The sequence below is a fragment of the Otolemur garnettii genome, unplaced genomic scaffold, assembly GCF_000181295.1.
Source record: "Otolemur garnettii isolate 467f Iridium unplaced genomic scaffold, OtoGar3 scaffold00249, whole genome shotgun sequence".
Lineage (NCBI taxonomy): Eukaryota > Metazoa > Chordata > Mammalia > Primates > Galagidae > Otolemur > Otolemur garnettii.
The window spans coordinates 1336963-1396498 of record NW_003852644.1 but is presented as its reverse complement, the minus strand read 5'-3'; the positions used below and the strand labels follow the sequence as shown (position 1 = coordinate 1396498).

The following is a 59536-nucleotide window of genomic DNA, read 5'->3' as shown; positions in this document are numbered from 1 at the left end:
AAAAAAAAAAAAAAAGAATAAAAATACAGGTTGCCATGGGCTAGGGGGGGTGGGGAGAATTGGAAAAATGTTGGTCAGGCCCAGTGAGGTGGCTCATGCCTGAAATCCTAGCACTCTGGAAGGCAGAGGTGGGCAGATCACTTGATATCATGAGTTGGAGACCAGCCTGAGCAAGAGTGAGATTCTGCCTCTACTAAAAATAGGAAAATTCGCCGGGCGTTGTGGCAGGCACCTGTAGTCCCAGCACTTGGGAGGTTGAGGCAAGTGGATTGCCTGACCTCACAGGTTTGAGACCATCCTGAGCCAAAGAGATACCTTGTCTCCAAAAATAGCCAGATGTTGTGTTGGGTGCCTATAGTCCCAGCTACTCAGGAGGATGAGGCTAGAGAATTGCTGAAGCCCAAGAGTTTGAGGTTGCTGAGAGCTGTGACACCAGGGCACTCTACCAAGGGTGACATAATGAAACTCTGTCTCAAAAAAAAAAAAAAAGAGAGAGAGAGAGGGAGGAGGCAAGATGGCTGACTGGAGCCAGCTTTCCACAGATGCTTCTGTCCAGAAGGAGAGTTAAAGGACAGAAGTTTATCAAGTAAGCTGATGGTTTGGACCTGAGCCAAGAGAGAAGATTAAAGAGTGCACATCACCCCTGCTGAGGCAAGCTGCAACCCCAAGGAAACAAACAATAGGTACAAAACCCATCACAAAGCTGATGGTGGTCCCCACCCTCATGAGAACAGATTGCAGTTTACTTTCTACAAACAAGCAAGCAGAGTTCAGATCTCTTCTTTTTCTATTCCACAGGAGAGAGTCACTAAAAACCAGATCTCCTTCCCCTGAGAGGACCCACTGGTGTGCCATGGAACTCTCCCACCAGGCATAAAACTGAATATTTACTCTACCCACAGTTCTGAACTCCCAGCACTCCCCTCCACTCCCACCCTAAGGCCTGGAAGCCTGTCCCCCACAGAGTCCAGACTCTTGGGCATTCCCTCAAGAGGTATGGACAAGGTGTGGACTGTTACAAGTCAGTGCTAAAACAGCAGCATGGGTGTAAAGTGGGGACTGTGGTGTGAGGGAGCCATACAAGACAGGGAGAAATGGTACCCCGCAGCACAGAGGCAGTGGTGGCAACAATAGGGCTCACACCCCTGGTAATATTTTGGAAAACGCTTCCTGTCTCTCTTAGCAACTAGAGGGAGCCAGGCCTCTATTCCGGTGGCAGCCAAGGAAACACAAGTCCTATGAGCAAAGGGTATACCTGAGGCAGTACTTGCCCAGGTGGGGCACAGCAGGGACAGGGACTAGAAGACACTCACACAGAGGCAGCATACTCCCAGGGCAGAGCTGAGTCATAATTGCTGCTTTTGTGAGCCCAAGATGCACCCAGCCCCCAGTGGAGCATAGCTGAGACAAAAGCAGGCGTGGCAGTGGCATCAGCTCAGGGAGGGGCAGGAACTGAGAGCCCTTTGTGAACTCTAACCACACCCACCCCAAAACAGTGCAGCAGGGACAGAGACACCAGCTCCATGAGAACTGGCACAGCAGCACAAGTTCTCAGCAGCACAAGAAGTAGGCGGGGCTGAGTCACAATTTCTATGAACTCAAACAGCGCCTGGCCCACAGTGGAATACAGCCAGGACAGAAATGCAAATTCCACAAGAATGTAAGTGGCAGCAACATCAATCTGGGGAGGAGTTGGAACTGATTGACACTTCCCAGCTTCCATTAAGCACTCAAGGTAGTCATGCTTCAGGTCCCCCTGCTGGCTGAAGGGTGGCAGAGTGTGGCAGCCTGGCCGAGGAGACATATATCTCCCTGTGACTCAGGCAGGTGAAAACCCCTAGCACATCTGCTCATTGGAAGAAACTGGGCCACAGCCCTGCAGGGTTACCAGTGACTGGGTGTGACAGAGGTGCAAGGTGGGGAAGGAGGCATCAACCTCCTTGGACTAACTCATTTTCTAGGTGGGCCCTTCTGACTCCACAGAGCACTGGAACAAGCCACACTCAAGCCATCAGACCTCTGCTATCTCGTTGCTGGAAACTTTTTGAACTCTCCCATTTTAGACTTAGTGCTGACTGGGACAATTGATTTAGAACTCTTGACCTGGGCCAATCACCCAAGGACCATCCAAGCTGAGACTTCAACCCAGAGTTAATGATTCACTAGGACTGGACAGAGATCAGCTGAATATAAGACAGAGCCACCTAGCCCCACCACACCAAGCAGGTCCCCAGTGTCTCAGGCTGTAGTAAGGTCCTTTACAAAGCTGTAGGGGAAAAGCTGCAGCCACCAGTCCCAGCTCTTGGGCAAAGGGCTGGTTAATCACTACTCCAGGAGCCCCCAATCCAATTTCACCTTACCTGTTCATCTAGCCAAAAGGTGAAAAATAATCATGGGGCAGAATCAGAGTAAAAACTCTGGCAATATGAATAATCAGAGTAGATCAACTCCCCCAAGGAAAAACAAGGCAGACACACCAGATCCCATTTATAAACAAATGGCTGAGATGTCAGAAATTGAGTTTAGAATTTGGATGGCAAATAAGATTAACAGAATGGAAGTAAAGTTGGAATTAGAAATTCTAGGAACAATTCAAAAGTTTTCTCAAGAATTCAATGAATTGAAAGACAAAATCACCAAATATTTTGACACATTGAGAAAAGAATTTACAGCCCTCCAAGATATGAGAAATACAGTAAAATCCTTCAGTAACAGAATGGAGCAGGCAGGAGAAAGGATTTCTGACACTGAAGACAAAGCTTTTAAACACTCCCAAATGCTCAAAGAAGAAGAGAAGTGAAGAGCAAAAATGGATCATTCTCTCAGAGAGCTGTGGGATAATTCCAAAAAACTAATATTCACCTTATAGGAATTCCTAAAGGTGACAAGGTTGCTTCAAAAGGCCCAGATGCTCTACTCCAAGAGATAATTGAGAACATCTCAAACATGGCAAGAGATTCTGAAATTCAGATAGCAGACAGTTTCAGAACCCCAGCATGACTCAACCCAAATAAGGCATCTCCCAGACACATTATAATTAACTTCACCAAAGTTAATACAAAGGAGAAAAATTCTGCAAGCAGCCAGACATAAGAAAACCATAACCTACAAGGGGAAGAATATTAGAATGACTGCAGATCTCTCTGCTGAAACTTTTCAAGCTAGAAGAGGATGGTCATCGACCTTTAACCTCCTAAAACAAAATAACTTTCAACCCAAGATCCTGTATCCAGCTAAATTGAGTTTCATTTATGATGGAGAAATTAAATACTTTAATGACATTCGCATGTTGAAGAAATTTGCCATAACTAAACCAGCTCTCCAGGATATTCTCAGATCCATCCTCCACAATGACCAGTACAATGCTCTACCACTAAAGTAAACTCACTCAGAAACTTTTGATCAAATTCCAACTTCCAGAGTGGTGAAAGGATTAAAAACATCCACTGGACTTTTGAAAAACTTGACACCCAAAATACTACCAGGCTTATCAATACTCTCAATTAATGTGAATGGCTTAAATTGTCCACTTAAGAATCACAGGTTGTTGCTGCCAGTTGGAGTGGGTCAACCTATGGGCCATGTTTACCAGCCACAGGCGCAGGAAACCTTTCCAGCAAGAACTGATGTTGTGTGTTCTTTGGAGCCTCTGATCAGAGACGCAAGGGAAAGAACTGCAGACGGAATGATAAAGGGAGGCCGAGACTCGCTCTGGTCGGCAGCCCGGCTAAACTTTACTGATTATCTTATATACTTTCAAACATTCAGTAAGAATTTAACACATATACAAAGAAGTGAAGTAACATTAGGAAGCTACCATTTAAGATTACAATTTAGTGTGAAGGCTGAGGAACACATATACAATTGATTTTGTTTAGAGTAAAAACATAAGGGAGACTGGCTGTCTGTCCTTGCTAGCCCAAATCAAAACTAGGGATTATGATGTTAATGAAGGAAGAAGGCAGAGAATAGAACCCAATGCTCGAAGACCAGTTTGTTCACCCCCAGCTGCGACCCCGGCTGATTCTCCACAATTTCTTTTAGAGAGACCTTTCTGCATATTTCTGCATATCTATAGGCAGGTACAGAAGCTCGATGGTCAAAGAAATGCTTCTCAGAATCAATCTCCTGGGGGAGCACATTGAAGCGAACTGCCATGTCTGAGCAAGGGGTGATTATCTCCTACAAAGAACTTTGACGTTAGAGGCTTAGGTGGCTGACTGCTTCTGAACAAAGTGGAGAAAGGGAAAGAGCAATGGCTGAAGGATACATAATCAGAGCGCGCAGGAAGTGGCCTGAAAATGAAGTGTGTGATCTACCATGCCTTTTCTCAGAAAGAGGCAAAAGACTCGGGTGTCCAGCAGGTGTGAGCCCAGAGGGCCAAGGCCTTCATGAAGGCCTTCCTGAAGTGCAGCATGCCCCACATGAGCCAGCAAGCCTGTAAGGACCAGTTGGAGCGCTAGGCAGTCATTCTGGAGTACTTCACTTGCCCCAAGCAAAGGGAGAGGAGAAAGAAATCCAAAAGCCTTTCTGTCTGGCAGAGGAGGGAGCTGAAACTCTTTGATATCAAACCAGAGCAGCAGAGATACAGCTTGTTTCTCCCTCTGCATGAGCTCTGGAAACAGTACATCAGGGACCTGTGCAATGGCCTTAAACCTGACACGCAGCCACAGATGATTCAAGCCAAGCTGTTAAAAGCAGATCTTCACGGTGCTGTGATTTCAGTCACAAAATCCAAATGCCCTTCTTACACGGGTGTAAGGAATTACAGGAATCCTTCTGCAGGAAACAAAGTACATCTTCAAAATTATCACCAAAGAAGACCGCCTAAAAGTTGTCCCCAAGCTAAACTGTGTGTTTGCTGTGGAAATCGATGATTTTATTTCCTACATTTATGGGAGCAAATTCCAGCTTCATTCAAGTGAGTGGTCTGCAAAGAAGTGCAAAGCAAAGGGAACAATTGACCTGTGAATTCTTTGCTCTCTCATTCATGACACCTGAAAACTGGCAACTCTCAGTGGGGGGATAACTGAGACAACTCTGGTCAGAGGCCACCTCCAGCCCATGAAAATCAGAGCTAAGCACGTTGTGTGACATGGGAGGACACATAGTGTGCTGAGCTCAGAAGTCAGGGGACAGAGGGGTGTATATTTCTGAGTGATCTCAATTTTACATTACTCTCCTGAAGAGACAGGACTAACAGAGCACACAGGACAGCACTGGTGCTAGTGCAGCAGGATGGTCAGGGGTCTCTCTGTCAGACTCCTCTGAATGTTCTGTGATGCATCAATTATAACTGTAATACAGCACATGTGCAGGCATAGACAGGCTTCCAGTAAGGACTACTCCTGCAACTCAGCCACATTGAGAGGGAAGGGGATCCCCAACACTGCACCTGATGGCAGGTATTCAACAAAAAGAAAAGTAAAGGGCGGCTCCTGTGGCTCAAAGGAGTAGGGCACCAGCCCCATATGCCAGAGGTGGTAGGTTTAAACCCAGCCCCGGCCAAAAACTGCAAAAAAAAAAAAAAAAAAAAAGTAAAGTAAAAAGCACAGTCCAGGCACAACTTTGGGTCAAACTCCTTGACCTAACCAGGGTTGACTTTATTGTTTGAAGAAAGCTGGAGGGGATTAAATGATGAAGTTGCTCAGTGAAAAAAAAAAAAAAAGAAGAAGCACAGGTTGGCTGATGGTATACAAAAGCCAGATATCTGCTACATACAAGAATCTCATCTTACCTTAAAAGATAAATATAGACTCAGGGTGAAGCGATGGGTCATCTATAATTCAGGCAAATGGAAATCAGAAAAAAAGCAGGTATTGCAATTTTATTTGCAGATACAATAGGTTTTAAACCAACATAAGTAAGGAAAGATAAGGATGGCCACTTCATATTTGTTAAGGGTAACACTCAACATCATGATATTTCAATAATTAACATTTATGCACCCAACCAGAATGTGCCTCAATTTATAAGAGCGACTCTAACAGACATGAGCAACTTGATTTCCTCCAGCACCATAATAGTCAGAGATTTCTTTTTGCAGTTTGGCTGGGTCCAGGTTTGAACCTGCCACCCTCAGTATATGGGGCCAGTGCCCTAGCCACTAAGTCATAGGCACCACTCAAAATAGTTAGAGATTTTAACACCCTTTAGGCAGTGTTGGATAGAACCTCCAATAATAAACTAAGCAAACAAATTTTAGATTTAAACTTAACCATTCAACAATTGGATCTAACAGACATCTACAGAACATTTCATCCTAACAAAACTGAATACACATTCTTCTCATCAGCCCACAGAACATACTCCATAATTGATCACATCTTAGGTCACAAGTCTAACCTCAGAAAATTTAAAAGAATAGAAATTATTCCTTGTATCTTCTCAGACCACCATGGAATAAAAGTTGAACTCAGTAACAACAGGAATCTGCATACTCATACAAAAACATGGAAACTAAATAACCTTATGCTGAATGGTAGCTGGGTCACAGACAAGATTAAGGAGTAAATCACCAAATTTTTGGAACAAAATGATAACGAAGACACAAACTATCAGAACCTCTGGGATACTGCAAAGGCAGTCCTAAGAGGGAAATTTATAGCGTTGCAAGCCTTCCTCAAGAGAATGGAAAGACAAGAAGTTAACAAATTAATGGGATATCTCAAGCAACTAGAAAAGGAAGAACATTCCAATCCCAAACCCAGCAGAAGAAAAGAAATAACCAAAATTAGAGCAGACTTAAATGAAATTGAAAACAAAAGGATTATATGACAGATCAATAAATCAAAAAGTTGGTTTTTTGAAAAGGTCAATAAAGTAGCCAAAATAACCTTTGGCTAACCTAATCAGAAACAAAAGAGCAAAATCTCTAATTTCACAATCAGAAATGACGAAGACAAAATAACAACAGACTCCTTGGAAATTCAAGGAATCCTTAATGAATATTACAAGAAACTCTATTTTCAGAAATATGAAAATCTGAAGAAAATTGACCAATACTTAGAAGCTTGCCACCTTCCTAGACTTAGCCAGAATGAAGTGGAAATGTTGAACAGACCTATATCAAGTTCTGAAATAGCATCAACTATAAAAAATCTCCCCAAAAAGAAAAGCACAGGACCAGATGGCTTCATATCAGAATTCTACCAAACCTTCAAAGAGGAACTAGTACCCATACTACTCAAAGTTTTCCAAAATATAGAAGAACACGGAATACTACCCAACACATTCTATGAAGCAAACATCACCTTGATCCCCAAACCAGGAAAAGACTCAACAATAAAAGAAAATTTTAGGCCAAGACCTCTAATGAATATTGATGCAAAATACTCAATAAGATCCTAGCAAACAGCATCCAACAACACATCAAACTACACACCACGACCAAGTGGATTTTATCCCAGGGTCTCAAGCCTGGTTCAATATATGTAAATCTATAAATATAATTCATCACATAAAAAAAAAAAACAAAGACCATATGATTCTCTCAATTGATGCAGAAAAAGCTTTTGATAATATCCAGCATCCTTTCATGATGAACACTTAAGAAAATAAGCACAGAAGGGACATTTCTTAAACTAATAAAGGCCATCTACAGCAAACCCACAGCCAATATTGTATTGAATGGAGTTAAATTGAAAACATTTCCACTCAGACCAGGAATCCGGCAAGGTTGCCCATTGTCTCCACTGCTTTTTAACATTGTAATGGAAGTCTTAGCCATTGCAATCAGGCAACAAAAGGCGATCAAGGGTATACATATGGGGTCAGAGGATATCAAACTTTCACTCTTCAAAGATGATATGATTGTATATCTCAAAAACACCAGGGATTCTACTACAAAACTCTTAGAAGTGATCAAGGAATACAGCAGCATCTCAGGTTACAAAATCACTCAGTACTCACAAATCTGTAGTCTTTATATATACCAACAATAGTCAAGCTGAAAAAACAGTCAAGGACTCTATTCCATTCACAGCAGTGCCAAAGAAGACAAAATATTTGGGAGTTTACCTAACAAAGGACGTGAAAGATCTCTAAAAGAAAACTATGAAACTCTAAGAAAGGAAATAGCTGAAGATGTTAACAAATGGAAAAACATACCATGCTCATGGCTGGGAAGAATCAACATTGTTAAAATGTCCATTTTACCCAAAGCAATATACAATTTTAATGCAATCCCGATTAAAGCACCACTGTCATACTTTAAAGACTTCAAAAAAATAATACTTCATTTTTTATGGAATCAGAAAAAAACTCAAATAGCCAAGACATTGCTCAGAAATAAAAACAAAGCAGGAGGAATCACGCTACCAGACCTGAGACTATACTATAAATCGATAGTGATCAAAACAGCATTGTACTGTCAGAAAAACAGAGAGGTAGATGTATGGAACAGAATAGAGAACCAAGAGATGAACCCAGACACTTACCGTCATTTGATCTTCAATAAGCCAATCAAAAACATTCAGTGGGAAAAAGAGTCCCTATTTAACAAATGGTGCTGGGTGAACTGGCTGGCGACCTGTAGAAGACTGAAACTGGATCTACACCTTTTACCATTAACAAAGATAGACTCTCACTGGATTAAAGATTTAAACTTAAGATATGAAACTGTAAAAATACTAGAAGAAAGTGCAAGGAGAACACTTGAATAAATCAGCCTGGGAGAATACTATACGAGGAGGATCCCCTGGGCAATTGAAGAAACACCAAAAATACATTACTGAGATCTGATCAAACTAAAAAGCTTCTGCATGCCAAATAAAAGTACATAAAGCAAGCAGACAGCCCTCAGAATGAGAGAAGATATTTTCAGGTTATGTCTCTAACAAAGGTTTAGTAACCAGAATCCACAAAAAACTCAAATGTATTGGCAAAAAAAAGAACAAGTGATCCCATCTCAGTGTGGGCAAGGGACTTGAAGAAAAACTTCTTTGAAAAAGACAGGCACAAAGACTACAGACACATGAAAAACATGCTCATCATCCTTAATCATCAGAGAAATGCAAATCAAAACCACTTTGAGATATCATCTAACTCCAGTAAGATTAGCCCACATCACAAAATCCCAAAACCATAGATGTTGGTGTGGATGTGGAGAAAAGGAAACACTTCTGCACTGCTGGTGGGAATGCAAACTAATACGTTCCTTTTGGAAAGATGTTTGGGCTCAGCGCCTGTGGCTCAAGTGGCTAAGGCGCCAGCCACATACACCTAAGGTAGCAGGTTCGAATCCAGTCCAGGCTGCCAAAACAACAATGACGGCTGCAACCAAAAAATAACTGGGCATTGTGGCAGGTGCCTGTGGTCCCAGCTACTTGGGAGGCTGAGGCAGAAGACTCGCTTGAGCCCAGGAGTTGGAGGTTGCTGTGAGCTGTGATGCCACAGCCCTCTACCCAGGGGGATAGCTTGAGGCTCTGTCTCAAAAAAAAAAAAAGAAAGATGTTTGGAGATTACTTAGGGATCTAAAAATAGACCTGCCATTTTATCCTTCAATCCCTCTACTAGGTATATATCCAGAAGACCAAAAATCACTTTATAACAAAGATATTTGCACCAGGATGTTTATTGCAGCACAGTTCATAGTTGCTAAGTCATGGAAGAAGCTCAAGTGCCCATCGACCCATGAATGGATTAATAAATTATGGTATATGTATACCATGGAATATTATGCAGTCTTTAAAAAGATGGAGACTTTACCTCTTTTATGTTTAAATGGATGGAGCTGGAACATATTCTTCTTAGCAAAGTATCTCAAGAATGGAGAAAAAAAAGTATCCAGTGTACTCATCCCTACTATGAAACCAATTTATAAGCACCCACACTTCCATATGAATGCTATAACTCAACTACAGCCCAAGATGAAGGGGAAAGAGGAGGAGGGGGAGAATGGGTGGAGGGAGAGTAATTGGTGGGACCACACCTATGGTGCATTTTACAAGGGTACATGTTAAGTCTACTAAGTGTAGAATATAAATGTCTTAACACAATAAGAAAATGCGGTAAAGGCTATGTTAACCAGTTTCATGAAAATATTTCAAATTGTATATAAAACCAGCACATTGTACCCCATAATTGCATTAATGTATGCAGCTATGATTTAATAAAAATAAAAAATAAAATATTAGTCAAAGGAGACAAAATTTTACTTGAAGAAGAGGAATAAATTAAGGAGATCTGTTGTACATCTTGGTTACTATAGCTAATAACAATATATTTTATATTGAAAATTGCTGAGAGTAGATTTTCAAATGTTCTCACAAAAAATGTGAGCTAATAAATATGTTAAGTTTCTGGATTTGCTCATTCCACAATATATTTCAAAATGCCATGTTGCTTACTATAAATATATAGCATTTTTATTCATCAACTAAAATGAATTTTTTTAAATACCCTCATAATTGTACAGTTACAATTTAATAAAAAAATAAAGAGACATGGTTGTTTTTCTTTTGTGTGTGTGTGTGTGTGTGTTGTTGTTGCAGTTTGGTCAGGGCTGGGTTCGAACTCACCACCCTTGGTATATGGGGCCGACACCCCACTCACTGAACCCAGTGGGTCAGAAGTGGTGTTTGTTTCTGAGACAGAGTCTCACTCTGTTGATCAGGGTAGAGTGTTGTGGTATCATCATAGCTCACAGCAACCTCAAACTCCTGGACTCAAGCAATCTTCCTGCCTCAGCCTCCTGAGTAGCTGGGACTACAGGTGCCTGCCACCACTCCCAGCTAGTTTTCATGTTTTTAGTAGAGAAAGAGTCTTGCTCTTATTCAGGCTGGTCTCGAACTCCTGAGCTCAAGCAATCCACCTGCCTTGGCCTCCCAGAGTGCTGGAACTACAGGCCTGAGCCACCCACCCAGCTGGGAAGTAGAATTTGTCTATTTCTCCTTGTAGTCCTGCCATTTTTTGGCCGGGGGGGGGGGAGTAGGAGGATCACATATTTTTACATGATGCTACTAGATACAGATTAATTTGGAATTTTTATTTCTTCCTAGTTAATGAAAACTTTTACAATTATGAAATAAACTTCGTTGTCTCTAGTAATACTTTTGGCCTGAAAATACATTTCATCTGGCATTAATTGATCTGATCTACACCAGTTCTTTGAGTATTTGCATACTATATCTTTTTCCTTACTTTTACTTTCACCTTCCTTCTACCATTGTATTTTAGATGTCTCTTAACAGCAGCATATAGTTGTATTTTGTGTTTTATTCAATTTCACAATTTTTGTCTTCTTTTAATTTATGGTAGTTACTGACATATTTTGGTTTAAATATGTGGTCTTATTTTGTCCTTTCTATGGTCCCATCTATTCTTTGTTTATTTCTTGCTCCTTTCTTGCCTTTTTGGTATTGAATATTTTTTCTCATACCGTAGAAATCAGTACATGCATAACCTCTTTTTTTTTTTTGCAGTTTTTGGCCCGGGCTGGGTTTGAACCCGCCACCTCTGGCATATGGGGCTGGCGCCCCACTCATTTGAGCCACAGGTGCCACCCCATGCATAACCTCTTAACCTCTCAATGCCTAAAGGTAATATTTTACCCTATTCCTAAACAATGAAAAGAATTTAGAATTATTTCATTTATCCTCTCACAATTTAAATGCTATTGTTATTGTGCATTTTAATCCATTCTCTTTCATCTGTTGTTTTTTAATCCTACAAAATTTTTTTATTGTTTTACAAAATTAAGTTTTTTTGTTTTGTTTTTGTTTTTAGACAGAGCCTCAAGCTATCCCCCTGTGTAGAGTGCCATGGCATCACGCTCACAGCAACCTCGAACTCCTGGGCTCAAGCGAGTCTCCTGCCTCAGCCTCCCAAGTAGCTGGGACTACAGGCACCGGCCACAACTCCCGGCCATTTTTTGGTTGCAGTCATCATTGTTGTTAGGCGGGCCCGGGCTGGGGATTCGAACTTGCCACCTCAGGTGTATGTGACTGGCACCTTAGCCACTTGAGCCACAGGCGCCGAGCCCAAAATTAAGTTTTGATTTGATTTGGCCACACATATACCAACTTCTTTGCTCATCATTCATTGTACCTCAAACCTTCATTTTTGAGTCCAGGCCAAGTGGCTCATACCTGTAATCCTAGCACTTTGGGAAGCCAAGGCAGGAGGTTTGCTTGAGGCCAGGAGTTTGAGACTAGCCTCAGGAAAATCAAGACCCCATCTCTACAAAAAAAAAAAAATAGAAAAATTAACCAGGTAAGGTCCCAGCTACTCTGCTAGAGGCTGAAGCAGGACAATCACTTGAACCCAGGAGCTTGTTTTTCTTTTTAAAGGTAGTCAGGTGAAGCCGTGGGAATAGAGAAGGAACAAGGGAATCTGTAACTGGTTGTGATAAATTTGTTGTAAACAAACTGCACTTGGACCAGCCTGAACCCAGAAGTTTAAGGCTGCAATGAGCTATGATGGTACCACTGCACTCTAGTCCAGTTGACAGAACTAGATCCTGTCTAAAAAACAAAAAATTCACTTTTGGGATCATCCTATAAAATCACTTGAGCCCAGGAGTTTGAGGTTGCTGTGAGCTATGATGATACCACAACACTCTACCCTGATCATCCTATAAAAGTAGTGAGGGTCTACTTGTGACAAACTCTGTTTTGGTTGTTCTAAAAATGTCCTTATTGGGTCATTCTTCCTTTCTTTGAATTCTTTGCCATTCTCTCACTTCTTCTGTCTCCCCCCATCTTCTACTCTCTCACTTCCTGCTCTCTGCTCTCTTCTCTCTCTCATTTCTTCCCCCCACTCTCTTCCCTCTCGCTAATAAAAGAAACATATTTTATATCCTAAAAAATTAAATAAAGATTAAAAACTCCTTATTTCACTGTAGTAATTGAAATCACTTAGTATAGGATTTTAGTATATTAAAGATAAGATGTTACTCTTATACTCCATTATTAGTGCTGAAAAGTGAGCTGTTAGTCTGTCATTCCTTTGATGACAGGTAATATTGGTTTATTTTCTCCGGCTCCCTTTTCTTTTCTTTTCTTTTTTTTTTTTTTTTTTTGGAGACAGAGCCTCAAGCTGTTGCCCTGAGTAGAGAGCAGTGGCATCACAGCTCACAGCAACCTCCAACTCCTGGGCTTAAGCAATTCTCTTGCCTCAGCCTCCCAAGTAGCTGGGACTACAGGTGCCCGCCACAACGCCCAGCTATTTTTTGGTTGTAGTTGTCATTGTTGTTTGGCAGGCCTGGGCTGGATTTGAACCTCCCAGATCTGGTGTATGTGGCTGCCACCTTAGTCACTTGAGCCACAGTTGCCAAGCCATCTTTTTTTTTTTTTTAAGACAGAGTCTCACACTGATGCCCAAGGCAAGCTAGAGTGTGATGGCATCAGCCTATCTCACAGCAACCTCTAACTCCTTGGCTCCAGCAATCTTCTTCTTCGGTTTTCCTATTTTTAGTAGAAATGGACTCTCACTCTTGCTCAGGTTGGTCTCGAACTTCTAAGCTCAGGCGATCCTCTACCTCAGCCTCCCAGAGTGCTAGGATTACTGGCAGCAGGAGCCACCACGCGGGCCTCTTTGTGTTTAATTTTCAATATTTCTGTTTATGCTACATTCTAAATAATTTTTCAGTCATATCATCCAGTTACTAATTATTGCTCCAGTTGTGTCTATTCCACTGATAAAACCAACTACTGACATTTTTTTTTCTTTTTTTTAGAGACAGAGTCTCACTTTATTGCCCTTGGTAGAGTGCTCTGGCATCACAGCTCACAGCAACCTCCAACTCCTGGGCTTAGGCGATTCTCTTGCCTCAGCCTCCCGAGTAGCTGGGACTACAGGCCCCTGCCATAGCGCCCAGCTATTTTGTTGTTACTGTTGCAATTCAGCCAGGACCAGGCTTGAACCTGCCACCCTTGGTATATGGAGCCTGCGCCCGACTCAGTGAGTCACAGGCACCACCCTTTATTTTAATGTTTTACAAGTCATCAATTACTGCTGCATCACAAATCACACTATAAGTTAGTTGGTTAAAACAACAACTATTAATTTAGCATGTTTCTATGGATCTACAATTTGGGCCAGCCGATCTCATTAGTAATCAGGGAGATTTCTCTTTTTTCCTCTCATCTACAGTGTGACTACAAATCAGGGTGGCTTATTAGTTTTTTTAACTACACTTAGGCCCATTTTGTGCTCTACTTTTCCAATCTTTTTCTGGCCCTCCATCTGTACTGCTGCTTTTTGATCTCTTCCACTAATCTTTTTTTTAATCCGGAGTGTACTTAAACAGTTCCATTTGCCCTCTTCACCCAGCAGTGCTGCTGCCTCACCAGGACGCCACACCAGGCTCTTTGTTTCCCCTTCTCAGATCTGTGGAGCTTCCTTGTTGAAAAAGCCAAACAAGGCCGGAGGGGGGGGTGGCCTTCACCTCCCACCATGCCTCCACAACCCAACAGTGCCTTTCAAGGACCGAAGAGCAGCTTGTGCAGCCCCCACAGGTACAGTCCACAGCCTGGCAACAGCGTGAAAGGACCAAGTTTTTTTGAGATAGAGAACCCCCCTGCCCTAGCTTGTTTGTGGAAGTGGTGCCGGGTACTTTTGGAGAACTTATATACAACCAAGGACTGATTTTAAACTTTTTTTTTTTATTTTACTTCATCTTAAGCAGCAGATTTTTCCCCCTCCCTGCAGAGCCCATCTCAAATCCTTCCATTGCCACCATACCAGTGGGTCCATGAGAACCTAAATGCCTTCCTCTACTGTTTCTCCTTTATTTTTTATTTCTTGAATCAGTAGTAGTGTTTTTGCATACATTGCACCTATATTCAAAATGTAAACTCTGTCAATCTATGAACGCGGCCATGAAGGAAACCAGTTGGCCAAAAAGGGACATCAAATGGAGTAAAAGGACCCACAGTGGGGAAACCGAGGTGGTAAATAATACTGCCAACACAATGTGTTTCTTACTAGAAATGATAGTGTAAAGGCTGTGTCTTTATTTTTTTGCAAAGAAAAATTATTACAATGTATTTTGTGAGTCAGGTTTATAACACTACAAGTCTTGATTAAGAAGGAAAGAAAAAACACCAATACCCAGATTGGTTTTTTTAATATCATAGGCTTAGGATTTCATTTAAACCACTCATCTCATGTTAGCTGAATGAGGCACTAATTAAGCAGAATTACAAGTTGAATAGGCGGTGTTAATGTTTACTACTGGTTTATGACCTTAATAAAGTTCAATTATATAGTACTAGCAGAATGTTTTTAACTGTGACTTTTGTATAAAAACAAATATTAATAACCAGAAGCACGTGAAATTTGCAATTTTCCCTCCTGCCCATTTTTGTAAAGCTGCAGCCATCTTGGACCTTTTAAACACAAATTTTAGGCCAGGTGTGGTGGCTCACACCTGTAATCTTAGCACTGGGAGGCTGAGGCAAGAGGATCTCCTGAGCTCAGCAGTTCCAGATCAGCCTGAGCAAGAGTGAGACCCAGTCTCTACTAAAAATAGAAAAACTAGCCAAGCATTGTGGTGGGCACCTGTAATCATCCCAGCTGCTCAGGGATCTGAGGCAGGAAGATGGCTTGAGTCCAGGAGGTTGAGGCTGCTGTGAGCTATGACAACACAGCACTCTAGCCTGGGTGAGACTGCCTCTAAATGATGATGAGGAGGAGAAAGACAGGAAGAAGAAAGGAAGATGAGGCAGGAAGAAAAAAGAAAGGAAGAGGACAGAAAGAGGAAGAAAGAAGAAAATAGCAGCCACTTTAAGATAAAGGATTCTTTGTTTTTAACTCATATAGACACAATGTAGAATAGAATAACATATACATTACTCGGATCTCTTTGAACTTCAGTCAAGAACACCAACAAAAGGTATAGTTTACTAAAGTAATAGAAATTTAAAATTATCCAGCAAGTATCCAAGTAAAATCTTAGCAAACAGAAAACACCTTAACACATTAAGTGAGTGTCTCCCTCTGTGTATACAGAATTTACACAAGACAAAGAAGTCAGATAAAATAAAATAAAGGTCACTGAAAAAAATCTTCACAAGTTATAAAACATGGTTTCTCAACCTTGGAACTACTGCCTTTTTAAACCAAGTTAAAATTCACATAGCATAAAATCAACCATTTAAAGTATATGATTCATAAGTGTATGTAAGTAATCTCAGTAAAAATCAAGCTGGGGGAGAAGAAGAGGAGGGGTAAATTCACAGCTATCAGGTACAGCACACACTATCTGGGAGAAGGGTGCACTTATATGACTTTCACTCAATCTGTACAAAGACAAAGTATGCAAACAAAACGTGTATGCCCCTTAACATTCTAAAATTCAAAAAATGTAAAAAGAAAGTCAGAGTGGCAGGCACTCCCTCTAGCTTATTAAATATATATCTCATTTCTGGCAATATTTTGTAAATACTTTCTCCTTACTTTGCATATGAATAAACTGGGGATCGTAGAGCATAAAAAAGTATAAGATTCAGGGACGGCGCCTATAGCTCAAAGGAGTGGGGTGCTGGCCCCATATACTGGAGGTAGTGGGTTTAAACCCGACCCCGGCCAAAAACTGCAAAAAAAAAAGTATAAGATTTAGTGGCTTAGCACCTGTGGCTCAAGTGGCTAAGGCGCCAGCCACATACACCTAAGGTGGCGGGTTCAAATCCAGCCCAGACCCACCAAACAACAATGACGGCTGCAACCAAAAAATAGCCGGGCGTTGTGGCGGGCGCCTGTAGTCCCAGCTACTTGGGAGGCGGAGGCAGGAGACTCGCTTGAGCCCAGGAGTTGGAGGTTGCTGTGAGCTGTGATGCCACAGCTCTCTACCCAGGGGGACAGCTTGAGGCTCTGTCTCAAAGAAAAAAAAAAATTTAGTGACATTTAGTACATTTACATTCATTATGTTGAGGTGTCTGTGTATCACCTACAACCCAACAGTGCCTTTCAAGGATCCAAGAGCCATGAAGAAGCGTAGGCCCCCATCTGCCAGTTGCCAATGGAGGGCAGAAATCTAATTTCCATAAACAGCTGGCTTCCCCGCATGGACACTAACCCCCTCTCTGTCATGTTTCACTTGAGCCTCCACTCACCCCCACCACCCCCTCACCTCCCTGTTTCATGCCCAATCCCCTCTGCATACATCAGTATGAAGTTCCTCTCTCCCCGGACTGCCAGTAGTTACTAAAATCATCTGTTTTTATGGCTTTAATGAATGCCTGCCTTTGTTTATCTCTGACACTGGTAAGCTCATACGAAGAGAAGAGACACAGAGTACACAGGGAGAAGGCCACATGACAACAGCAGCAGAGACTGGAGAGATGCAGCCACAAGGCACCAAGGAATTCACCCTGACAGCACCTTGATCTTAAACTTCTGGCCTGCAGAACCAGAAGATAATCAATGTCTGTTGTTTTAAGCTCCCCAGTTTTTAGTGTTTTGTTATGGCAGCTGCAGGAAACTCCAGGCACACAGAAACCTTAAGTCAACCCCTTTGTGCCATTCTTCCATGAACAATTGTATCAACAGTGAACTCTTCTCAGCCACTAATGGGGACAAAACCTCTGAGAGCTGTGTTAACACAAGAACAGCTTTGAAGAGACATTTTCTATGTATAAAAGTAATGCATGCAAATTATAGACACTTAGAAAATACATAAATATATAAGGAAAACTTTTCATTACCAGTAACCTGACTACCCACATCCATCCATGCTAGAAGCTTTTATTTCTTTACTGGGATCACACTTTATACATAAGTTTGTCTCCTGGCCTGTTTGTGCCAACATACTACAGAACATGTTCCATGTGACATGATGTTCAAAATGGCAGGTGATGGGCGGTGCCTGTGGCTCAGTGAGTAGGGTGCCAGCCCCATATACGTAGGGTGGTGGGTTCAAACCCAGCCCCAACCAAACTGCAACAAAAAAATAGCCGGGCGTTGTGGCAGGCGCCTATAGTCCCAGCTACTCAGGAGGCTGAGGCAAGAGAGTCACCTAAGCCCAAGAGCTGGAAGTTGCTGTGAGCTGTGATGGCATAGCACTCTACTGAGGATGACAGGGTGAGACTGTTTCTTGAAAAAAAAAAATGGCAGGTGAGGTGGCTCAGGCTTGTAATCACGGCACTCTGGGAGACCAAGGCAGGTGGATCACCTGAGCTCAGGAGTTCGAGACCAGCCTGATCAAGAATGAGACCCCATCTCTACTAAAAATAGAAAATTCAGCTGGGTGCTATAGCCGGCACCTATAGTACCAGCTACTCAGGAGGCTGAGGCAGGAGGATTGCTTGAGCCCAAAAGTTTGAGGTTGTTGTGAGCTATGACACCATGGCACTCCACTCAGGGTGATTGTATCTCAAAAAAAAAAAATGTTCAAAATGGTGGCTGTGAAGGGCCATGTTATCAGATACACAACCTCTTAATTCATGACAGCCTTTGGTGGCTACAAATGATGGTGCAGTGAGCACCTGTCCAATGTCAGAGTCAGTGTGAGTACCTAACTCTTAGGGTTAAGAGGGCTGAGGATACTTCCTAAGTGCTTGTTCCATCCCACCAAACAGTGCCTTAGAAGGGGCAACATCAGAAGACCTACACCCTGCCCCTTGCCAGCAGAGCACCATACATTGGGCTTCATTTGTTGCTATTTTGACATCATATTTTGCTTACAGAGTTTGTGCTTTAGTTACTAGTGAGGGTGAAATGCTCTTATTGTGTTAATTGCTTGCCTACTTTTCTCCTGTGCATTGACCAGCAAGAGGGGGATATGGATGAACAATAGAAATGACACAGGTTCTAGGTAGGAAGTGCTTCTAGCTGTGTGGACAAAAGTGCTACAGCTAATAAAGCAGGCAGGCTGACTCCCTCCTGAGAGGAATCCAGCCAGTTGTTCAGGAACCCAATCTAAGTCAAGTCAGAAAGGAAGAAAGAAGAATGCCTCACTGCTGGGCAAATTATGGTTTCAGATCCTTGGTGTATAATCTATAGTCAACCTTGCACAGTCCTACAGGGACAGGCAGGTGGACAAGCAGGAAGGGCACCTGGTCTCTTGGAAGTGAGCCTCAGCTGATCCAGGGGGCCCAAGCACGAGTTTTTTTTCCAGTTCCCAGATGCTGCTACTGTACTGGCTCCATGGGAAACACTGTGGCTGCATTTCCCCCACCACCACCTCCCAGGAAGCACCTCTAGTCCCTGGATCCTTTCATTTCCCTGGCCCCCCTAAGATTCTATCTCTTGTTCTGCCTCTGGCTCCTCCTGGCTCCTTCCTTTGCTCCCCTTGACTGTTTTCCCCTCTGACCAATTCTCAAGCAGGATGCTTAGGACTTGACCCCAAACAACCCCACCTTAATGAAGGTACAGCCTCTGCTTCCCCTGCTTCTGCCAGTCTCAAATCTCACCTTACCTCCTTCCCTCTCTAGGACAGTCTTTGATTCCCCTCCTTCCTCTCTTCCCTCCCCCTGGGAAAAAAGAAAAAAAAGAAACCACCAGCTCCCCAAGGAGGGGCAGCAGACAGTAGAGGGTGGCCTGAAAGAGAGTTAAGGGGACCATTGAGGGAAACCTATCTTTTGGGATCACCAGTCAACCCAGAGCTCACAGATGAGGGCAAATGGGGCTGAGGGCAGAGGTGTCCAAGACCTACAGCTCTGCTAGAGGAGCTCAGTTCCCCAGGGAGTGGTAGCTACTGGGCTACAGAGTTAGGGCAGGCTCTCAAAGGCATGGGGACATTTTGTCTCCAGCTGGACACTGCTGCTGATGCCAACAAACATGGGCAGGAGGGCAGGGGAAGCGCTGCCAGCTCACCTGCACCCTGAATAATGGCCACCAACAGTGCAGGGCTGGGCTTCCCACTTCTCAAGAGGGTGAACAGAGGCAGCACCTATAGCACAATGGTTAAGGGGCTGGCCACATGCACCTAGGATGGCAGGTTCAAACCCAGCCCCGGCCAGCTAAACAGCAATGACAACTGCAACAACAACAACAAAAAAAAAAATAGCCGGGCATTGTGGTAGGCGCCTATAGTCCCAGCTACTAGGGAGGCTGAAGCAAGAGAATCGCTTAAGCCTAAGAGGTGGAGGTTGCTGTGAGTTATAACACCACAGCACTCTACTGAGGGTGACATAGTGAGACTCTGTCTCAAACAAAAAAAAAAAAAAGAGGGTGAACAGAGGCATCTAGGAGCCCTTCTCTGACCAGCACTGTGTTTTGCTAACTCCCAGAACTTGTGAATGAGGCCTTATTAGGGAAAAGGATGTTTATAGCTGTAATGAAGGCAAGGATCTTAAGATGAGGAGCTCATCCTAGATGACCAGGTAGACTCCAATCCAATGGTGGGTATCCTTAGAAGAGACAGAGAGAAGACTCGGACAGATGGAGCAAAAGAGCTCATGTGCTCACAGAGGCAGAGACTAGACTGCCAGGTCTACAGGATTACAAGCAACCACGAGATGCCAGCAGGTAGGCCTGGATCTGATTCTTAGACCCTCCAGAAGAAACCAACCTTGCTGACAGCATCATGACAACTACTGGTTTCCAAAACTGCAGAAGAATAAGTTTCTATTGTTTTAAGCCATCAAGTTTGTGGTGTTTTGTTCAACCATACACTCTCCCTCCAAAAGCATTCAAAGTGCTCTTATAGAAAACTTGCAGGATTTAGATTTAAATGCAGCACCTGTAAGCAGAGCCAGCCTGTTCCCTTAACAGTTCCCTTGACTCCCAAAAGTCAAGTGTGACAGACACCCAGCTTTAGGAAATGGGAAAGTCACTCCCACCTCTGCAGATGCTGAGAAACCCCACAGCCAGGCTTAGTTGTAGATCTTACATCGTAATTCTAGTTAGCCCTCTCACATTCACACAGCAGTAAACCCTGTGACAATGCCCAGCACTGGATTCACAACATCCCATTCCAACCAGGGGAGCTTCCAACCAGGGGAGCTTCGAGGATGGCAGGAAGGATGAGCCAGGCAAAAGAAGAGTCATGTGTGTACTGCACTTTCTGTCAAAGTTCTACGTCCTGTCCTTTGCTGCAATTATAGGGTTAATGCCCAATGGCTTTAACATCGTGGGAAATGTCCAGAACCTTGCAAAACAAGTGAAGAGTGCCATTCACTGCCAAGTAGCTCCCAGGGAAAAAAATGAATAAATGTGACTACATAAAGATAAAAACTCAAGGCCAAGAAATAATAATAGCAAAATCAAAGTGGGAGAAGCCTATGACACACAAAGCTAATCCTGCTAATGAACAAAGAACCACTAAAAACTGAGGACATGCAGATACAGCAGAACAATGAGTGAAAGATACAGACAGCCCTCTCACAGCACAACTGAAAAGGGCCCTTAAACCTCTGAAAAGACGTTTATGCTTACTTCTAATAGTGAAACTACAAGCCCAGTAGATGGCAAACATCTGAAGGTCTGCCCACTCCCTCCTTGGCAAGGCTATGGGGACCAAGGGGCAGGGGCAAGAAAGCAAGCTCCAAGTATCATCCACCCCAGCGTCATACATGTTCCACAGTCCCCCTTGTTAAATCTATCCCCAAAATACACACAAGTGATACACAGGGATTTTCACTGCACCATTGTTTATGATAGCGAAAGATTGGAAAACAATCCAAATGTCCGTCAAGTGGGACCAGTTAAATATGCCATGGTCTGACCACAAAACGGAACAGCATGCAGCCCAAAAGGAGTACAGTGGTGTGCACAGCAAAGGTGCAGCAGGCCTTGAGCACAGGGAAGGGTGAATCACAGCTGGTTGGAGGAAAAGCTACTGCCCATCTCTGCTTGGAGGCACAGCTCTCCCTGAGAGCCCCCAGCCTCACTTCTTGACATCCTGGCTGTGGACTGGAAGAAGAGGAAGGGACCAGCCCCAGAGGCATGTGGTTTAAGCGAACAGAATGGAACAGAAAGAGCAGAGCACCAGGCCTAACCTAAGAGATGTGGCTCCTGAGGCCAGTAGGGCTGAAGCACAAGGCCCTGCAGCCAGCTCCCAGGGCATGGAGCAGCAGTCTGCTCTGTCACCTAGTCCTTAATCCCAGGTGGAAAAGGAAAGCAGACACTGCATGGTATTGGGTGTGTCATCTGCAGATGGCCTTGTGTTCGCTGGCCCTACTCAATGCACTCCATGACATGTATCTGCAGGGTATCCATATCAGGAGCCTGATACTGGCACTTGGGACAGCAGAAGTCAGGTGGCTCCTCAGGGGGGCTTCTCCTCTGGATGGGCAGGGCCATGTGAAAAGATGGGTGGGCTGGGAAAAGAGAACAGAAAGCACCAGCTGAACGGGCTTCATGCACACCCCCGGCACAAATCAGAGGGAAGAGGAGGATGGAGAGGGGAGAGACTTAACAGAAATGTCCTATTCAACTACAGGGTCAAGACCCATGTGAGGCCAGGAGCCGCCACTACTGCCTCAGGGCAGGGGGCTCTGACAGGGGTAGGGGTGGGGGGATGACCGATATCGGTCCTTGTCCTCAAGGCTCTGGGGAGACCTCCCAACTGCCTCCCCTGCACCCACTTGCTCACCCTGCACAGGGGGTAACGGAGCCTGGGAGACCTCTATGTGCCGCTTCCTCATGTCCTCAATCCTTTGAAAACAGAAACCATCCAATCAATATGTGCATTTTGGTAAAGCTCCTAGCTGCACTACTATGAGAAAAGCTATTAGGACAGGGCTAGAGGAGAGGAACAGTGGCAGCCCTAACCTGCCAAGCCAGGAGCCATCGGTCTCCTGTGGTGACCAGCAGTGAACCCCCAGTGTCATGCCCAATCCCTGTGAGGCCCACTGCAGAGGCCCACCTGGCCGACTCCTGACAGCTGGCCTTCAGCTTGCTGTACTCCCGCTGTAGCTGCTCCAGCTGTTCCTGCAGAAGCTCCTTCTTCTCAGCCAGCTTCTCCCGGGCCTGCCTTTCAGCCTGGAAGTCTGCCTTGTAGATATCCGCCTGGCAAACACAAGAGATCAGGGGATGAGGGATACTCTCTGCTGGGCATTGGGCAAACAAAGTGGAGCCCAGAGCAGCATGGAGGAAACAGACATGTCAGCAAGTGACTCAAGTGCACTGAGAGGTCAAGAGGCTCGAAAAGTTTATAAAAGGCCAACAAAAACTGATGCCAAAAGAGGAGATATACCAGCTCCCAGTGCCAGAGTGGGCCACAGAGGCAGCCTCTCACCTGGGCTTTCAGGACTGGAACAGTCTCCATCACAATCTTGTGCTGCTCAGCCTCTTCCTTCAGTTTGTCAATCACTTCCTGTTTGGCCACCAGAGCCTCCTCAGCCTGCTGGAGCTGCTGCTTGAGATCATCCAGCTGCATTCCCTAAAGACAGGCAAGAGGGAGCTGACAGAGCCTTGTCAGCCCAAGGCAGGGCCAACGCACCTCCCGGGCACACTGCTGCTCCAGGTGTGAACAACTGAAGACAAAAGAATAGCCCTGGCTGAGGTGAGCTAGAGCAGAGCCAGCTCCATGGTTTGAAAGCCCATCACAGGGTCCCAGCGTGTGCAGGGGAAAGGCTGCATCCTCTGATGGTCCAGAAAGCAGAAGAAATGCTAACGTTTTTCTCAGGACACAGAATCTTAGAACTGAAAAGGGCCAGGCACAGTGGCTCACGCCTATAATCCTAGCACTCTGGGAGGCTGAGGTGGGTGGATTGCCCTGAGCTCACAGTTCAAGACCAGCCTGAGCCAGAGCGAGACCTTGTCTCTAAAAATAGCCAGGCACTGTGGCAGGCACCTATACTCCCAGCTACTTGGAGGCTGAGGCAAGAGAATCATTTAAACCCAAGAGTTTGAGGTTGCTGTGAGCTGTGACACCACAGCACTCTACAAGGGTGACACAGTGAGACTCTATCACAAAAAAAAAAAAAAAAGAACTAAAGGGACCTCCAAGGTCATCTGGCACAATCTCCTACTCAGGGAAACATTCCTTCCACAGAACCCCAGATGAAGCGACAGGGGCCACACTCACTCCTGTAGCCGCCCACGGTTAGCCAGTTCCATGTGCTCACCCTCCACTGCCCAGCATGTGTACAGCTAAGTGTAGACACAGTGTTCCTTCTACCCTGCCATGTGGTCACAGGTCTGTTCATCTCACACAGACACCTCCCCCCGCCACACACGCACCCCCAACACTTCCATCCAGAGTAAATGGTCAGTTTTATACAGTTTTATAACCAACTCTTCCTCATGTGACCTGGTTTCAGGCTTGTCCTTACAAATCTCTAGGTACATTCATGGTCCACAATGTCCTTCTTAAAAATGTGATCACTAGAAATCATACCCAGTTTAGGTCTGATGAGGATAAACCAGAGATGGGCTCAGAAGCTGAGATGGTTATGGCTGGCAAGAGAGGATGTCCATGGAGACAAGCACATCCCCAGCCCTACAGAAAGAGCATCCCAAGGCCCTGGCTTAGCCCACCATGTGAACAGTCTGCTGATGTGCCTGAGAGCATCCCAAGGGTCCCTGCCTCCCCATGGGCTCCCCTGAACTATCACAGTTACAGGCACGATAAAGGTCTAGGACAAGTCAAGTATCCCTCCCAAAGCCAATTCTGTCAAGTCTTGGAGCTCGTAGTCTTCTTCATCACCAGGGAGTACAAGAAGAGGAAGAGACAAGACCAGCCCTAGACAGTTCCAAGCCAGCCATACTCACTCGCTTTCGCTCGCTGCTCACCATACTGCTCTTGATATGGTTGTCATACTCTTGGAAGAGCTGGTGATAGGCCACCTGCAACTGGGCCAGCTTCCGCCTGAGAAAAAGGACCTTTCACTAAAGAAAGCATGTTCTCCCAGGCCAGTCCCAGTTCTACCCTCTTCCTCCCATGGCCACACGTAGACTCCTTAGGCTGCCAACTCAGGCTTTGCTGACTGCGAGTACTGCCACAATTGGAATATCAACTTCATGAAATAAAAAGGCAGGGGGATTCTTCTAGAATAAGGGAGGTTCAAAAGGTATGCCAAGGAAAGGAACTTGAGATCCTGGATCAGACGCTGGTAGAAGGGTTTGTAAGGACATGTGTGGGACACACACTGACAAATGTGAACTAGATAACAGACATTACTATAGCAAAGATGAATTGCTTGGGTGTGATAATGGTCGACTCTATCATTAGCAAGGCTAACGGACCGAACTGGCCCTCACCCATAGCCAATCCCTAAAAGGACTGCCCAGAAGGCAGAAAAAAAGCTACAGGTAACCTGGCATCTGCCCCACCCCGCCACCCCGTGACCCTCCACAGAAGACTCACTTCTCCTCTGAGGCAGCCTGGCGCTCCATGCGCAGGGCAGCCTCCACACTCTGGCTCTGCATGCGCAGCTGGTCCACCTGCACACTGTGCTGCTGCTGCAGTGCCTCACGCTCACTCTCCAGCTGCCTGGCCTGCTCGCTGGCTGCCCGGGCCCTAGAAGGTGGACACAAGAACAGGCTGAGGGCATAAAGCAGGGGAAGGAGGGGGGGCTACAGCAGGGGAGGTTCTAAAAATCCTATTGACTACAAACTGACTCCAGGTGTCAGGGTAGAGGCACTGTCACCAGACACAGGGACAACTGCAGCAGGCAAGGTGGGGACAACTGGTAAGGAGCTCCACTTGAGACATGTTTGCTTCAATGCAAGAGCCTAGCTGGCACCCAAGTGCAGATGGCACTTGAAGCCAGCATCCCAGAATTCTTTTAATCTCTACCAGCTCTAGCATCATCCCACTGCCCCAACAAGGCCTTCCACAGCCCCCACTGTGGGGGCGATAGTGGGTGCTTCTGTGTGGACCAAGCGAGGCCTCCAGCCACAGGCAGACAGGCCCTTCTCCAGTCACCCCAACTCAGTCTGGCTGGTCACCTTCTCCCCTCTATGCCTTCTCTCATGCTGCGCCCCAACTCCACCCACCCAGACATTCTCTGCCCATCAAGGCCCAAGTCAAGCTCCTCTCCCTTCTGTCACCTCAAGGGAACCCTGACCTCATGGACACCATGCTGGAATCGCTGGGGGCACCTCTGTTAGTTGACCCAGCTGTCTGGAGGCCAGCAGCTAGGCAGTATGAGAACCACAGAAACCTTCCAGCTCTTGGACTCAATGATCCCACTTATAAAACCAACAACCCCAGGCTGGGCACAGTGGCTCACACCTGTAATCCTAGCACTCTATAAGGTTGAGGAGGGTGAATTGCTTGAGCTCACAAGTTCAAGACGAGCCTAAACAAGAGGAAGACCACATCTCCACTAAACATAGAAAAAACTGAGGCAAGAGAATCACTTGAGCCCAGGAGTTGGAGGTTGCTGTGAGCTATGACAACACCATGGCACTCTACCCAGGGTGACAGTTTGAGACTTTGTCTCAAAAAAAAATAATAATAAATAAAAGAGCTGGGCAGCGCCTGTGGCTCAAAGGAGTAGGGTGCCAGCTCCATATGCCAGCGGTCGTGGGTTCAAACCCAGCCCGGGCCAAAAACTGCAAAAAAGAAAAAAGAGCTAACACCCTTTTGCAAAAGAGTGACTAGCAGGCCTGAGGCTGCTGATTCATAAGGTTAGCCCTTGTCTGCCCAAGTACCCTCCAATGCTGTGACATTTTCCCTACTGAGAAGGGTGCATCCAGCACCTAGACTATTTGTACAATGTGGTTTATGCCAAGCACCTACTTTCCTACTAGGAGCTAAGAATTTTGGTACATGCCTTGGAGAGGGTGCCAACATGACTGGACCCTGATGAAAATCCAGGGAGCCCAGTCTCTAGTGGGTATCCCTAGGCAGAAACACCAAATTCCACCCATAGCCCCCGTCCTGGCAGACAATGCCACGTGCCTTTTCCCTGTGATTAGCCTCAACTGTGAGGTGACTGTGTGCTGTCCTAAGAGTCCTTCCAACAACCACACACTGTGGATATGGTTCTGGGTCTCCTGCAATGCCTCCTAAAGAATAATCCAAACTCCAATGAAGAGTCAGAGCCCAGAAATGCAGGTGGAGACTCAGGTCCTGAATGCCCAGCTGAGATCCTGCCCAACATTGCACCAACATCTGTAGGGTGTTTGTACAGCATTCACAGAGGAATTCCCTGGAGGCCCTTAAACTCACCTCATCCTTCAATCCCTGGAAGTAGCCTCTGCGGCAGGCTTTTCCTCACCACTCACCTGCCCTCCAAAGCCTGCCGCTCCTTAGTAGCAGCTTCCAGGCGACTCTGGCTCTCCTGGAGTTCCCCTAGCAAGGATGTCACCTGGGCTTTCACAGAGGCCTTGTCCTCAGCCATCTGCTGTAGAAGATAAAGCCATTCCTGTCAGCACCACTTTCTCCAGCACACCTGCTCCTGACACCCCCAAGCAAGCTCAGGGCAGCCTGAGGTATGTTCACCCTGAGGGCTTCTCACCTGCCCTTGGCACCCCCAAAGTCAGGCACCCTAGGGCCTTGTGAACCCAGTAGCCACCTGACCCTCCCTAAGGCCCCACTTTGAACTTCCACTACTGGCTAAGATGCAAAGTCCCCTCCCCCAACCTCCCTACCTCACCTCCAAAAGCTACCCAAACCCTGCAGGCAGCTGAGGCAGTAAGACAAGGTTGAATCCTGAGAGCCCATGCCACCCGGCCCCCCTCATCCCTGAAGATGGGGCAACAAGAAACTACAATAGGCCACAGGAGCACACACACACACCCTGAGTCTCTGGAAGCTGCCAACAGCTTGGCCACTGCCCCAGCAACCAGGCTGTGAGGGCTGCCCCTGGTGGCTTGGTCATATAACCCCAACAGGGGCTCTTTCTCAGTCTCTTGAGACTGAGTACAGAAGGAGACGAGACACAGGCACAGAAAAGACCACATATGCTCAAGTCCACAGATCCGGGGCCATTAGCAGGTCAGAGTTTTTAAAGCAGCAGTGAGTACCAGATATTGTTAAATGCTGAGAACTGCAAAAACACTCAGCATAAACATAACATTCAAACCCCTGCACTGAAACACTTGACTGAATTTTAATAAGGCTTCTAGAATCCCTAGAATGCCTCAACCCCCCTTTTGAGTTCCTGTCTAGAAACATGAGAGGCAATAAAAAGAATGTACTGCTTTTTCCAGCCAACACCTGACATTGGACCCTTACAACATTTACTAAAAAGGGTTCCCAGGCTGGGCACAGTGGCTCACACCTGTAATCCCAACACTTGGTAGGCCGAGGTGGGTAGAGTGGATTGCCTGAGCTCACAGGTTTGAGACCAGCCTGAACCAGAGCAAGACCCCATCTCTAAAAAAATAGCCAGGAGTTGTGACGGGTGACTATAGTCCCAGCTACTTGGGAGGCTGAGATAAGAGGATCACTTGAACCCAAGAGTTTGAAGTGGCTGTGAGCTAAGACACCACAGCACTCTACCCAAGGTGAACAAGTAAGACTCTATCTCAAAAAAATAAAAAACAAAAAGGGCTCCCGGCTGTGAATGCCTCTCCTGTACCTTTGAGGTGTCTATGTATCACCTACAACCCAGTAGTGTCTTTCTCAAGGAACTGAGAGTCACTGAGAAGGGTAGGCCCCCATCTGCCAGTCACCATGTAGGGCAGAATCCTAACTTCTATAAATGGCTGGCTTCCCAACATGGACACTGACCCTCTCTGTCATTTTTCACTTGAGCCCCCACTCACCCCCTAACCTTCTCAAACTCCCTGTAAAACACCCAAGTCCCTTCTGCACACGTCAGTAGGAGCTCAGATCTTCCCCTAATTTAAGCCCCCCAGTTTGTGGTACCTTATCACAAAGGCACTACAAAACTCATATACTTCCCCCAATGACAAAGCGAAGGCCTTATCCCCACTGTGCCCCTTGCAGGCAGCATTCCTGCTTCCTGACTACTGTTACTGAGATCCTGAGATCAGCTAAGCTCATACAGAAAGGCTGTGAGACACTGTCGTTTAGCATACAGTAACCTGTGGATGTTTTGTACAATGCACAGCCAACCCACAAGCCTAGGGTCTACATCCTGTACCTTCCAAAGGCAAGTCTGGCCCTTGCCCCACTCCTGGCAAATCCCCCAATAAGAGCATCATGGTTCAACAGGGCCTACAACCCCACCAGGCAGTCTACACTAATGACAGGATTTATGGGGGAAGCCTGGGCCACATGCCATCAACAGGACCCCTGCCTGGGTGGCTGGAGCTGGTGTAACCTGGTCAGTGCCATAGGGGGCTCCATGACCCACTCCCAGTAAAACCCTGGACACCAAGGCCCAGGGGAGCCTCCCTAGTCCACTTGCTGTCACCCACTGCTGCTCACACATGGCTGCTAGAATTCTGCACCATCCATTCAACATCCCCAGGAGAGACACCGGAAGCTGTCGCCTGGCCTCCCTGGTCCTTGTACCTCTGCTGATTTTAACCCATCCTTTCACTGGAGCAAACCATGACTGTGAGTATGACAGCTTTTCTGAGTGTTGAGTCCTTCCAGCACATCAGCTCTTGAGGATCCCTAACCACAGGTTCCCTTCTACAACACTAATGATCCTGTCAGTGTTCAGAATGTAGGCAGCTGATGGCAGAGATGGTGCTGCAGCCCTCAGCTCGGATTACCTGCTGGCATCTCTTTAGGTGCTCCACCTCCTGCAGAGCCTGCTCCCTCTGCCGCTTCAGGTCAAGCTTCTCCAGGCTGAGTCTCTCTACCAGTTTCCTGGCCTCCTGGAATTTGTGCGTAAGGAAAGCCTTTTCCTCCCTCTGGCTGACTTGGAAATGCAGCAGTTCCTCACAGCGTTCTCGCAGCATCTGGTTGCTCTGCCGGATGGCATCTGGTGGAAGAGGAGACCACAAAGGGAAGGTGAGCCTGAGGCTCAGGAGGCCAAAGACCAGAAGATGGTGGGGAGGAGGCAATAGCACTATTTGGCTTCTAAACATTCCCTTTTATGCTTTTTTTTTTTTTGAGACAGTGTCTCACTTTGTTGCTCTCAGTAGAGTGCTATGGTGTCATAGCTCACAGCAACCTCAAACTCTTGGGCTCAAGCAATCCTCAGGCACCTGGCATGATGCCTGGCTGTTTTTTAGAGACAGGGTCTCACACTCCTGGGCTCAAGCAATCCACCCACCTCAGCCTCCCAAAGTGCTAGGATTATAGGTGAGAGCCACTGCACCCAGCCCTCCTTTTATGTTTTAAACCAGAGATATCCAACCTTCTTTTCCCTCTACCATGCATTGCAATAAGCACTGTCTTGAGCCACAGAGTAATGAAAGATGATTAGCAAAAAAAAAAAAAAGTCTATGCACACATTTCATGATACCCAACACCACAGATAAGCAAAAAAATTCTCATAAAATCAGTATGCAGACACCCCTGCTTTATACAATTCCAAAATCAATTATACTAACGATATGCCCTTAAATTTCTCCAAGGAAATACCAAACACAGCAGCCTCACTTGAAGGCATGTATCAAGGTAGAGAAAAGGGAACACTCATCCACTGTTGGTGGAACTGCAATCAATGTTAGCCTACATGGAGAGTCATCAAAGAACTAAATGTAGACCTTCCATTTGATCCTGAAAACCCAATACTAGGAATCTACCCAAAAAGGGAAAAAAAAGGCTTTTTGTTGTTGTTGTTGCTGTAGAGACAGTTTCACTTTATCGCCCCCTGTAGAGTGCTGTGGTGTCACAGAGCTCACAGTAACCTCCAACTCCTGGGCTTAGGTGATTCTCTTGCCTCAGCCTCCTGAGTAGCTGGGACTACAGGTGCCCACCACAACGCCCAGCTATTTTTTGTTGCGGTTTGGCCGGGACCAGGTTTGAACCTGCCACCCTCAGTATATGGGGCCGGCGCCCTACTCACTGAGCCACAGGCACCACCCAAAAAAAAAAGGTGTTTCTACATCTTCTATAACAATATAGATGACTTTGGAGAATATGCTCCTAAGCAAAGTATCAAAAGAATGGAAAAATAAGCATCCCCTATACTCAGTCCAATTTGAACTAGAGGATAACAAATACATGTTCACATGAGATAAAAACTCAATTAAATTCAAATGGGGGGAGGGGGAGAGTGAATGGGTAAGTTCCCACCCAAGGGATACAATGCACAGGTATATAGCACACTTCCTGGGTGAAGGACACAACTACAATGTGGACTTTAACCTTACAAAAGCAATTTATGAGCCAGGCATGGAGACTCATGTGTGTAATCCTAGCACTCTGGGAGGCTGAAGCAGGAGGATTCCTTGAGCTCAGGGGTCCAAGACCAGCCTGAGCAAAGGCAAGACCTAGTCTCTAAAAATTGAAGAATTAGGCAGGCAGACACTCTGTCTCATAAAAAAAAAGGCGGGGGGGGGGCAATTTACATAACCTAATGGTATGTATCCTCATACATATTAACTATTTAATATTTTTTTAAGTGTATCAAATGCCACTTTCTTTGTAAGCAACTCTGGAATTCATTTGTATTCTGGTTGGCTCAGATATGCCTGCCCTGCAGCAGTGAGTTCCTCCTAGGATCACATCTCTGCTCTCCTCAAGACGTAGGTGTCCTGATATGCCTGTAGTCAGCAAAGGCCAGAGGAAAGGAGAGTCTCATACCCTGTGGACACCCCAAGTAGTGAAGGAGCCATCTGAGGTAATAAAACCGATCAGTGACATATAAAGGTTCTAGCAAAGTACAGAGCTATATAAAATGGGGCAGGCAGTCAAAACTCTTGACCAGCTAACCCTAACCCTATCTGCTGACAAGCACATTATCCACCCAACCTCACTCCACCTCCCTCGGGACCCATCAGAATCCTGCCCACTCCACTCAAAGCTCAGCTCACATGCAACTTTTATTTTTTTGAGACAGACTCACTCTGTTTCCCAGGCTAGAGTGCTGTAGCATCATAGCTCACAGCAACCTAAAACTCTTGGGCTCAAGTGATTCTCCTGCCTCAGCCTCCCAAGTAGCTGGGACTACAGATGCCCACCACAGCGCCCAGCTAGTTTTTTCTATTTTTAGTAGAGACAGGGTCTCACTCTTGTTCATGCTGATCTGGAACTCCTGAGCTCAAATGATCCTCCAGAGTACTAGGATTACAGGCATAAACTACTACACCCAGCCTCTACCTTTTTTTTTTAACTGTTTTTTATAAAATCAAATTCATCATTTCAACTGAAGTACACACTAGTATTTCAGTGGTTTTTACTGTATTCACAAGGTAACCATAAGCACAGCCTAATTCCAGAACATTTCCAATAGCCAAAAAGGAAATTGCACATCCATTAGCAATCATTCTCCCTTTCCCCTGCCCCCTCCCTGGTGCCTACTCATCTGCTCTCTGGCTCTGGGGATTGGCACTGTTCTCTTCTGAACATATCACATAAATTGAATCATGCACTAGGTACGTGAACTTCTTGTATGAAGTTTCTCCCCAAATATTTCAAACAAAGACTATGTCCCTCCTCCTCCCTGGCTCTCACAGCCTCCTCCACCAACACAATTGTGATCATCTTGGGAGGAAGACATCTTCAGGGCCCCTGGAGGTTTGGTCCAGGGCCTGACCTGTGAAGCCACCAAGTCTCACTTGCCATCTACCAGGCTGAGATCTGGCAGCGTGGAGGCAATAGAGCCTCAAGGCCTCCCCATGCTTCTGGAACCCAAGGGAAGCTACTACACTGAACTCACAGCATGGAAGGGAACCAGGAATGCCATGTGCTGTGCCATGTTCTGTGTGCAGCTGGCATGCAGCACTCTCACTCCCAAGTCTCTCTCAATGGAGTACCGTCCTGGGGTTGAGCAGAGGCCCCCAACCTGGCTGCCAGTTTTATATGCACTAATGTTCTGAAGGCCCCAATACAGCAGATCTCACCTGGGGACAAGTGGCAATGTCTGTGGGCATTGTTAGTTGTCACAACAGGAGGAGCACAGCTGGCATCCAGTGAGTAGAGGCCAGGGATGCTGCTTACTACCTGCAATATGCAGGACATCACCACTACAAAGAATCATCCAGCTTCAGGTATCAACAGTGCTGAAGGCAGAGGCCCCTGCCCTACAGCAGGTAGTTTCTCTTGGTTCTCTCCCTCCAATGTAGCCTAGCCCTCAACACCAAGCAGCCCCTCAGTGGCAAGTGGACTGCACTGGGCCCCTTCTGCCCTGGAAAGAAAGATGATTCATCTTGACAAAGAAAAGGCATGGATTTGGTCCCTGCAGGGTGCTGGCCATCACTGTCTCTGAAGCTTATACAGCATATGATTCATTGACACAAAGGCCCACGTACCTTTCCAGACCACTGTACAAGAAAGGAGATAGAGGAGTGGGATAGTGCCAATGGCCTCCTCTGGCTACAGCACACACTGCCCACCCAAAAGCTACTGACCAGCAAGGGATATAAAGGCCCAGACATGTTGTTCATTCCAGCTCCAGAGCTCCCCCAAGGTCAGCTAAGGCTATCTTTGAGCCTGCCCTAAAGCCCACTCTGCCCTTTTCCCAGCCCTGCTCCTTTCTTCCCCTTCCCAATACTAGTCCTAAGTGCACTTTAAATAAACTTCCTGCTCTCTGACCTGCACCTCAGCATCTACTTCCAGGAAACCTCACCTGAAACCACCAAGAGGAAAAGTAGCTAAGTTCGAAATACTTGCCAGCTCTCAGATGAGTCCCCACCCACACCCAGCAAGTCAGAAGAGCAAGTGAGTATAAGCCTTTCCCTCAGCAATGCTAGGTCTCCTACCCTTTGACTCCACCTGCCCACTGTCTTCCTCACCTCGGAGCTCTTGATTCTCCTCCACACAGCGCTGGAGGGTCTCAGGAGTGCCCTGCTCTGAAGGAAGATGCAGCATGGCTGGCTTCCCTAGAGAAGACTCTTCACCCAGCATGTCCTGCTCCCCTGCCAGGCCACAACTGGGCTGCACCATGTCACACAGCTGATTCTTCCAGAGGAGCCTGTTCATCCAAGAAGTCAGAGTCTGGAAGAAAAAAGCAACAAAAGCATTGCACAAGGTCCTCATGAACTCTCTTACCCAGCAGGACAAGAATTTGACTCTGTGCAGGAGTTTTGGGGCCATGGTTCAGCAATGATTTTAAACTCTCTGCCTAGAACCTATCTCCAGGCTGTAATGAAAGTTAAGAGGTTCATCAGACATGGGAAATTAGGAGAGAGAATTATCTGTGGAGGTAGCTGTCAGTGTGCTGGGAATCCTACCCCTAAACACCTCCAAGCCAGTGAAGTAGAGGGGGCTGGCCCCTCAGCTAATACAGTATGCTGAATGGTAGCCCCCCTCAAAAGATACATCTATGTCCTATCCCCCAAAACATAAAATTATGACTTTATTTGGAAAAAAAGAGACCTTATCCTGGATTACCCCGTAGACCCTAACCCAGTGACAGGTGTCCTTCTGAGACACAGAATAAGATAGAGGGAGACAAAGGAAGACACACGGGACAAGAGGCCATGTGGAGACAGAGGAGAGACTGGAGTGATGTGGCCACAGGCCCAAGAATAACTTTAGCCACAGAAGCTGAAATACCAAGGAAGGGTCCTCTCCTAGAGCCTGTGGATGTGTGGCTTGCTGAGACTTTCATTTTGAACTTCTGGTCTCCAGAACTGAAAGAGATTAAATTCCTGCTGTTTTAAGCCACCAAGCTTGTGGTCATTTATTACGCAGCCCTCAGAAACTCATATACCTAGTAAGAGGGGATTTGAGGAGCCAATGAGATCCTGATTTTGGTTTCCTGGAGCTAGGGACATGGGCAGAGGAGACATCTGGTGTCTGATGACATGCACTGAGAAATCTAAAAGCAAGAGCTGAGCTGTCAGCCTGAGACAGTGGAGCAAGTAGATAGGCTGAGCTTCTAATGTCCTCTTGTGAACTAGAAGTAGACCATGTGGAACAGCATGGAGCCCTTTTAAACACAACCCAAGACTACTAGAAGGATGTCAAACCCTGAGAGAACGCCTGAGGTGAGGGAGAGTGAATTTAAGGCAGAATAAAGTCGGTCCCTTTCGGTCCCTTTGACTATTAATACCGCTGAATACCCTACAGACCTATCAGCAACAGATGACACAGCTGACCTCTCCCTCCTCCTCAATATACTTTCTTCCATTGGCTTCCAGAACAGCCAGCCCACTTCCCTGGTTTCTCTCCTAGGTCACTGGCTGCTCCTGCTCAGGCACTTTCACTGGGCTACCACCCTCTCAAGCTGGGTGCCCCAGGGCTCTGTACTGGGACCTCTTCTGTAACCACACTCACTTCTATAGTAATTTTATCCAATCTCATGGCTTTAACCCGAATCTTAATACTTAATTGGACCTCCTTTATAAACTTCAGACTCACATCTCAAACCAAACATTTCTACTTGGATATCTCCAGACAAACGCGGCGGGAATGGGTCGGGGCCCAACAGGAGGGAGCCTGAACGTCCAGGGGAGTCCTGGAGAAGGTGGAACGCCCGCCGACAGAACCCTGTCTTCCGGGAAAAGCACCACACCTGTCAGTAGAGTCGGCCAGACGTGAGGAGGGTGGCAGCGGCGGGTTGCTAGCACTCCTAGGGGCCCAGCGCTCTGAGAAACTCCTACTTCAGTGGCCCACCTTCCTATCTCTCTTGACGAAAGCCCCGCTACCGGCTTCCGGTGTCGTAGTCGTGGGATCCGGAAGTATAAACCAGCGACCCCGCCCCCCGGAACGCAGGAGGCAGGCGAGAGGTGTGAAGCCGCCTCAAGGCCACATCTTGCTCCAATGCAGTCTGAGCCTTCCAACCTTGGCCGGCTCGCAGGACGCCCCCAAGTGACAAGCACCACCCGCTACTTTTCAAGGCGTCAGGACCTACAATGCCTGTGGCACATACAGCGGCATCCAGCCTCTGGGCGCTTGGGCATCCCGCCCCTTCCAGGGGCGGAGTCAAAAGAGGCTGCCCAGCAGCAAGGGTTTGACCTGAAAGCCCTGACTGAAACCTGGGGGGCGGGACTGCTGAAGGCCCCTCCCAGACTTCAAAGGCAAGGCCTCAGGAGGCGTGGGCCTCCCTCCCGGCGGAAGTGGCGCCTCCGCGAGGGCGCAGGGCCTTCGGAACAGCTAGAAAACCCCAGCGTAGGGGTGGGGCTGGGCCGGTGATGGGGACACGGGTGAACGGTGCTGAGTTCCAGCCGTGCCCACAAGGTATTGTGAATGCGGAGGAGCGGCAGTCGGGACGGCAGGCGGTCTGCAGACCGGCAGCCAGCGCAGGTGCCTGAGGGACGGGGCGGGACGGGACGGTACTGGACGGTCAGAGCTCGAGGGCTCGCGAGTGGGACTGGCTCGGGATGCGCACGCACCTGCCCTGGCTCCACCCCGCGCTCCTCGCCTGAGACCCGTCAGCTCAGCTAAGGCTTCCGCCCCCGCTGCTTAAATGGGCGAGTGGGGGCAGAGCCGTCGGAAGCTGCCTGGCCGAGCGCGGAGGGCGGTGGCGACGAGGTGCAGGTAACCAAGCAAGCAGGCGCCACACCGGCGGAGGGGCGTGCTGCCAACCTCTGTAACGTGCGGCCCTTTGATGCACGCTCCCTGCTGTGCTCGGGAACCAAGGAGGATACAGAGGGTCTTAACCGTTCCCTTTATACTCCGTACCTATCCCATGGGGCCCTTGAGTATGGTGACACCAGAGAGGGGAGTGCACTTTCCAGGATCACGCAGCTTGCGCGGGGTGGAGGGGGGGAAGCGGAGCTGAACTCCATCATCTGCACAACCTAACGTGCTCCAAGTGTTTGTAGAGTTCCGACTACGGTCTTGGGCATATACTGTGATGCCCCAGTAGGGTTTAACTCTGTTGCCCAGAATCAGTGTTCTAGCTGGAATCCACCAAAGCGTTCGGAAATTTTGTAAAGTACGCACTGAATGAAAGCATCCTGGGAGAGTATGGCTGGGGCCTAGAGCCAGCAGTTTCTAACGCACCATATCTTCTGTTTTCCACTCATGGCCCCAAGCCCAAGCCCAAGCCCCCGACCCCAACCCCACCTTTCATATTGGGTGGTTTTGGTGATCAGACGTCACTTGGGTGAAAGGGGCTAACTTATCAATGCTCTTCCATTCTCCCACTTTGTCCTGTTCCTACTTTGTCAATGAGCCTTTCTTCCACCAGAGAGTATCATGGCGCAACAAGTAGCCCTGAGCCGGACCCAGGTGTGTGGGATTCTGCGGGAAGAGCTATATCAGGGTGATGACTTCCACCAGTCGGATACACACATTTTCATCATTATGGGTGCATCGGTGAGTCTTCCCCAGGCCCCAAATCTTAAAAGCCAGACTTTAAGTGTGACATTGTGAAAGGCACTTCCCACTCCATGCCTCAGCTCTCCCAGCTAATGGTTCCAGCCATGCTTGGCACAGGCTCCAATAGGTTGAGCTCCTCCTATGGCTTCTGCCCATGTATTATTATCAACCCACCTCCTATCTGACCACTGAATGTAGAGCTGAGTCCTGGAGCTACCAGATCAAGAACCATCTAGTTCAGGGCTGTCCAACCTGCGGCCTATGCCACATGCTGATTTTGTGAAGACTTTTTTTTTTTTTTTTGCTTATCTGTGATGTCAGATATCACAAAAAGTATGCACAACCTTTTTTTTTTTTTTGCGCTGATCAGTTTTCATTAGTCTTTGTGTATTTACTGTGTGATCCAAGAAAATGCCTAGTCTTCCTGTGTGCAAAATAGGGGGGGGAAAGGTTGGACGCCCCTGATCATGAGGCAAACAAGAAATGCTATTCATTCTTTGAGTATTTTTTTCAAGCCTGTTTGTGACTTGACAAACGTCACACCATCAGTTAGTTCCAAAGGCAAGATCTGAGGCCCAATCTCTGCCTCTTCTCTGTCTACTATGTCAAGTTCCCTGGGGACAAACACGCAGCATTTCTTGGAATGCCATCTCTTTGCTGTATCTCCCAAAGCCTGCTGAGAAGCTCCACCTCACCCCAGCTGGCCCCAGTTGTCCAGCTGGTAAAACTACCATTTGCTCTGATATAGGAAAAGCCAAAGAGTAGAAGCAAAGACATGTGTAGCACAATGGTGGCACATGGGACAGGAGGCAGGAAAGGGAGGGGTAGTCCTAGCAGAGGCAGGGCCTCTGTGTGCTGTGTGGCACCAAGATATGGATAGGAGCTAATGGAACCAGGGTTTCAGCTTGAATTTAAAGTGGTCTCAATTTTTAACTTTTAACCCTAGATGCACCCAACAATCTGCTCACCATGGTCTGTCTTTGCCATTAACTTATTGTGTGAGAGTTCTGTGAAAACTATGTAGCTTGTGACAGGGTAGGCCTGTAGGCATGCAGGTTGGCCCAGGACCTTGCACATTGTGGGCCCCTCAATGCCATAGGATCTCAGAAGTTTTTGTTCACATAGAACAACTTGCCACTACCCTTTGCCAAACCTGTTCTCTGCCACCTTTGTGTTTCTGATCAGAACTTGGAGGAGAGCCAGGAGGAATGAGGAAGCAAGCAAAGTGCCACCACAGCCGCTGTTGCCTGACACCCCATACCCCTAGGACACAGGGGAGGTATCCCAGTGGAGCACACAGTGGTACAAGTTTGGTCTTGGCTCTGGCACCAGCCTGGTACTCTTTTTTTTTTTTTTTTTTTTTTTTTTTTGAGACGGAGCCTCAAGCTGTCCCCCTGGGTAGAGTGCCGTGGCATTATAGCTCACAGCAACCTCCAACTCCTGGGCTCAAGCGAGTTTCCTGCCTCCGCCTCCCAAGTAGCTGGGACCACAGGCGCCCGCCACAACGCCCGGCTATTTTTTGGTTGCAGCTGCCCTTGTTGTTTGGCGGGTCCAGGCTGGGGATTCGAACCCGCCACCTTGGGTGTACGTGGCTGGCGCCTTAGCCGGTTGAGCTATAGGCGCCGAGCCCAGCCTGGTACTCTTAAAGGAGCCATACGTGTGTCAGCCACAAATCTTAACAGCTAAGACTCTGACCATTAAGTCCTTAGTCCAAGAAGTAGATTGGGAGAGCAAGTGATGGTGATTTCTCCCTCTTCCTTTGTCCCCACTCTACACTGTCACAAGGACACTCTATTAATAGAGTGGCCCAGGCCACAATGGTAGCTTATGACTTTAGGCACTCAACTCTTAGACAGCTCATTGAGAGACACCAAACTTGCTGTGTGACTTGGAATTGGTATCTTACTTTCCCCAAACCTCAGTGCGACACAAACATGAAGGGTCCTCAGGCTTTTCTCAGCTGATTGTATGACTTCTGCTGCTTTCAACTGTGGCCACCTTAGGGTTGGGCAACTGTGTTTCATTGTAATCATAGGCTTCCCCTTTGCTCTCCTCTGCTCTGAGAGTGACAACAAGAGGCTTCCAGATAAAAAATGGGAAGTGCTGACTCTGGCAAGGGACAGGGTGACAAGGGGTCCCCTAGAGAGCCTCTTCCTGCTGGAGAGACTGGTGCAGGGCTGGGCCATGTTCAGGCAGCACCTAGAAGAGCCCCTACCCTCAAGCCTCCTTCCACACAATGTCACTTGGCATAGGAGGTAGGCATGGTGGCACTGTGGACCACACTGTCCCCAAACAAGTTCTCTAGTTATTCATTTGATGCAAAGAAATAGAGTAATCCTCTGGACCACAGCAGCCATGTCCCTGCCCTCTTCGTGGGACTTGTGTGATGTGGGGGGACCAGGTACCCAAAGGTGAGTAAGCAAATCAAGAATTCAGAGTGGTACCTGTGACAAATGGGCCTTTCTGTCCTCATCCCCATAACACACAGATCCCACAAGGACAGCCTAGAGAGTGAGGCTCACAGGTAAGGCCTGGGAGGGCATCCCATGGAAAAGGAAGAGCAAACGCCCAAAGCCCAAGTTGGGAGCAAGCTTGTGTGACCTAGAAACTGAAAGCAGGCCAGTGGCTACAGGCCCCATGCGTGGGGCAGGCAGGGTCCACGTGGCCTTCCCCTGCCCCTTCCTCCTCCTCGGCTGGCTTACCCAACCCTCGCCCACATGCCCAGTTTCCTTCCTGGGGGTGTCTTGACACTGGTTTCTGAAATTACCAAATGGGATTTGAGCCACTTGCTGTTCCCTTTGCTATTTGGCCACTTCCCCCCATTCTCACAACCCCCAGCCACATCAGAAAGGGAGTGGAAGTATTGTCTCATTCCAGAAAGTTCTGGCCTTATAGACCAGTGTAGGTGAAGGAGCCTTGGCCCTGGAACAACATCTTCTCCCACTTGATAAGACTCTGTCAAGGCCAGGGAGTGGCTCTTCCCCTCACACAGGGAGAAAGGGAGTGAAAATAGGACTGGGAGTCTGTTTGGGCCTCAGTTTCTCCACCTGGGCCATGAGGGACATGAGTCTGATGGCTGCTCAGGACCCATTCTGATGATAGGTCTGTGTGAGGGACGACCTGGGAGCCCCAACCCCTCTCTCTCCTCAGAACATTTCTGGGCTGCCTTCTCCCCTTGGGTCAGTAAGATTCTTGCTATGTCATGATGATGTTGGCATTCCCCCAAAGGTCTGGTGACTCATGGGCCCCAGGGTGTAGGAGGGAGGCCCTTTTGTTGGTTTTTCAGCCCGGTTCTCTCACCCCAGTGGCCAGGAGCCAGCTGGACCCCAGCCAAGGCCCAGGGCTCCGCCCCAGAGGCAGGGAAGATCCTTGACCCCCATAACCCTTGGGGAATAATCGGATGGCCCACCCCTTCTGGTCTAAAGTGCCCTCCATCCTAAAACCATCACACCAAGACAAAGGACTGCAGTAATTTGAGTTTACAAAACAGGAGACTGAGGCCAAATCTCAAGTGACCACAGGCAGGTTGTGGCCAATGTCCCTTTGCCCTGGCCTGATCAGACATCAGTGACTAGAGATCTTTTTTTTTTGCAGTTTTTTTTTTTTTTTGGCCGGGAGTGGGTTTGAACCCACCACCTCTGGCATATGGGGCCAGCACCCTATTCCTTTGAGCTACAGGCACCGCCCCATAGAGATCTTAATCATTTCGAGCTTCTCCTGCCATGTCATCATGTGTCCTTGGATAGATCCTTCCAAGCTGTGGTCCTCCAGTGAGATGAGGGGGTTGGGAAAGATAAGGGCCTTCCAACCACTGCTCAGAGGCCCTCTCATTCCCCCACCCACCACATGTGGCATGTTTAGGTTTCCTTGAGCAAGCTGGAAGGTTCCCTGCTGCCTTCCCCTGTTTGTTCTTCCATGGGAGTCCTCAGTAGGGAGGGCAGGACCACCCAAAGCCCTGAGGGGAGTGGCAGCACAGCTCAGGCCCTCCTTAGCTGAGCAGCCTGACCCCCGCTCCCCTCCATACTTGGTCCTTTCTCTCACTTGGGTGACTTGGAGCTCAACAGACTGTAAGTCACAGGGACTGAGCTGAAACAAGGCAAGCAGGTTCTATCATTAGTTAATCCCAAAGGGAAAAGCAAGAACAAACAGCTTGAAGTGTGGGGCAGTTGTGACTCAGCAGAGTAGTCACCTTCTCCCAATATTGCCTGTAGTCTGAATTCTTGACCGTCTATTGGGATTTGATAATAAGCAAATGTTACTTCAAGACCATGTTTCTCATTGTTTCTTTCAGGGTCTGGTTCCCAGGAAACTGGCCCTTTCTGGACTGTGCAGGGCCAATACTGAGTTGAGGTGACATGACTAATGGGAAAAGCCAGGGTAGGGAGTCGTCTGAGCTGGACCTTGAAGGATACTAGGGCAGGGGCTTCTAGCAGTGAGAGAAAGGAGTCGCTTCAGGGAGCAGCATGTCAGCCGCTGGGGTAGCTGTACTGGGCAACATGTGGGCAGTGATGAGTGAGGAGGTCCCACAGGCAGTCTGAGCCCAGCTGGTGGCAGGTCTGGGACATCTTTTTAAAGATAGTCATTATGGCATGTGGGGGACATGGAGGCTATTTAGAAAGCTCTCACAGTGTTCACATAGAAGGTGGCAATTACAGGACAGAGCCACTCCAGGCACCTGGGAAATTGTCAGTGGTTGGTAGGGATGGCCAGGCGGAGTGGGGGAAGCAATTGGTTCCCCAGGCACCAACACAAGAAACTCTGGTTTGGGAAGATCCCACTTTGGGGGCGCTTGAGGATCCCAGTGGAGACTGGAGATGTCCAGCAGATACTTGTGTAGGCCTAGAACTCAGCAAAGTTTGGACTGGGACAGAAACTTGAGAGTAGTTGACCTGTAAGTTCCCACTTGGAGCCCCAGGCATAGCCACAATCACCCAAGCAGAATGGGAGGCAGAGCAGAGCCCTGCAGAGCACAGACATCCAAGACACCAGCAATCCCAGAATGCCCAGGGAGCCCACACAGAGTAGCAATTTCCAACCCAGGAGCCCTCTTCATGGCTTCCTAACTACCTGTCCCTGAGTTGGGGGTAGGGAGTTTCTCTGTGGTTACACAGCTTCCATTTTGTATTTTTTTGTAGAAATGGACTCATCCAATGGTTACATTACTCAATTCTTTTCAGACTTTCTGTCTAAGGCAGTGCTACTTCCTCATTTTTACAGGGGTTATACAAGTCCACTTGTGATGGTAATAAGTTGCCTTTCAGGTATTGTGCTTGAGGGAGGAGGTGACTTCACCTTCAAGGAGGCCCCTAGCATGGGGAGCCCAGCATGTCCAGTCGTGTCATGGGGCCAAGACTTGAGTGTTACTCTACCTGCCTTCTTGAGGGTTTGTTTGGGCTCAGAGAAGGTCAGGCTGCCCAGACAGGGTACATATGAAAACATTATCCCAAACATCTAGAAAAACTTGAGTTCAAAATAACTTGTTAGATGTGGTGTTTAGATTTTTTTTAAGTCAGAAACATCTATAGGTTAAGACTTCTAAAAGTTTATTTTTCATTTAATATATATTCAGGCCCCTAACTGCTGGAGTTGGTTTTCCTATCTGGGGTGAAGCAGCATCCAAGTTGGGCCAGTCTGTGCCACAGTTCCAGCCCTTCCAGTGTCTTCTCCCCTCTAATTTGCAGCACTCCAGGAGTGCCCCCACCAATCCCATGCTCTTGATTATAGGGTCCACGGATCAAAGAGCAGACTGTCACTTTGTCCTTCAAGAGAGCCCTGGTCTTCTTGCCCTTCCTCTTCCACCTAAAGTGTGTCAAGTTACAAAAGTAAAGCATGTCAGGCTCTTAATAAGATCGCAGAAAGAGACCAGATGATTCTGCTGATCTTTAATGTTTTTAATCTAGTTTGATCATTTTCTCCTGGAAAGCGCATGTGTATTTCATTGGGTTTATTTCTGGGTTCTTTATAATATTTGCTTTTGTACCTGGCATTGTCTTGAATTGTTTTTGTTGTTGTTGTTGTTGGAGGTTTTTTGCCAGCAAATCATAAGATGATGACTTTCACCAACTCGACAAAAGGTTCTGGTAGATAGAAAAGTAGAACATTCTCTGCACCTGATCCCCTTGCACCCACTGTGCCCCAGGGAGTTCTAAACCACTCCCACCCTCTGCTCCCTTATTGTCTTTTTCACTATCTTTTTTTTTCTTTTGAGACAAAGTCTCACTCCGTGCCCCTGGGTACGGTGCTGTGGCATCATAGCTCATAGCCACCTCAAACTTAGGCTCAAGTGATCCTCTTGCCTCCGCCTCCCAAGTAACTGGGACTACAGGCACCCTCCACAATGCCCAGCTATTTTTAGAGACGGGGTCTGTCTCTGGGGTCAGGCTGGTCTCCAACTCCTGAGCTCAAGTGATCCACCTGTATCAGCCTCCCTGAGTGCTAAAATTACTGGTGAGAGCCACCATGCCCAGCCTTTCACTGTCTTTTGTGCACATGTCTTAACTTACAACTGGTTACACACCTTCATCACAATACAGGACATTTTCATCTCCCCAGAAAGTTCTTTGGTGCCCATTCCTAGCCAGTCCACAGCCTGCTGCTCCAGGCAACCACTGATCTGATTTCTGTCACAATAGATTACTTTTGCCTATTCCAGAACTTCATTTAACTGGACTCAGAGTATTTCCTCTCTGCATCAGGGCTCTTTGGCTCAGCATGATATTTTGACATTCCTGGTGGAGGTTTGTTCCTCTGTGTCACTGGGTCGCATCCACTGTGTGACTCTGGTTTGTCCATTCACTTGCTGGTTACTTTGAGCATACTTTGGTTTGCAGTTTGGGGATATTTCAAACTGAGGCTGCAGTGACCTTTCATGTACAAGTCTGTGTGAAGGTGTTTACCTTGAGTAGTATGGGTAGTCCGTGAGTTTCAAACATCCAACTTACGTACAATTCACACTTAAGAACAGAGGCTATTATAGGTAATTGTAAGTGTTCCAACTTACATACAAATTAAACCTAAGAACAAACCTACAGAACCTACCTTGTTCATAACCCAGGGACTGCCTATACATAGGAGTGTAATGGCGAGGTTGCTGAGAGGCTGCCACACTCCTGTCCCATCACACACCTCCATAATTCAGCCATCGTAGTAGATGGGAAGAGGCAGCTCGTGGTGGCTTAATTTGCATTTGTCTGACAACAGATAATCTTGAACACTTTTTCACATACAATAAGTGTATTGTTTTTCTTCCTTGTGAAGCATCTGTTGAAGCCTTCTGCCCATTTTTAATTGGAGGGTTTTCATATAGGAGTTGGTTATATCTTCTGAACACAAATAAGTTTGGTGAATATTTTCTCCCAGTCTGGCTTATCTATTCATTTTGTTAATAGTGTCTTTCAATGAGCAGAGGTTTTTAATTTTGATAAAATGTTAATTTATTAATTTTATGGTTATTGCTTTCTGTATCCTAAAATATATTTGCCTATTCCTTCCTACCTACTGATTTTTTCAATCAAGCAACCTTGGTAAACTCTAACTAACTCAAATAATTTATCTGTATGTTGATATCAGGGTTTTTTTTTAATTGAGACGGTCTTGCTCTGTCACTCCTATGCACAGTGCAGTGGTATCAGCCTAGCTCACAGCAACCTCAAATTCCTGGGCTCAAGCAATCCTCCTAAGTAACTGGGACTACAGGCATGTGCCACCATGCCCAGCTAGTTTTTCTATTTTTAGTAGAGACAGGGGTCTTGCTCTTGCTCAGGCTGGTCTCAAACTCCTGAACTCAAGCAATCCACTTGCCTCAGCCTCCAAGTTACTGGGAATACAGGCATGAACCACCATGCCCAGATAAGACTCCCCAGTTATTTGTGCCTTTTTAAAAAGCAACTGTGCCAGAGGGTTGTCTTTTTTTTCTTAGTCTATTTCAAACACCAGCTTCTTGGCTTTGTTAATCTTTTGTTTTGGTTAGTTTTCGTTATATTAAATTTTTTTGTCATTTTTGCATTCCTTTTCATTATTCGACTTTAAAATTCTACTATCCTTTTTTCTAACTACTTTGGTTTTTTATTTGTTTTTTGAGACAGAATCTCATGCTGTCACTCACACTACAGTACTATGACATCATAGCTCACAGCAACCTCAAATTCCTGGGATCAAGGGATCCTCCTGCCTCACCTTCCTGAGTAGCTGGGACTACAGGCCCCACCACAAGGCCCAGCTATTTTTAGAGATGCGATATCTGTCTGGCTCAGGCTGGTCTCAACTCCTGAGCTCAAGGAATCCTCCCACCTCAGCCTCCTGGAATGCTGAGAGTACAGGCGTGAGCCACCACACCTACCTCTTTTATCTAACTTCGTAAATGGAATCCTTAGCTAATTATCTTCAAGCTACTCTTTTTTCACTAGTGTAAACAGTTGAGGCCACATCTCACAAGTTTGGTTACATGATATGTCTATGCTCATTCAGTTCTACTGGATTGAATTTTCAGGTTTTCACCTTAAAGACATGAGATGTGTTTAAGTTTTAATATTTTTATATAGTTTAAGAATTACTACCAAAGGAGATGTGTTTATGCCTTCCGGGTTGTGGGAAAGGGCTCACGCAGACTTGGATCTCAGGGCTGTATCTAAGAGCAAGACAGATAACGCTTGTAACTGAGTGGCAGTCCTGAGCTAGCAGAGCAGAGGACAATGTAGATCATGTCCCCAGCTTCTTTTAACCATACTTGTTCCCTCTGTCACAGGGTGACCTGGCCAAAAAGAAGATCTACCCCACCATCTGGTGAGTATATCCCCTCACTGCCCCTATGGCCTCCCCAGCAGGAACAGGCCTGGCCCTGTCCCCCACATCCTGGCTATGGCTGTGTTCTGCCCTCAGGTGGCTGTTCCGGGATGGCCTTCTGCCTGAAGATACCTTCATTGTGGGCTATGCCCGTTCCCGCCTCACGGTGGCTGACATCCGCAAGCAGAGTGAGCCTTTCTTCAAAGTGAGTGGCTTCAGGGTATCCCCTGGCCTGGTTCTATCCTCTCTCCCAGTTCCCAGTGAGACTAGTTTCAGGTAGCCCCTAGGAGACATCCTCTCATCCTATCTTGGGATGCTGTTCCCTCCTTCCTTGTTCTAAGGCCCTAGCATCTGGCCTCCTTGCCTTCTCCAAAGCTATGCACTCTGCCTGCCAAATTGGGGCTGAAAACTGCCCCACCTGCTCTTGCCACTTCCTTAGCAGGAAGGGCTGTGGGCACAGAGAACCCCTATCACCCAGCCACCCTCTAAATAGGACTCACTGGCTCCATTCTGCTACACTCTGGGGCCAGATTGGTTTTGCCAGGAGCTAGAAAAGAATTGACAGATGCCTCTCAACCAAGAGAAACCCTTTGGAGCTGCATTTTCCTAATACATTATAATTTGGTGTCATGATTTTTTTTTTTTTTTGAGACAGAGCCTCAAGCTGTCCCCCTGGGTAGAGTGCCGTAGCATTACAGCTCACAGCAACCTCCAACTCCTGGGCTCAAGCGAGTCTCCTGCCTCCGCCTCCCAAGTGGCTGGGACCACAGGCGCCCGCCACAACGCCCGGCTATTTTTTGGTTGCAGCTGTCATTGTTTGGCGGGTCCAGGCTGGGGATTCGAACCCGCCACCTTAGGTGTACATGGCTGGCGCCTTAGCCCGTTGAGCTATAGGTGCCAAGCCTGGTGTCATGATTTTAAAGAGAGTATATTTATCCCAGGTCAAAGTTTCCTGAAATCTCACTTTTGGGGTGGCGCCTGTGGCTCAAAAGAGTAGGGCGCTGGCCCCATATGCCAGAGGTGGCGGGTTCAAACCCAGCCTCGGCCAAAAACTGCAAAAAAAAAAAAGAAATCTCACTTTTGTGTTAGGGCACAAGGTCCCTAGGGATGTGCAGGGGTGGCCATCATGACAAGTGGCCTGGCTGCATCTCCCCACAGCATGCCTGCTGCTTGCTTCAGCCCCTCCCCTGGATGTGCCACATTGGTGAGATGGTGCTGAACCCAGCATAGGAAGCCCACCTTGGCTATGGGATGAGAGGACATAAATGAGATAGCCCCTCCCCTGGGGCAGAACAGACAGGGACTCTTAAGGGAGGGGCCAGCATCTGTCATTCTGTCTCTCTAGGCCACCCCAGAGGAAAAGCACAAGCTGGAGGAGTTCTTTGCCCGCAACTCGTACGTGGCCGGCCAGTATGATGATGCAGCCTCCTACAAGCGCCTTAACACTCACGTGAATGCGCTGCACCCAGGGGCTCAGGCCAACCGGCTCTTCTACCTGGCTCTACCCCCCACAGTCTATGAGGCCGTCACCAAGAACATCCACGAGAATTGCATGAGCCAGACGTAAGGCTTGTCCTCTACCTGCCCCTGCCACCATGGCCTACCCTGGCCTGCCCTGGCTAAGGTCCTATGCTGGCCAACCAGGTGCTTGCCACTGCTCCGAAGAGCCCTGGGTCAAACAGGTCTAGGCAGTTGAAAGGACAGGTGCCCTCTGTTTGTTCACTAACAAACTAGCTCTCCAAAGAGGGGAATAGGCTATGATTGTGGTGTTTTCTAACAGCATTTACTGGAAATGTTAATAGCCATCTTTTTTTTTTTTTTTTTTGATACAGAGTCTCACTCTGTCACTCTGGGTAGAGTGCCATGTGTCGTAGCTCACAGCAGTCTCTAACTCCTGGGCTCAAGTGATTCTCTTCCCTCAGCCTCCCAAGTAGCTGGGACTATAGGCATCTGCCGCGACACCTGGCTAGTTTTTCTGTTTTTAGTAGAGATGGGTTCTCACTCTTGCTCAGGCTAGTCTCAAACTCCTGAGCTCAGGCAGTCCACCTACCTCAGCCTTCAAAAGTGCTAGGATTACAAGCTGCAGTCACCACGCTGGGCCAATACCCACTTTTAGGGTTCAGATTGTGGTTCAAGTGCTCATGTACGGCCTCAACGTCCCTCACGTGGGAAATCAAGGTCCCTGGTAGAAGTCTCCGCCTAGACCACAAGGTGGCAGTGTTGCCCCATGAAACACTCGCTGCCGATCGCTCACTCTCTGGCTTTTCCTGAGTCTCCATCATAGCCACAAGGTGGCAATATCTCTCCACGAGCAGGTGGCAAAGTGGTCTGAGCTCCCACCCATTCCCAGACTAGCAGCCATCTCCCACCCCTTCCTGGTCTTGTGCACGGGACAGCAAAGAAAAGGCCCTTTTCTCATTTTAAAACCAGTGGGGAAAGAGTGCAGTGGCTCACGCCTGTGGCCCCAGCACTCTGGGAGGCCCAGTCAGGAGTCAGTGGTGAACCCGAGCTCTTGGCGGCCCCTCCCTCTGCTCCCCCACACTGGGACTCTGGGACATGCCAACAGTGCTGCCCAGCACCTGCAAGTTGGCAGGAAGGTTTCTGAAAAGGTGTTGAGTCTGGTGTTGAGAGCTAAGGACAGAAAGTCGGGGAAGGAGCCAGCCCACCAAAGCTGAGGATCCAAAGGGGGAGGGAGGCTCTGTTCCTTGGGGCAATTAGGTAACACACCTATGACCCCTGCTCCCTGAAGTGTTCCAAGGAGGTGACGTGACTCTGGGCTCTTGGCAGAGGCTGGAACCGTGTCATCGTGGAAAAGCCCTTTGGGAGGGACCTGCAGAGCTCCGACCAGTTGTCCAACCACATCTCTTCCCTGTTCCGTGAGGACCAGATCTACCGCATCGACCACTACCTGGGCAAGGAGATGGTGCAGAATCTCATGGTGCTGAGGTAGGGCTGGGGGACAGTGTCAGAAGTGTTGCTCAGGGAGTATCCACTGTCCTGCTGTCCCAAGACAAGTCTCTTCAGAATGCAGCCCCTCCCCTCTGCCACACCAGCCTCTGCCCTTTTCATCCCCACAGATTTGCCAACAGGATCTTCGGCCCCATCTGGAACCGGGACAATGTTGCCTGTGTTATCCTCACATTCAAGGAGCCCTTTGGCACTGAGGGCCGTGGGGGGTATTTCGATGAATTTGGGATCATCCGGTGAGAGCCTGTCTCCCCTTCGTGGGAGGCCAGCATGCGGCGTGGCCATCATGCAGGGCTGGCCCTCCCTATTGTGGGTGGTCCCTCCTCCCATCCCAAGGGTCAGAATCTGAGCATCTGAGCTTTAGAGGGTAGCCACACCCCACAGGGGCTTCCTGGCTCAGAGGCAGGGTTGCTGTACTTGCTTGCTTATGGGGACCTGGAGACCGCAGGAATCAGGAAGTAAATCTTGCAGCTGCAGCTAGAAAGCCTTGTTGCAGACACTGCCCCCCCCCCGAACCTGGCTGACAGGGAGGGGCTAAGAGGCCCCTTCCTCACTGCTTTCTTCCAACCTGTGAGTGGTGCTGACAGAGCTGCGGCCTCTTCTGCCCCCAGGGATGTCATGCAGAACCACCTCCTGCAGATGCTATGTCTGGTGGCCATGGAGAAGCCTGCCTCCACTGACTCAGACGATGTCCGTGATGAGAAGGTAGGTTGGGGGTACCCTCCTGGGCCCCAGCACCTGCACCCACAATGTCTATGACAAGATGAAGAGCAAGATGTGCGAACAGCAAGTGTCCTTGTCCCCTGCATAATCTCCCAGCCCTGAACATGGGGCACCTGCTATAGGTACCCTCTCTGGGAGTCATGAAGCCCAGGTTGGCATGTCCCAGGTCTGACAGCACAGTGCAACCAGGCCAGGCCATTGCTTCACCTTCCTCAGAGAAAACAAGAGTGGGCCAGGGTGGTCCCAGAGGGACCTCAGGGAAGGGACCTATGGCTGTACTCCTGGACATAGTGAGTGGAGACAAAGCCTATCCTTGGGCTGCCGATTTGCAGGGCACACTCACCCTATGGGGAAGCCCCCCTGCTGGGTCTACCCAGCTTTCTCACATCTGCCACCTGTGTTCCACGTCATCACCTAGGGGTTCACCCTACCCCTGCTTTCTCCCAGGTCAAAGTGTTGAAATGTATCTCAGAGGTGCAGGCCAACAACGTGGTCCTGGGCCAGTATGTGGGGAACCCCAGTGGAGAGGGCGAGGCCACCAAAGGGTACCTGGATGACCCCACAGTGCCCCATGGGTCCACCACCGCCACCTTTGCAGCTGTTGTCCTGTATGTGGACAATGAGAGATGGGACGGTAGGTGATATCTCCAGGCCCTGGGAAGGCAGGGCAGGGCATGCACTTGGGAGACCTACTTGCTACTGGAGGGAGGAGGCCTGGCAAAGGTGGGATGGTGTACCCTGCCATACCCCCATGCCATTCACACTCACATGACCCACACCACCAAGAGAGCTGGCCTTGAACCTAACTTTGCCCCCCAACCAGGGGTGCCCTTCATCCTGCGCTGTGGCAAAGCCCTGAATGAGCGCAAGGCTGAGGTGCGCCTGCAGTTCCGAGATGTGGCCGGTGACATCTTCCACCAGCAGTGCAAGCGCAACGAGCTGGTGATCCGTGTGCAGCCCAACGAGGCCGTGTACACCAAGATGATGACCAAGAAGCCCGGCATGTTTTTCAACCCTGAAGAGTCAGAGCTGGACCTGACCTATGGCAACAGATACAAGGTACCCCTTGGGAGATGGGCCAGCAGGGGGCGCTGGACCCAGGAAAACTGCCGTGTGTCAGCAAGACCCCTTCCCCTTGTAGAATGTGAAGCTCCCTGATGCCTACGAGCGCCTCATCCTGGACGTCTTCTGTGGGAGCCAGATGCACTTTGTGCGCAGGTGAGGGTCCCTGGGACTATGGGGGTGGCCTTGTCCCTTCCCCTCCCTCCGTGCTGCCTCCCTCTCAAGCCACACTGTGTCCTCTCAGTGATGAGCTCCGGGAGGCCTGGCGGATCTTCACCCCACTGCTGCACAAGATTGAGCAAGAGAAGCCCAAGCCCATCCCCTATGTTTATGGCAGGTGAGGGCAGGGCGGGAGGGAGCCGGGTGAGACACAGCCGGGCAGGATGGAGCTGGGCAGGCCTCCCTCACCACACTCTGCCTGCCTCCCTCCCCTCTGCCCCCACAGCCGAGGCCCCGTGGAAGCAGATGAGCTGATGAAGAGAGTGGGCTTCCAATATGAGGGCACGTACAAGTGGGTGAACCCTCACAAGCTCTGAGCCCGCTGCCTGCCCCCACCCTCTACTTCAGCCACTCTGTCTCTCCTTTCCACCACCCGATTCCACATCAGGAGGACTTCGGGACCATTGGCCTCAGCTTTACATTCCTGGTGCCAGGCTTGGGCCACCTTTGTCCCCCCCCCTTGCTGCTGCTGCCCGATCCCAGCTACATTCCTCAGCCGCCAAGCACTCGAGACTCATGCTGTGAAATCCCAGGCCCCCTTCAGGCCCTTTCTAAACAAGCTTCCCCTCACTCCAGCCCAAACAGAAGGGAGGTGAAGGGTGGCATGTCTGTCCCAGGGTTCCTCAGCCATTGGAACTAATGACAACCTAGGGCAGGAGTCAAGGACTATGGGAGGAGCTGTGGGCCTCAGTGGGGCAGTGGCCAAACCATGTCCCCTGGTGGCTGTGGGCAGGCTTCTCAGAACTTGGGATGTGAGAGAACCTGCTTTCAGCCACAACAGTCTCAGTGCCACTCCACATTCCTGGTCACCAGCTGGAAGGGACCTGGTGCTGCCCAGCAATGTCTGGGGTCCCTGGAAGTCCCCCAGTCCTACCAACTCTGCACTCCATGGCACCCACCCCACTCGCAGCAGCGTCCCCACCGCAGGAAAAGCAGAAGCAGTAGAATGGATCCCCCACCTTAGTCACCCTCCATTAAATCTGCAAACAGCTCTTTCTGTCCCCTTGTCACTTGTTTCCCCCATTCCCTGTGCACCTGCACACTTGTTCTGCAGCCTCCCTCCCTCAGGCTCCTCACCTCTGGGCCTGACCCCATGTCCAGGTGTGACCACAGCATCACCTCTCCTTACAAATACTACTTGCAGAAGTATTTAGGGAGGAGAGGTGTTTCCCGAATCTCTGGTGTTTTGTGACAGCAGCCGCAGGACACTCATACAAGCTCCAATCCAAAAATGGATTCTGCCCTACTCTGGAGGCCAGAGTCCAAATTCCAGGTGTGGGCATGGCTGAGCTCCCTCCAGAGGCTCTAGAGGAGGGGCCTCCTTGCCTCTTCCAGCTGCTGCTTACAGCTGCCTCACCCTACTCTGCCTCACTTCTCACGTGGCCACCTTTTCGCAGTGTGTGGCTTCCCTCCCATCTTATAAAGGCCCCATTTATGCTGGATCAGGGCCCACCTCAGCCTAACTCAGCTGACCACACCTGCAGACACCATTTCCAAATAATGCTGCCTTCAGAGACTCCAAGTGGGTGTGAGTTTGGGGGCCCACTCTTCAGTCCTCTACACTGCCCCCAACAAGTATAGCAGCCCCTGAATATCTCAGCATGGCATTTGTCCTGCCAACACCATGTTCCCTGTACTGTGGCCTAGGTTCTAGTTGAGGCTGATGAAAGACAAAATGATGAGGTAGTGCTGTGTTTTATGAAGGAAGCAAACCAGCAACCCAGAAATAGAACCAGGAGAGGAAGACTGCTCCCAGCAGAGGTGAGGACATGCACCTATAGGCCCTGTGAATTGCAGTGTCTGATGTTCTAGGACAAAGGAGGCCTGTGGCCATAGCGCCAGATCCTCAGACTGTCAACAAGAGCTTGGCAGGAGTGAAGACCACAGGCCAGCTGACACCACTCCCTCCAATTTGCTGTCAGATTGCAAGGCAAGGCCTAGGAGAGGAAATGTATGTGCAAGCAGCAAGGCTGTCACCCTCCGTGTTCTGGGACTTAAGTCAGCCTATGCTGTCTACCATGGGAAATTAGACAGAGCTAATTGGGCAGCCAGGAGGGAAAACTCAAGTGAGTGAATATGGTCAGTCTCAAGTTCTCAACACCACCTCCACAGTCACTTCCGGGTCTCATCAGTATCACTGGGCCCATCATGCTTTACATGACCGTGGCTATGTGGTTAGAAATGATCTGTATGGCTTTATTGCCCTTGACTCCCAGCGATGTGGCCTCCATGAAGCTGAAGTGGTCAGGCTAAGCTCTGTGACAGACCCAAGGTGACATGAGGGCTGGAATACAACAGAGCTCCCCACCACCACCACAAAGTTGTGTCTGAACCTCCCCACCACTCACCACCAGGGGGCACTGTCATCAATTCTGCTCCTGGGAAACAGTGTCCTGGGCCGGTGGCCCTGCATCCTCTAAGTCTAAAGTAGGACCCTAGGGATGGCACTGATCCCAGACAAACTGAAAGCATAGGGCCCTGACCTCCAGGAGCACTGCACTCTTCCTGTCCCCCATGTTTATGGACTGCAAAGACCTAACATAGTTGTCTGCTATGGGACCTACTGGCATGGTGTCACTGAGGGGCACTTTTCCTACGTAGGAGCAGCAGTGGGAGCCCAAAGTGGAGAAGGAACCCAGCTCCACATGAGGTACCCAGCACAGGAGCGACTGCATGTGAGTGGGAATCAGGGAGCATGGAGACCTCTCAATCTGAGACTGCTCTGAGTGCCTACACTGTGACAGGCAGGAAGACCCTGATAAGGACACTCAACTGTCACCTGACCTCTGGGTGCCTATGAAGGACAAAAAGATAAGGACCCTGATGAGGATAACCAACTGCTGCTTGAACCCTGGGTGCCTAACCTGAGTCACGGGTGTGAGGGACCAGCTAAGGACAGCCAATTGTCACTTCACCTCTGGGTGAATACATTGTACAGCAGGCCTTAGAGACCACAGAATTGAGACAAGTTATCACCTCAGTTCTGAGGCCCACATGAGAGAAAAGGATGACAAACACAGTAGGGAAAGTCATCTGTCACTTCATATCTGTATGCTTACCCTGGGGCAGATATTTCATCTCAGCTCTGGATGCCAATATTGGTGCTGAGGTATGAGACCCAAGTCAGGGCTTTTAACTGACACCAAAACTCTGTGTGCCTGCCTACACTGGGATACAGGGAGGGGGCCTAGGTGGAGACAGTCTACTGTCACCTCAGTGCTGCATCTCTGCACTGGGGTAGAGGCATTATGTCCAGGTTCTAGCATTCAACTATCACCTGACCTCTGGCTGCCTAGACTAGGGTGAGGTCAAGGGCTCAGGTGTGGAGAGTCAACGTTTAACTCAGCCCTGGGTGCCTAAGCACAGGTAGAGGCAGGAGGAGCAGGAGATAGCATTCAACTGTTACCTCAGATAGGGGTCCTGACACAGCTTGAGAACCCAAAGCATGACACACCTGTTGCATGTCAGGCATGGAAGCTACCCTGGGACCAAGACATGAGGCCCAGCAGAGGGCACTCAAATACCAGCTCACGTGTGTCAGAGCCATGAGAACTCAGGTGACAGCAATTAACCACAAGCCCAGATCTTGGTACCTACCTGCGAAAGAAGAATGAGGGAGTGACTGAGACACTTAACTGTCACCTCAACTGTGGGGTTTTTTTTTTTTTTTGAGACAGAGCCTCAAGCTGTCCCCCTGGGTAGAGTGCCGTGGCATCTCAGCTCACAGCAACCTCCAACTCCTGGGCTCAAGGGAGTCTCCTGCCTCCGCCTCCCAAGTAGCTGGGACTACAGGCGCCCGCCACAACGCCTGGCCATTTTTTGGTTGCAACCGTCGTTGTTTGGCGGGTCCGGGCTGGATTCGAACCCACCACCTTAGGTGTATGTGGCTGGCGCCTTAGCCACTTGAGCCACAGGCACCAAGCCTCAACTGTGGGTTGTTAAACAGAGGTATGAAAGGTCAGATGAGAACAGTCAACTGTCACTTCAGTTCCAAATGTCTGCTCTGTGGCAGAGGAATTTGGGTCCAAGTAAGGGCACTCAACTGTCAGCTCTGATACAGATAAGATAGGATAGAGGCAAGAGGTCTCAGGTGATGACAGTCAACTGACACCTGAGCACTGTAGCCTACACTGAGACTGATGCAAGAGGTCCAGGTGCAGGAAGTCAACTGAAAGCACAAATATTGGTGCCTATATTGGAAAGGAGAACAAGGGACCATTGAGGTGATTCAACTGTCACTTCATCTCTGGGTCATTAAACTTAGGCAGAGGCATGAAGGTGGGGGTCTCCTCTGGCACCTGAACTCTGGTTGCCTAAACTGGAATAGAGGCAGGGGATCTCAGGTAAGGCCAGTCAAGAGGCACGCAAGCTCTGCTGCCAACTCTGGGGCACATCTTACAGGCCCATGTGAGTGCCATTACCTAACAACTCAGTGTTTGGCTCCTCACTGGGAGAGGGGAATGAAGGATCAGATGAGGGCATTCAACTGTCACCTCAGTTCTAGGGGCCGACACTGAAGCAGGGACATAAGGGCACTCAATGACATAAGAAATGTGGTCTCTCCACTGGGGCATAAACAAGAGAAGCAGTCTCTGTCACCTCATGCTGCTTGCCTATACTGGTACACATACATGAGACCCCAAGTGACATCTGACAACTGACAGCCCAGATTGTGGTGCCCATACAGCAAAAAGGCATGAAAGCCCAGGTTAAAGCAATCAATGTTATCTCAAGCTGGGTTTCTACACTTGGGAAGAAGCATGACACCATGAATGGGGAAAAGTCAACTAGCATCTCAGCTCCATGTGTCTACATCATGACTGAGGCATGAGGGCCAGGTTAGGGAAGTCTCACCTCATATCTGAGCACCAAAATATAGTCAAGGCATGAAGGCCAGGTAAAAATACCTAACTTTCCCCTCACCTGGGTGACTATACTAATCCCCATGCATAAGGGTCCAAGTGAGGACATTAATTTGTCACCTCAGTACTGTGTTCCTACACTAATGCAGACACAGGATGTAGGTCTGGGGAGAAAACCTCCACCTCAGCTCTGGGTGTCTTACTGGCACAAAAGTATGAGGGCCCAGGTAGACACAGTCAAGTTGACTTCTGGGTCTTCATGCTTCCACAGAGGCATTAAAGTCCACATTACTGTGAGGAACTGCCACCTCTGTGCTAGATGCCCACACTGTTGGAAGAGACAGATGAGCCAAAGTCACAGCCACTCTACCTCCAGGTATATGCCTCAGAGAGGTCAAAATATATCTTCACATGAAAACGTATATGTGCATATTCATAGCAGCACCATTTGTAACAGCCAAAAGGTGGATACAACCCAAATTTTCATCAAACATGGGTGAATCGATAACATAATTAGCAATAATAAACTACTGATCTGAGCTACAACACAGTGATCCTTATAAGCATTGTGGTCATGAAGGAAGCAGACACAAAAGGCCACAAAGGGAAGGGCAGTCAGTCAAGAGAGGTAAAGGGCATCCAAATTGGAAAAGATCTCAAATTAGCCTTGTTCACAGATGACATAACTGTACACTTAGAAAAACCTAAACATGGCTCGGCGCCTGTGGCTCAAGCGGCTAAGGCGCCAGCCACATACACCTAAGGTGGCGGGTTCGAATCCCCAGCCTGGGCCCGCCAAACAACAATGATGGCTGCAACCAAAAAATGGCCAGGCGTTGTGGCGGGCGCCTGTAGTCCCTGCTACTTGGGAGGCTGAGGCAGGAGACTCGCTTGAGCCCAGGAGTTGGAGGTTGCTGTGAGCTGTGATGCCATGACACTCTACCCAGGGGGATAGCTTGAGGCTCCGTCTCCAAAAAAAAAAAAAGAAAAGAAAAACCTAAACATTCCACCAAAACCTGATAGAACTAATAAACTAATTCAGTGAGGTTGCAGGATACAAAATCGACACACAAAAATCAGTGGCATTTATGTGCACTGATAACAATCTGAAAAAGAAATCAAGAAAACAATCCTATTCATGATAGCCACAAAGAATATAAAATACCTAGGAAGCAACTTCACTGAAGAAAAAGATGGTCCGGGCGCAGTGGCTCATGCCTGTAATCCCAGCAACCTGGGAGGCTAAGGTGGATGGAACACCTGAGCTCAGGAGTTTGAGACCAGCCTGAGGAAAAGTGAGACCTCCCATCTTTAAAAGTAGCAGGGTTTTGTGGTGGGAGCTTATAGTCCCAGCTACTCCAGAGGCTAAGGCAAGAGGATCACTTGAGCCCAAGAGTTTGAGGTTGCTGTGAGCTATGACGCCACTGCACTCTACTGAGGGCAATAGTAAGACTCTGTCTCAAAAAAAAAAAGTAAAAGATGAAAGAATTGAAGGGGAAGCACAAAAATGGAAATATTCCGTATTCACGGATTAGAAGAAGTAATATCTTTTAAATGACAATATTACCCAAAACAATTTACAGATTCAATGCAATCCTTATCAATGCAATCCCCTTCACAGAAGTAGAAAAAACATACTAAAATTTATATGGAACTACAAAAGACCCCAAATAGCTAAAGCAATCCTGAGCAAAAAGAATAAAGCTGGAGGCATCATACTACCTTGTTTAAAAATATGCCACAAAACAGGTGAAATGATGTGCACCTGTAGTGAGGCATACAGTTCAAGGCTGTGGTACACTATTGTCATGCCTGTGAATACCCACTACACTCTAACATGGGCAATATATACCCCATCTCTAAAGAAAATGGGGAAAAATGTATGCTACAAACCTATAGTAACCAAATCAACGTGACACAGGCATAAAAACAGACACAGACTAGTGGAACAGAATACAGAACCCAGATTTACAGTAAATCCATGCAATTACAGACAACTCATTTTTGATAAAGCTTCCAAAAACATAATATTGAGGAAAGGATAGTCTCTTCAATAAATGGTGTTGGGAAAACTGGATATCCACATGCAGAAGAATAAAATTAGACCCTTATGCAAAAATCAAATCAAAATGAAATAAAGACTTAAATCTAAGACCTGAAACTATGAAATCAATAGAAGAAAACATTGAGGAAACATCCTAGGACACTGGTATGGGCAAAGACTTTTTGGGTAAGACCTCAAAAGAACAGCAAGCAACCAGGAGTGGTGGCTCCCACCTGTAATCTCAGCACTCTGGGAGGCTGAGGCAGGAGGGTCCCTGGAGCTCAGGAGTTCAAGACCAGCCTGACCAAGAGCAAGAGTCCATTTCTACTAAAAATAGAAAAATTAGGGTGGCGCCTGTGGCTCAAAGGAGGACGCCAGTCCCATATGCCGGAGGGGGCAAGTTCAAACCCAGCCCTGGCCAAAAACTGCAAAAAAAAAAAAAAAAGAAAAGAAAAGAAAAAGAAATAGAAATAGAAAAATTAGCCAGACATGGTGGCAGGATCCTGTAGTCCCAGCTACTCAGGAGACTGAGGCAGGAGAATTGCTTGAGCCCAGGAGTTTGAGGTTGCTGTGAGCTGTGATGATGCCACTGCACTCTAGCCTGGGCAGCAGAGTGAATTTGTCTCAAAAAGAAAAGGGAAGGGAAGAGGAGGAGAGAGGAGGGAAGAGAAGAAATAGTATTCAGCCTTTTTTTTTTTTTTTTTTTTTAGTAAATCATAGCTGTGTACATTAATGCAATTATGGGGTACAATGTGCAGGTTTTATATACCATTTGAAATATTTTCATCAAACTGGTTAACATAGCCTTCACCACATGTTCTTAGTTATTAAGATAATTTAGATATCTGTGTTAAGATAATTTAAATATATGTGTTAAGATATTTATACTCTACACTTAGTAAATTTAACATGCACCCTTGAAAAATGCACCATAGTTGTGTTCCCACCGATTGCCCTCCCTCCACCCATCCTCCCCCGCCCCTCCCTCTCCTCTTTCTCCTTCTTTTTGGGCTATAGTTGGGTTATAGCTTTCATATGAAAGCTATAAATTGGTTTCATAGTATGGCTGAGTACATTGGATGCTTTTTCTTCCATTCTTCAGATACTTTGCTAAGAAAAATATGTTCCAGCTCCATTCATGTAAACATGAAAGAGGTATTCAGCCTTTAAAAAGAATGAAATCCTTCCCAGCTACTTTGGAGACTGACACAAAAGAATCACTTGAGCCCAAGAGTTTGAGATTGCTGTGAGCTATGACATACAGCACTCTACAGAGGGCAACAAAGTGAGACTGTTTCAATTTAAAAAAAATGGAATCCTGTCATTTGCATCAACATGGATGGAACTGGAGATGACTGTGTTAGGTGAAATAAGCCAAGCACAGAAAGGCAAATATTGCAGGTTCTCACTCATATATGGTGGCTAAAAATGTTCAATCTCATGAACCCAGAGAGTAGATGGGTAGTAAACAGAGACTGGGAAGAGAAAGGGAAGAGGAGGATGAAGAGAGGTTGATTAATGGGTACATATGTACAGTTTGATAGAAGAAATAAGACCTAGTATTTGATAGATCAATAGTGACTATAGTTTATACTAATCTACTACATATTTCAAAATAGGTAGATGAGAATAAACTGAAATATCTCTAGCATAAAGAAAAGAAAAATAAGGTTATGGATATCCCAAGTGCATTCATTAGACCTTTAAAAACTATGGGAATGCATTAAATTATCCCATGTATCCCATGTATCTATTTATGTATCAATTTCATCATTAAAGAAGTCTTTTTTTTTTTTT

General features: G+C 47.7%; 2 protein-coding genes and 1 pseudogene across 5 annotated transcripts; 2 read left to right on the top strand and 1 right to left on the bottom strand.

Annotated features, from left to right (window-relative positions):
* The first annotated feature begins 4301 nt into the window (after positions 1-4301).
* LOC100959195 lies at positions 4302-4971 on the top strand (annotated as a pseudogene).
* Positions 4972-21252: 16281 nt separating this feature from the next.
* Positions 21253-35439, bottom strand: IKBKG (inhibitor of nuclear factor kappa B kinase subunit gamma). Of its 2 annotated transcripts, none has more exons than XM_003802577.3 (10): positions 35331-35439; positions 33607-33808; positions 29473-29684; positions 27067-27185; positions 25199-25351; positions 24604-24700; positions 23126-23269; positions 22754-22896; positions 22481-22542; positions 21253-22205 (listed from the first exon to the last, which is right to left on the bottom strand). In XM_003802577.3, exons 2-10 carry the CDS (start codon positions 33791-33793, stop codon positions 22063-22065), a joined length of 1260 nt encoding a protein of 419 aa, XP_003802625.1. In that variant the 5' UTR covers positions 33794-33808; positions 35331-35439; the 3' UTR covers positions 21253-22062. The 2 variants fall into 2 exon arrangements, with proteins under 2 accessions (XP_003802625.1, XP_023364225.1); XM_023508457.1 differs by having other exon boundaries at positions 22063-22205; positions 24625-24700; positions 35331-35438.
* A 486-nt stretch (positions 35440-35925) lies between these two features.
* Positions 35926-51825, top strand: G6PD (glucose-6-phosphate dehydrogenase). Of its 3 annotated transcripts, none has more exons than XM_023508455.1 (13): positions 35926-36061; positions 36951-37078; positions 45825-45862; positions 45959-46067; positions 47208-47425; positions 48650-48808; positions 48940-49065; positions 49441-49534; positions 50000-50186; positions 50376-50611; positions 50694-50770; positions 50859-50951; positions 51060-51825. In XM_023508455.1, the coding sequence occupies exons 1-13, from the start codon at positions 35950-35952 to the stop codon at positions 51148-51150; spliced, it is 1668 nt and encodes a 555-aa protein (XP_023364223.1). In that variant the 5' UTR covers positions 35926-35949; the 3' UTR covers positions 51151-51825. The 3 variants fall into 3 exon arrangements, with proteins under 3 accessions (XP_023364223.1, XP_023364224.1, XP_003802624.1); XM_023508456.1 differs by having other exon boundaries at positions 35929-35995; positions 51060-51347; XM_003802576.3 differs by lacking the exon at positions 35926-36061 and adding an exon at positions 36209-36295 and having other exon boundaries at positions 51060-51347.
* The last annotated feature ends 7711 nt before the right edge of the window (positions 51826-59536 follow it).

What these genes read in the sequence shown, in the direction of transcription:
- G6PD (XM_023508455.1), top strand. Translation starts at nt 35,950, where the DNA reads ATGGGGACACGGGTGAACGGTGCTGAGTTCCAGCCGTGCCCACAAGGT. An exon ending in TCATCATTATGGGTGCATCG is followed by an intron (nt 37,079 to 45,824) that starts GTGAGTCTTCCC and finishes CCTCTGTCACAG; the next exon opens with GGTGACCTGGCCAAAAAGAA. An exon ending in GGACAATGAGAGATGGGACG is followed by an intron (nt 50,187 to 50,375) that starts GTAGGTGATATC and finishes CCCCCCAACCAG; the next exon opens with GGGTGCCCTTCATCCTGCGC.
- IKBKG (XM_003802577.3), bottom strand. Translation starts at nt 33,793, where the DNA reads ATGAACAGGCTCCTCTGGAAGAATCAGCTGTGTGACATGGTGCAGCCC. An exon ending in CAGGCTGCCTCAGAGGAGAA is followed by an intron (nt 24,701 to 25,198) that starts GTGAGTCTTCTG and finishes CCTTTTTCTCAG; the next exon opens with GCGGAAGCTGGCCCAGTTGC. An exon ending in TTCCAGTCCTGAAAGCCCAG is followed by an intron (nt 22,897 to 23,125) that starts GTGAGAGGCTGC and finishes TGTGTTTGCCAG; the next exon opens with GCGGATATCTACAAGGCAGA.